This window comes from Hordeum vulgare, chromosome 1H (assembly GCF_904849725.1).
Source record: "Hordeum vulgare subsp. vulgare chromosome 1H, MorexV3_pseudomolecules_assembly, whole genome shotgun sequence".
NCBI lineage: Eukaryota > Viridiplantae > Streptophyta > Magnoliopsida > Poales > Poaceae > Hordeum > Hordeum vulgare.
The window spans coordinates 487,710,835-487,782,923 of record NC_058518.1 but is presented as its reverse complement, the minus strand read 5'-3'; the positions used below and the strand labels follow the sequence as shown (position 1 = coordinate 487,782,923).

The 72,089-nt window shown below is 42.5% G+C and overlaps 3 protein-coding genes and 1 pseudogene across 4 annotated transcripts; 2 read left to right on the top strand and 2 right to left on the bottom strand.

Annotated features, from left to right (window-relative positions):
• The first annotated feature begins 16,822 nt into the window (after positions 1-16,822).
• LOC123448368 (protein IQ-DOMAIN 31-like) lies at positions 16,823-21,678 on the top strand. Of its 2 annotated transcripts, none has more exons than XM_045125224.1 (7): positions 16,823-17,007; positions 17,415-17,547; positions 17,681-17,971; positions 18,219-18,422; positions 19,291-19,347; positions 19,524-20,589; positions 21,205-21,678. In XM_045125224.1, the coding sequence occupies exons 2-7, from the start codon at positions 17,458-17,460 to the stop codon at positions 21,234-21,236; spliced, it is 1,740 nt and encodes a 579-aa protein (XP_044981159.1). In that variant the 5' UTR covers positions 16,823-17,007; positions 17,415-17,457; the 3' UTR covers positions 21,237-21,678. The 2 variants fall into 2 exon arrangements, with proteins under 2 accessions (XP_044981159.1, XP_044981152.1); XM_045125217.1 differs by having other exon boundaries at positions 17,678-17,971.
• A 1,176-nt stretch (positions 21,679-22,854) lies between these two features.
• LOC123448379 (mitochondrial outer membrane protein porin 2-like) lies at positions 22,855-26,002 on the top strand. Its single transcript, XM_045125238.1, has 6 exons — positions 22,855-23,034; positions 23,140-23,207; positions 24,455-24,565; positions 24,695-24,790; positions 24,968-25,176; positions 25,453-26,002. Exons 1-6 carry the CDS (start codon positions 22,947-22,949, stop codon positions 25,751-25,753), a joined length of 873 nt encoding a protein of 290 aa, XP_044981173.1. The 5' UTR covers positions 22,855-22,946; the 3' UTR covers positions 25,754-26,002.
• A 6,821-nt stretch (positions 26,003-32,823) lies between these two features.
• Positions 32,824-35,711, bottom strand: LOC123401586 (annotated as a pseudogene).
• A 3,597-nt stretch (positions 35,712-39,308) lies between these two features.
• LOC123417421 (myb-like protein H) lies at positions 39,309-43,036 on the bottom strand. The gene is made up of 2 exons (XM_045106900.1): positions 40,698-43,036; positions 39,309-39,996 (listed from the first exon to the last, which is right to left on the bottom strand). The coding sequence occupies exons 1-2, from the start codon at positions 41,267-41,269 to the stop codon at positions 39,555-39,557; spliced, it is 1,014 nt and encodes a 337-aa protein (XP_044962835.1). The 5' UTR covers positions 41,270-43,036; the 3' UTR covers positions 39,309-39,554.
• Positions 43,037-72,089: the final 29,053 nt, after the last annotated feature.

The window sequence follows — 72,089 nt, the reverse complement described above, 5'->3', positions numbered from 1 at the left end:
TTTCGTGGTTTTGCCGCCGCCACGAGGCGGAACTTGAGCAGATCCAGTCTAGAGCTCCGGCACGACGATCCTGCCGGGGAAACTTCCCTCCCGGAGGGGGAAATCGTCGCCATCGTCATCACCAACACTCCTCTCGTCGGAGGGGAGACATCTTCATCAACATCTTCATCAGCACCATCTCCTCTCCAATCCCTAGTTCATCTCTTGTAACCAATCTTCGTCTCGCAACTCCGATTGGTACTTGTAAGGTTGCTAGTAGTGTTGATTACTCTTTGTAGTTGATGCTAGTTGGATTACTTGGTGGAAGAGTTTATGTTCAGACCCTTGATGCTATTCATTACACCTCTGATCATGATTATGATTATGCTTTGTGAATAGTTACTTTTGTTCCTGAGGACATGGGATAAGTCATGCTGATAATAGTCATGTGAATTTGATATTCGTTCGGTATTTTGATATGATGTATGTTGTCTTTTCCTCTAGTGGTGTTATGTGAACGTTGACTACATAACACTTCACCATATTTGGGCCTAGAGGAAGGCATTGGGAAGTAGTAAGTAGATGATGGGTTGCTGGAGTGATAAAAGCTTAAACCCCAGTCTATGCGTTGCTTCGTGAGGGGCTAATTTGGATCCACTAGTTTAATGTTATGGTTATACTTTGTCTTAGTTCTTCTTTTGTAGTTGCGGATGCTTGCGAGAGAGGTTAATCATAAGTGGGATGCTTGTCCAAGTAAGGGCAGTACCCAAGCGCCGGTCAACCCACATATCAAACTATCAAAGTAACGAACGCGAATCATATGAACATGATGAAACTAGCATGACAGAAATTCCCGTGTGTCCTCGGGAGCGTTTTTCCTTCTATAAGACTTTGTTCAGGCTTGTCCCTTGCTACAAAAGGGATTGGGCCACTTTCTGCACCATTGCTACTACTTGTTACTTGTTACTTTTTGCTTGATACGTTTCACCTCGCTACACAATCACTTGTTACCGCTACTTTCAGTGCTTGCAGTTATTACCTTGCTGAAATCTGTTTATCAGAGCCTTCTGCTCCTCGTTGGGTTCGACACTCTTACTTATCGAAAGGATTACGTTTGATCCCCTATACTTGTGGGTCATCAGTGGCCCGCAAACGAGACCCCGCGACTACTATATCTGCGAGTTCGGGTGCTGGATACGGGTCCGAACCCTATCCCTATGCCGCCGCGAAAAATACCCATCCCTTACCGCCGGCGCCTCAGATCCATAGTGCGCGCCTCCAATCCGCCGCCTCGCCCCTCCAATCCATCGCCCGAGATGGCCATGGCAACGATGGCCCCAATGTGTCCCCTATTTGTTTGTCCGCGCAGCCACACTTTTTATTTTCTTTCTCATATGTTTGATCACTTGCACGTGATTGATGGTGAGAAAGAGAGAAAGAGAGAAAAAGAAAGAAATGAATAAATAAAAAAAAGATGGTTCGAGGTGGGATGCGTCCTATCTAGCGGACTGACCGGGCGCGTCTTCGAGCTCTCACATCCTTCTTATATTTGAGATGGATATGAGGGTTCGCGGACAATCCGAGAGGGTGCGTGTGCGTCATATCCGACGCGGAGCGGAAGCCCTGCGGTACACGCGTTGGGGCGTGTCGCTATCGTCATTGCTCCTCCGCCGCGAGACAGAAGAGTACGACCGCGCGCACGATCGCCTCATCTCCGGCAGCTCTTCGAGGCATCGAGCTCGCGCTCCCACTCCTCCCTCCCCCCGATGAAGAGGGAGCTAGAGGAGCTGTGGAGCCGAAGGCCCATGCAGGGCCGGAGCGACGTGCCGGGGGCGTCGTCGGACCGGAGGACTTCCTTCCCCCGGCGGAGGCGAACGCCCTTTTGCCTGTGCTGCTAGCGTGCAATGTGCGGGAGGCAGAAGAGGACCGGCGGCGCCGCCGGAGGGACGAGGAGATCGACACCGTGCTCTACGAGCAGGGTGTCTAGTCGGCCCTCGCCTTCGGCGACAAGGTGGAGGAGTGGCACCGTGAAGCCACTGAACAGGAGCGCATCTACGTCGACCTCTGCTCCTCCGACGATGACGACTGAGTGCTGCCGCTGGACAACTACCGCACGAGCTCCGGTGACCTCAGTTTTGCGTAGTACGGTAGGGTAGTTATTAGCCCCGGTGAGCTATGGTATGGTTAGCTTAGCTCGACCCCCTCTAGTAGTTGCCCAAAATAGAATGTAGTATGTATGGTCATGTAGTACGTGATGAACTTGAATGATCGGTGTAGTTGTAATTTCTTTCACGAAAGTTTTTTGTTTTCAAATTATACAGTTTCATATACGGGGTTTATTCTGCAACCAGGGCCGGCCCTGGGGGGGTTCCGCGGGGGCGGCCGCACGGGGCCCAATTTTTTTTGGGGCCCCCTGCATATATACGTATAGTAAGTATTATAATTAATATAGAAGAATTGAAAAAATAAATAGAAACCAGGCCTATTTGCATGGGCCAAGAGACAAATGGGCTGGAGCAGGGGATCTCTTATCACGAGAGGAGATCGTATGGATGGATTGATCCTTTGATCGTGCGTGCTTCTGGTCCGCCGCACGCACGAAGCCACGAGCGCTCTGGCTCTCTCCAGGAGCCGCTCCTCGCCGCACGCACGCCGCACGCGCTACTACGAAGTCTTCCTGCACGCCGCGGTTGACAGCTCTCTCATCTACTGATCTACGAGTATCGCGTCGCGCGGAGCCGCTCCTCGCCGGCAGCTTCACCCGTGGCGTCCGTCGCCGTCAGTCCCAAGCCTATTCAGTCCGTGGTGCGTCCCTTCTGCTGATGGATCTGGTCATCTGGACGACAATTGATTACTTCTAGTGATTCCTTTTTAATTTTTAGGTAGTTTATGCCCTAATTTTGATTCATATTTATTTATTTTCAGAATTATTATGAAGCCTAAGTCAGGTGCTGCTAAAAGAAAAAAGAGGAAAGCAGATCAAAAATTGATAGATTCACAAAGAGGATCTCTTCCTAAGGTTTTTAAGAGTAACCCGTCCACTTCAAAAAATCCAGATGAGTTGGCGTTAGTTCTTGTGAGAGAACCAAGTAATATGAATCTAGAAGATTATATCCATACAGAAGACAATGTTGACATCGACGCGAACGATAACAATGTGAGTGATCATGACCATAATTCATCTCCCATGGAATCTGCTACTGTTGATGAAGAACCAGTTCATGTGGATATTTATGATCCAGCAAATTGGGCTAGTCTTGATAACAAAGCAAGGGATACAATAGTTGAGAAGGGGCCTATTAGAGAAGATGGTATTACTTTTTCTTTAAATGACAAGAGAAGACATTTTTCGTATGCCCATTACTCTAGAACAATGAGCAACGGAGAGGTACGTGATCGAAAATGGTTAGTTTATTCAAAATAGGCTGACAAAGTGTTTTTTTTTTGCTATTTATTTCGCTAATCTATACTATTTATTTATACTAAGGGGCCTTAAATTTTAGTTTCGCCCTGGGCCCCTGAAATCTCAGGACCAGCCCTGTCTGCAACGCACGATTTCGGTCCACAAAATTCTGTTTCGATGAACCGTAAACGATTTTTACGAATCGAAAAAATACGAGACCTGTTAGAGATGCTCGGGTTGTAGATGTCCTTACATCAATCTTCCTAGCCATGGCATGGGTAGGTTTGGGTACCCACGTGGAATTGATTCACGACACATACCGGCCGGAGTCGAATGGAAGACACCGGTCGGCCTATTCATCTCCTATACGTTCGTGCGCCGCCGATCGACGAGCCGACAGAGCCACGCGCTGCATGCACGTACGCAGGCTCGCCCACCCGTACGTACCCCCGCCGTGCAGGCCGGCCGGCCGGCCGGCAGCGGTTAGCCGGGGCCATATATACACGCACGCCTCGCCCGCCGGGGCACTCGAGCGCTGCTGATGTGTGTGCTCACGGTCCGTCGCGTTGCCTGTCGGCGTGCCTCACCTCGCCGTAAAACGACACGCGCGCGTCCAGGTGATGGGGCGACCTCGACGTCCCCTCCCACTGGCCGCTGACGGCAGGGCGTCGGCGTTGCACGCTACCCCAGCCCATCGGCCCGGCCGCAATGCTCGCACGTGATCTCTCGATCGTGGCAGACAGACAGGTGGCCCTGGCCAAAGCCAGTATGGCAGCGTGCAAACGGATGCATGCCTCGAGAGAGATACGTACCGGCTGGTAGTTGGCGACTTTCTTTCTTTCTGACGTAACCACGTGTTTTTCATCATTGGAAAAACGGATTACGGAGAGTGGAAATATACACACAAAGTCATCATAAGAGATATAAACGTAGATGTCTTGCGATATTGCATCAAATGACTCCACTAGCTAGAAGTACAATGAGAATTTCATTCCGATAGAATCATGTGTCGTGCCGAAACGTTGTACCCCATGGTCTTCTGCAACTCCCGAGGCAATACTGAAAAAAAGAGGGGAGTCGCTCGAAAATGCCCTTTATCTTTAATATATTCAAAATTCAAAAAATTTGTTTCAAAAAACCTATAAAAACATGGAAGTACAAAAAGATAAAACGCATATGTGTGTAAAAATTGAGTATGAAATACCTTAGAACATCTCCAACAGCCCCCTAAAAAGTGCTCTGTACGCTAAACAATTCATTTTTTGGCCGCCGGACAGCTCCAACAGAGACTGTAAAACGGTGCGCGTGCTGAAATGTTTTGGGCATGCACTGAAAAACGTTGTCGCGCGGTATATTTGAGGGGCCGGCTTGCGCGCGCTTCACAATTTGCACTGGGTGCTTTTCATACGCTTGTTTTTGGGTATCTGCTAAAGCAACATTGGCCTCCGCACAATAAAAATTCTATTGTGTCGCGAATTTTTTTATTGGGCGTGAATCTTTTGCGCGGTTGTTGGAGATGCTTTTAAGATGCGATATGTGCAAAAAAAACAAATTCAAGGACTTTTGGGATGAATAGTATCATGTATTAAAAAGCCATAATTTTTTTTTGCACAAACCTGGTTTCAACATATTTTGTTCTAAAAATTTGCATGCATGTGTGTGATGACTCCATCCATGTCCGTATTTTTCATATTATTTTGAAATGTGAAAATACAAATTTTGATGAATTTTGGGGGTTTAAAAAACAGGGCTCCTTGGAGCCCGAGCTCCAAAACACTTCGCTCGGAGTTGTCATCATACATTGATCTGGAGGAGCACCTTCGCATACAACGATACTTTTCGAATCGATGAACCGGACTGTCACAATGACGAGTCCGAGACTTTGTGGCACGTCGACCGGGGTTCTTCCCCGTGTTCGTTATATGCCATCAACTTCAACTCACGCAGTCGAAGAAGAGGAACAACTTTGCTTGCCACCATCCACACATCCCTGTTGAGGAACGTTGCATGGAAAACAAAAAATTTCCTACGCACACGCAATACCTATCCATGGTGATGATCATCTACGAGAAGGGAGAGTGAATCTACATACCCTTGTAGATCACTAAGTGGAAGCGTATATAACACGGTTGATATAGTGGAACATCTTCGCGATCCGAATCACAGCCCGTCTCGCGATCTCATCACGATCCGTCCCGCGATCCCATCACAGTCCATTTCCGATCTAGTGCCGAACGGACGACACCTCCACGTTCAGCACACGTACAGCTCGATGACGATCACCGTCTTCTTGATCCAGCAAGAGGGGCGGAGAGGTAGATGAGTTCTCCAACACGACGGCGTGGAGGTGGTGGTGAACTCATCTAGCAGGGCTTCACCTAAGCACCGCTGAATTAGACTAGATGAGAAACCGATCTAGATGAAGTAGAGGGAGAACGTGGCAATTATGGTTAGCCCTCACCTCTAAAACCTCTAGTATATGTAGGAGGGAGAGGAAGGAAGGCTGCCTTGACCCCTCCTCCAAGGAGTAGTTCGGCCGAGGCAACAAGGCGGGAATTCACCTCCCACAAGGGAGGTGGAATCCTATTAGGACTCCTTCACTCCAGCCGCATGGAATTCAAAGCCTCTCACAGCCCATGAAGCCTTTGGATCGTCACACCCCTCCTGGTGGTCCCCCTGTACCCTCCCAGTACAACCGGTACACTACCGATGAGTCCTAAACTTTTCCACTGACTAAAACAAGACTTCCTATATATCAATCTTTACCTCCGAACCATTCTGGAGCTCCTGTGATGTCCATGATCTCATCTGGGACTCCGAACAACCTTCGGTCACGAGCACCTATAACTCAACTATACCGAAACATCACCGAACATTAAGTGTGCAGACCCCGTGGGTTCGAGAATTATGCAGACATGACTTGAGATATTCTCCGGTCAATAACCAATAGCGGGACCTGGATGCCCATATTGGCTCCTACATATTCTACGAAGATCTTTATCGGTTGAACCTCTATGTCAAGGATTCAGTTAATACCATATGATGTTCCCTTTGTCCTTTTGTGTGTTACTTGCCCGAGATTCGATCGTCGGTATCTCTATACCTAGTTCAATCTCGTTACCAGCAAGTCTCTTTACTCGTTCCGTAATACAAGATCCCGTGACTAACGCCTTAGTCACATTGCTTGCAAGGCTTGTTGTGATGTTGTATTACCGAGTGGGCCCCGAGATACCTCTCCGTCACATGGAGTGACAAATCCCAGTCTTGATCCATGCCAACCCAACATACACCTTCGGAGATACATGTAGAGCACCTTTACAGTCACCCAGTTACGTTGTGACGTTTGATACACATAGGGTATTCCTCCGGTGTCCGGGAGTTGCATGATCTCATGGTCATAGGAACACATACATTGACATGCAGAAAATAGTAGCAATAAACTGACACGACCATATGCTACGTTCATAGTTTGGGTCTTGTCCATCACATCATTCTCCTAATGATGTGATCCTTTTATCAAGTGACAACACTTGTCTGTGGCAAGGAAACCTTGTCAATCTTTGATCAACGAGCTAGTCAACTAGAGTCTCACTAGGGACACCGTGTTGTCTATATATCCACACATGTATTTGAGTTTCCAATCAATACAATTGTAGCATGGATAATAAACGATTATCATGAACAAGGAAATATAATAATAACAATTTATTATTGCCTCTAGGGCATATTCCCAAAAGTCTCTCACTTGCACTAGAGTCAATAATCTAGTTCACATCACTGTGTGATTGTAATGAATTTAACACCCATACAGTTCTGCGGTTCGATTATGTCTTGCTTGTGAGAGAGGTTTTAGTCAACAGGTCTGAACCTTTCAAAGCCGGGCGTGCTTTACAAATCTCTATGTCATCCTATAGATGCTGCTACCACGCGTCATTTGGAACTATTTCAAATGACTGCTCTACTATATGAATCCGGTTTACTACTCAGAGTCATCCAAATTAGTGTAAAAGCTTGCATCGACGTAACCCTTTACGACGAACTCTTTTATCACCTCCATAATCGAGAAAAATTCCTTAATCCACTAGTTACTAAGGATAACCTTTGACCGCTGTCCAGTAATCCACTCTTGGATCATTTTCGTACCCCTTGACAGATTCATGGCATGACACACATCAGGTGCGGTACACATCATAGCATACTATAGAGTCTACGACTAATGCATAGGGGACGACCTTCGCCCTTTCTCTTTCTTCTGTCATGGTTGGGTCTTGAGTCTTACTCAATACTCACACCTTATAACACAACCAAGAACTCCTTCTTTGCTGATCTATTTTGAACTCCTTCAAAAACTTGTCAAGGCATGCGTTCCATTGAAAGTTCTGTTAAGCGTTTTGATCTATTTCTACAGATCTTGATGCTCATTGTTCAAATCGCTCTATCCAAGTTTTCCTTTGAAAAAACACTTTTCAAACAACCCTACATGCTTTTCAGATATTCTACATCATTTCCGATCAACAATATGTCAACCACATATACTCATCAGAAATTCTATAGTGCTCCCACTCACTTATTTGGAAATACAAGTTTTTCATAAACTTTGTATAAACCCAAAACATTGATCATCTCATCAAATCGTATATTCCAACTCCGAGATGCTTGCTCCAGTCCATAGAAGGATCGCTTGAGCTTGCATACTTGTTAGCATCCTTAGGATCGAAAAAACCTTCTGGTTGTATCTCATACAACCTTTCCTCAAGGAAACCGTCGAGGAAACAATGTTTTGACATTCTATCTGCAAGATTTATAAATAATGCAGCAACTGCAAATGTAATTCCAACAGACTTTTAGCATCGATACGAGTGAGAAAGTCTCGTCATAGTCAATTCTTTGAACTTGTCGGAAACATCTTTGCGACAAGTCGACCTGTCTTAATGATGACTTTTCACCATCATCGTCTGTCTTCCTTATAAAAATTCATCCGTACCCAACAGCCTTACGACCATCAAGTAGTTCCTCCAAAGTCTACACTTTGTTTTCATACATGGATCCTACCTCAGATTTCATGGCGTCCAACCATTCGTTGGAATCCAGGCCCACCATCGCTTCTCCATAGCTCGTAGGTGAAAGTGCAGTCATGCCCTTAATCGTGTTTTGGTGTTGCTGACAACACACATATAGATAACTAATCACTAATCCCCTTTAAGCAATTGTGAATGATCATGTGTTGATAAGGACAAGCTCATGTGCTAACAAGGACAAGATCAAGATAAGCATTCCTAAGCACTACATGTTTGACTCTTGTGGATGTTCACATAGTGGATAAATGAAGATTAATACATAAGCTAGGCTTTCCACATTGTGTATGGGAGAGCTACTTGAAGACTTCATCATGTCTTGCTTTCAACTTGAGCCAAGAAGGAACAACAACATCAAGCTCAAGTGAAAGGGCTAACTCAAAGGTATCAGTTCCTTTGACGTCAGTGGTGCGGAGTGATGATCAGTGAATAAAAGTATACACTCAAGTATGGATCATCGGTACCCTTTTATAATTCTTGAGTCTTTAGGGATCCCGCACTATTAAGAGGGGATCACAGGTTTTGCGATGAACTTGCTCAAACTACATCTCTACTGTTCTATACCACATCTCCACTTCTCTGTTGTTATCTCAAAACAGAACCAGTGCCTCGGACATTCGGCTTCCTCCGGACGTCCGAGGGCCGGACGTCCGAGGGCCGGATGTCCGACCTCCTTCGGAAATCCGGAACCCTGCACCAGAGAAAGTTGAGTCAAATAACTCGGACTTCCGGCATCCCCCTGTCGTCCGAGGGCCGGACGTCCGACCTCCTTCAGAAATCCGGAACCCTGCACCAGAGAAACTTGAGTCAAATAACTCAGACTTCCGGCCTCCTCCTGTCGTCCGAGGGCCGGACGTCCGACCTCCTCCGAAAATCCGGAACCCTGCACCAGAGATATTTGAGTCAAATAACTCGGACTTCCGGCTCCCTCCGGACGTCCGGTTCATGTTCGACTACACAATGATTCCAGATATATATACATCCCTCGGACGACCGACCCCTGTCGGACGTCCGACACCTTGTGGGCGTCCGGACATCCGAGAACTGCCGGATGTCTGACCACTGTCAGACTTAAGTGACCCCAAAGGATGTTTTATTCTCCTCACTATATATACCCCCCTCCCACTTCGTGAGAGGGTGCCCAACACAGCCATATTCTCATAAGAACACATTTCTACCTCACACACATTTGCTTACACCAAATCTTAGATCCCAAGAGCATTTGTGAGCCCCTTTGAGAGTTGTTCCAATCAAAAGATAGATCGTCTCCCTCTCCTTCTCTCAACCCACGCTATTTGAGATTTGAGTAAGTTTTGAGCATTCCCCGTGATCTTGTTACTCTTGGAGGTTGGAGACTCCTAGGCGGTAGGAGTTCTTCGGAGAGGAATCAATCCGTGTGATTACCCCCCGGAAAAGTTTGTGAGGGTTTGGAAGCCACCTCAAAGGCTTACCACTAGTGGTTGAGAAATGCCTTCGTGGTGTTATCTCAAAGGGAGAATAGGGTGAGCCTTCGTGGCGTTGGTGTGCCTTCGTGGTAACATCCACCTCTCTAACGGTGACTAGCTTCCCTCCAAGGAAGTGAACATCGGGATACATCTTTGTCTCAGTGACCTTGGTTATCCTTAACCCTAACTCCTTACTTGTGTTACTTGAGCATACATACATTGCATATTGTTTGTGCTCATTATATTGTGTTGGCTATTTCTTGTACAAGATTAATCGTTCAAGCATACCCTCTATATCCACACGTTCACACTTGCAGCTTTTGATATATCGTGTGCTATAGTGAGATCTAGTATCTTGTGTCGTTCACCTACTTGTCGTGTGATATAGCTCAAGTAAGTTTGTGTAACTTGCTTGTGCTTGTTAGTAACTGTATTGTGTCCATCTTGGTAGATCGTGTTGTTGATACACGTTGCGGTGCCTATTGCATTTAGGATTTGTGCTTGAAAAGTATCCTCTTAGTTTATTTCCACATTAGGTTTAAGACAAATCCGAAGAAGTTTTTAAATAGCCTATTCACCCTCCTCTAGGCGACATCGTGGTCTTTTCAGTAGGTTCATTGTTGTCCAACAACATGACCTCCAAGATAGGGTTATCGTACCACTCTGGAGCAGTACGTGACCTCGTCGACCTACGAGGTTTGTAGTAACTTGATCCTGAAGCTTCATGATCACTATCATCAACTTCCACTTCAATTGGTGTAGGCGCTACAGGAACAACTTCCGGCGCCCTGCTACACACTGGTTGAAGTGACGGTTCAATAACCTCATCAAGTTCCACCATCCTCCCACTCAATTCCTTCGAGAGAAACTTTTCCTCGAGGAAGGACCCGTTTCTAGAAACAAACACTTTGCTTCCGGATTTGAAATGTGAGATATACCCAACTGTTTTGGGTATACTATGAAGATGCGTTTATCCGCTTTGGGTTCGAGCTTATCAGACTAGAACTTTTTCACATAAGCGTAACAACCCCAAACTTTTAAGAAACGACAGCTTAGGTTTCTCCAAACCATAGTTCATACCGTGTCACCTCAACGGAATTACGTGGTGTCCTATTTAAAGTGAACACAGTTTTCTCTAATGCCTAACTCGAAACGATAGTGGTAATTCGATAAGAGACATGATAGTATGCACCATATCCAATAGGGCGCGGCTATGACGTTCAGACACACCATCACACCAAGGTGTTTGAGGTGTTGTGAAACAATTTTCACAATGTCTTAATTGTGTACAAAACTCGCAACTCATATATTCATCTGTATGATGATATCATAGACATTTTATCCTCTTGTCACGACGATCTTCAACTTCACTCTGAAATTACTTGAACCTTTCAATAATTCAGACTTATGTTTCATCAAGTAGATATACTAGTATTTACTCAAATCATGTGTGAATTAATAACATAACGACATTCCCTGCGTGCCTCAACACTCATTGGACTGCACACATCAAAATGTATTACTTCCAACAAGTTACTTTCTTGTTTCATCTCATTGGAAAACGAGGCCTTCACTCATCTTGTCCATGTGGTATGATTTACATGTCTCAAGTGAATCTAAATCAAGTGAGTCTAAACGATCCATCTGCATGGAGTTTCTTCATGCGATACCAATAGACATGGTTCGCATGTCTCAAACTTTTAAAAAACGAGTGAGTCCTAATGATGTGATCCCATTATCAAGTGACAAACTTGTCTATGGTTAGAAAACCTTGACCATCTTTGATCAACGAGGTAGTCAACTAGAGGCTCACTAGGGACAATGTGTTGTCTATGTATCCACACATGTATTTGAGTTTCCAATCAATATAATTCTAGCATGAATAATAAACGATTATCATGAACAAGGAAATATAATAATAACCAATTTATTATTGCATGTAGGGCATATTTCCAACAATCCCCACCGCAAGACATGAAACACAACCACAACAGTCGACACCAACACCACTTGAAAGAGTGTCATGCATCGACCATCGGACATTAATCTCACTTGATCTGAAGACCAGCAAGAAGACCAAGCCACCTGCTCCTCTATGTCGCCCATTAGAACACCATGGAGATGGAGGAAGATCATAAGCAAATTATTCCAATGGCGCACCATTAGAGAAAACTATGCCTAACTACCCGCCAAAGAGAAAATAGGGCATACCACTGTCATCAACCCTATCTCATTGGAGCTGGACAAACCATGTTGTAGACAATCGAAAAGTTGTTGTGCTAAGGCTCCATACGACCAATGCACGAGAACATCAACCATCGTCGATGAAGAAAAAACATAGATCAAAAGGATGCAACCTGCAAACACATAAACACACACAAATGAATAAGGATACAAGCAGAGCCGGCAAAGTCAATATCGATCCAATCCCAACAAGGTCCACCGGATACACATATTCACATGCTCTCGGACGATGCTAGACGCATTGCCAAGGCGACGGTTAAGCTCGAAGAACCTTATTTCATCTTCAAGGAGTCGCCATCGCCAAGGCGAGGGCTATGCTGCGAGAACCTTAAATAACCGGCTATGGATAAGGGCGGGGAGCCGAAGCGGCGCCACGCGGCGTTCACACCACGCCTGGATCGAGGTGCCCGTCGGACCGTCGGGTTTCCGGACGAGTCCGCGTGAGGACACGTCGTCAGGCCGACGTGGCGGGCATGCCCGGGCTCCCCATATTTAGGATGAATATGAGGGGTGCTGGTGAGCCCGAGCGTTTGAGTCCGGTTTAAGGATCCGTCTGAGACATTTTCTCGTGAGAGGTGAGTGATCGGGCAGCGTGCACGGGCATTTGACGAGGTTTGGATTTTGAAGGGTCCACTTATAAATACTCTAGAGGGCAATTTTACGTGCTGTCCAGTTCATTGTTCCAAACAAAAGTTGAATATTTTGTAGCAGCACGACGTGCCGGTGAGTTCAAAACCCTATAACGTGCAACAAACACATCCGTGATTAAGAAATCTCCTATCTGTACACCTCGTTACATAACCATGAAAACAAAAATGCTAGACATACAAAGATTTACATAAGGTTACACGCTGATTAGGATTCTTTCTTTTCTAACTAACTACCCCCTGTTTTTCAAGAGGGATGGGCCCTCATTCTCCTTAATCTTCAATCAAAATCCAGCTTTTTATAAAATCCACGTAAACTTATGTATGTGTAGCATTGCTGCCATGAAAAACATATGCATTTTTCTTTGATATAAAGGGATACATAGAAACCAAAACACATGCACACATGTTTTTGTAGTTCCTCGTTTTAAAAATTAAGTTTTCTTTAAAATCTCATTTGAAGATTACATACCGAACATAATGAATGAATCTGTATTTTAAAATATGTGTATTCTTTTAATAAATGAAATCTTAAAAAAACACATATACTACTCCCTCCGTTCCAAAATATAAGACCTTTTAGAGATTTCACTAGAAGATTACATACGAAGCAAAATAAGTGAATTTATACTCTAAAATATCTAAAATATGTCTATATACATCCGTATGTAGTTTATAGTACAACTAGCAAAAGGCCCGTGCGTTGCAACGGAAGAAAAAAATATCACACGCTTTTAATCTCTTTATAATCATTTTGATTTATTAAAATAATAAGCTAACTAACTAATGTAGTCAGTCCTATCCTATTTTGTTGAGGAATCAACCCGTCCATTGTTAATTCCACCATGATGAGAAATTGAGCGGGACAAGCAAAACAAAACAAAGAGGCTACCTGAATTGATCAATGGACTGTTATCTTATTTCACTCATGGGGTAGAGAATGTGGGATCAGATGGCAAACTGAAGGTGGTGTTCCATTCTCTCTCTACAACAATGCAATCTTACATTCAATACATTCATTCATCAGAAAACAAATTCCCACAAAACAAAAGTTCTTGCCGGTGCTTGGCACACGGTTGGAGGCATGGGGAGGGGATCTCACCAGATGATGAGTTCCTGCCAGAGGAGGGGATACATTGAGGGGAGCAAGGGTTAGGCGCCTCTATCTGGCCATAAGGAGTCGCCGTTGTCGTGCCATAACCTCGAAGTTCCCCATGTGAGCCATGGAGGCCCGCCTCCACCTGCAAGTACTTCGCTCCGCCGCCGTTCTGCATCGAGCAGACGCATCATCCCAAGTCGTTGTAGCTATCGCGTTGATTTGATCCAGAAGATGTGCTCGAGCGCCGAAACGGGGGCAGCAAGCAAGCAGAGGTACGACCGTGGAGGCGGGTGGGTTGAGATCAACAACAGTGGTGGCTGAGGTCGGCCGCGGCGGCGAGTGGTGTGGCAGCGACCTCGGCACAGGCCAGGATGGACCAGGGTCGACGCGATGCGCTCGAGCGCCGCAACGGGGGCAGTGAGCGAGGAAAGGTACATCCACGGAGGCGGGTGGGTTGAGATCGGCAGCGGTGGCGGTTGAGGTCGGCCACGGCGGCGAGTGGTGTGGCGGCGGCCTGGGCACAGGCCAGGGTGGCCCAGGGTCGACGGGAGGAGGCGACGCATACGGGTATAATTTTTACAGCGAATCGTTTTTTCCTTTTGCGTTGCAGATAAATGATGGAGCGCGGGTTGAATAACATAAATTATCGGGATTTTTTTATAAAAATATCATGGTGAGTTTTCCGACGGAAGCAATAGCCGCTATATATCTCCCCTAATAATAAAGCGCGGTTCGCTTCTGTCGTCCGTCGTCTACGTCGTTGCCGTTTTTGCAAAAGAGTCCGTGTATTTCTAAGAATTTAACCCACACTCCTGTTTTAAGTTAAAAAACGTTCCGTTTTTTATGTAAACCCCTCTGGCAATTACCATTCGGCTCGCTCAGTACCGGGCACCTGGACAGATACAAAGAAATGGTGAGATCGAATAACAGAGGAAGCGCGGGGGAGGGGAATGAGGAGGCGGTAGGATGCCTACCTCGGCGACGAGGTACTCTAGGACGGTGGCGAGCCAGACGGGGGCTTCGCCGCCGATGCGCTCCGCGTACTTGCCGGCCTTGAGGTACCTGCGATGCAGCCGACGGGGAATAGCAGGCCGCACATAGACGATCGGGACCGGTACATCACTCTGCCCGCGGGCTTTTCCTTGCCCCTCTTGCTGTCGTCGGATATTTCCATCTTCGGATTCGCGGTGCAGAGTGAGCGGGCTGGTGATGTGGTCGCCGGAGAGACGGTCGGGATCTGCGAGAAGGTGGAGAACGGTTGGCGTTTGAGAGCGGCGCGCGGGGGAGGAAATGAGCTAGGTTTCCCCCCGCCCCGCACGCATTTGGTTTTGCACTCCTGATCGGCACGCTGGACCGTCGGATGAAATCCGACGACACAGGCGAAACTCTAGCTCGCCTACCGGGCGTTTGGGAGGGAGTGGGCCGACAGAGCGAGCCGGCGCCCCAGACCGGGAGCCACGCGGGAGTGGGCTCGGGCGCTGGGTGACTCGGCCGGTTTCGGCCGAGACTGCCCTGGCCGTTTTTTCTTTTACATGTCCTGTTTTTGTCCAGTTTGTTTTGGGCAGATTTTCATATAGTTTTTCTATTCAAATTAATCCAACGGATTTTTGTATAGAAAAATAAAAAAGTGACATAAATAAAAGCTTATGAAAAGTGAAGTTCATGAATTTTCTATTCATGTTTTTCCGCTGCAAATATAATAATTGTGCTCTTTTTTTGATGATAATTAAATTTTAAAAGCATATTAAAGTGATTATTGAAATAAATATTTAGGAGGCGCAACGCGCAGTGACGCAGCCGAATCAACACAGCAGTGCACGATGAAGAGGCTGTCGCCGTTCCAGGCGATGTAAGGAAACAGCGGGATGTAGTGCAGCGGTCCGAGGCGGACATGATCCGCGACGAGGGGAAGGTTCCGACGGCGGAGGGCTGGATCCGGTTGATGACGGCGAGGTGCACGCGAGCGGCGGTGTGTAGCGGTCCGAGGCGGACACATAAGGGCGTCATGTTGAAAAAAAGATGTGAATAGTGCGAGTTTTTTCCGATGCAACGCACGGGCTTTTTTGCTAGTATATATATATATATATAAGGTCTTATATTTAAGAACGGAGGGAGTAGTATTTAAGATGGAGGATGTACTTGATTGAAAGCACATGCGGATTTTGCTATCATGGCGATGGAGGTCAATGGCCGACTCCCCGCAAAAACGAACAAAGGAAAAGATTCCCCAGGGCATCTAAGCCGTCGTCGTCCTTAATCCACAACCGTGATATCCGTTTAAGGCGTTAATCACCGCACATGCCGCGAGGCCCCACCCCCCGACGCCCGCTTAATAATCAACTCACGTCGCACTCGCTACTTCGGCCACCACACGACCCACGCAGCGGCGCCGACTGACGCGTGGCCCACCGCCACTCCCGTCGCTCAGCCGGTCAGGAGGGGGCTGGACCGCTAGCCGGTGAGAAAAAGAAAGGCGAGGCCGGCCACCTTTCTCCGCGGAAAAGGGCGACGGACCACGGCGGGAGATACCCCGACCCCGCTGACCGGTGGCCCCGCGGTAGACACCGGCCCCACCCCGCCCGTCCTCCTTTTCACCGCGCGGCGCGATTCAAAACTGACCGCACGCACGCACGCACGCTCCTGCCTTCCCCCACACCGGCGTGCCGACGCCAGGCACGGGACCCACCCAGCCCGGTCCCGCAGGTCATCGGGCTGAGTCACACACGGGGGCCCACATGTCACCGAGACGTGGTGGTTCCGCTGGAGGAGGTGGGTCCCGCGTTTCACTGGCTCACTCTCACTCGCTCACTCGCTCACACTCTTTTTTTTTTCTTTTCCTTTCTTCCCTCTTGTATTTCATTTTTCTTTTCTATCCGCTGCTCTTTTTCTTTTCTTTTCTTGCTGTCGCCGTCACCTCACCTCGCTGCTGCTGCTGCTGCTACTACACTACCAGCCAGCCAGCCAGCGCCAGAGCCAGTGCCAGTGCCCAACTCCTTGGCCTCCTCTCCCTGGAATGAATGGAGGCGTAGCGTAGGGTGGCGTCCGAGGCAGACATACAGTCAGGAGAGCGGGAGCTAGGGTTCTTCTGCCTGCGCCGCCTTCTCCTCCTCCTCCGGTGAGTGACCCAGCCGCCGCTCCCCAGATCCGTCTGCCCGCCCCCGCCCCCGCCCCCTAGATCTGCGCTGCTTGCGGCTCCAGGGCGGGACTGCTTCGAGCGTTTTTCTCGGCCGGGCCCGAGGCCTCCGGCGCTGCATTCGTGGGTGGGGTGGAGTTCCCCGCGGACTGTTCCAGCCGCGGATCTCCCCGCCCCCTTACCCTTTCCGTGCCTCCTTTGATCCGTTTCTGTTTATCTTTTTTTTTTCTTTTTTGAAATTATCAGTTGCCGTGGTTGCTTTCGCTGCGACAGTGCTCATGATCTTTGGGGGTTTGGGTGGATGCCGCGGTTTCTGGAAGTTTTTCTCTGCTTGGCAATTGCCCGCGGTGTAGATCTGCGCACTCACGTGTCCGGCGGTTCCGCTGCAGGGTCCTCAACCTCCGGCGCGCGGCGGGCTTGGAGGCGGCTCCGATGGGGAAGTCCCCGGCCAAGTGGCTCAAGTCCGTGCTCTTCGGGAAGAAGACCTCCAGGTCTGCCTCCGCCAAGGCCAAAGATTTATCGGTATGTCAATACTTGGAGGTCAAAATTGATTTTTTCCGAGGATTCCACGGAATTGCCTGCTATGTGATTGCAACTAGAGAGCAGAGATCTGCTGGCTGCAAATGATGCTTTTGTTGTTTCCCATGTGTAGAAGGCCGGGAGCAACAGAGGGTATGTGGCTGTCGGAAAGGAGCCGGGGTTCTCGGAGAGTTCCCCGGTGATCTCCGAGCCGGTGCTCGTTACCCCGCGCAACAATGACGCCGTGCCGGAGGTTGGGAAGGGCGAGAATTCCAGCTCGCAAGGCGAGGCGGTTGTGCAGCACGAAGTGAACCATGATTTGGATAAGCAGAGCACTGGCGGGTCTGATGTGCTGTCCAATGATCCGGAGAGGTTGAAGGAAGAACAAGCAGCCGTCAAGGCCCAAGCTGCCTTCCGTGGTTACCTGGTAATGCTTATCTTTGATGTTGAAAAAATTCTTGTGTTAAAATGATCAGAAAAAGGGCAATAATTTTTGTCATACCTCTGATTATTCATGATTTAATAGTGTTCCTATTCATTTGGATTCCTGTGCACACAGTTCACACTCTTAATGATCTTATTAAGCTGCCATGAAAGAATTTCTTGCCATAGCCACTTGGTCTGTTTCTGTTTTGCTTTACAACCATGCTAATTTTAGCCTCACATTGGTCCAGGCACGTCGTGCTTTCCGTGCATTGAAAGGAATCATACGACTTCAGGCACTGATTCGTGGCCATCTTGTAAGGAGGCAAGCTGCTTCAACTCTCCGTGCTACATGGTTGCTTGTGAAGTTCCAAGCTATTGTTCGTGGTAGAAATGTCAGACTTTCTAGTGATGCAATTCAATTCAGTTGGAAGCTTGCCGAGCAGACGTCTGTGGTAAATTCCTTGTTCATTCTAGTTCATTCAATACCCGGTATACTATTCATCATGAGAGCAAATGAGTGCTCCTTTTTATTTGTATAACTTTATAATCTTATTGAACATGGATGTTCATGATTTTATTAGTGTTTTATGTGCGGAACACATAATGTGAGATATGGTTAAACTAAAAAAAAAAGTTTTCAACCTTTCATTAAGACCATGAAAACAATACAATGTCACTTGTGTACTTAACAGACAGATTGTCATGATTATCCTTCAAGTGTCATAAGGCTTTTGCAACTGGTTTGCATACAAATGTTAAATTCACCTCATCGGCTTATCATTGTAGTTCAAGTGTCTCTTTAATATGTTAACTATACCTTATTATTGTAGTTCAATTGGAAAAATGATTTCAGTTTTTTTCACATTAGATATCTATATACTAAAGACAATATGGTTGAGGGTTAACTTGCATACTATTCAGTTGTAACCGGACTAAGGGACTTTGTTATGCTTCTTATCAGAACCAAAACAAGAGCTCTTTGTTGCTATTGCATTGAAGATAAAGCTATATATCTGTACATTGAACATTAGGATCACTAGGACAAAGCTATTCAGATGACACGGATGTTTCTATATACTTTTAAATGACTGCCCTTTTGGTTCAGTTTAACCAAACAATAACACTACAATGCCAATTGTGAACATTGTGGTCAGGTTCTTGGATCTTTTAAATGCTTTCATTTTTGTTTGTACGTAAGGTTGAGCAAACTGAAAATATTTGCATGTCTTTCCGCTAAAAAACAATATTTGGTATCTTTACAAAATTCTAAATATACAATTCTTGTCTTTCCGCTAAAAAACTATCCTTGCCTTTTCTCAGGGTGCTAAACCAGATGCATGGAGGGAAAGGTTTGCTTCAAACGCATTTGCTCGTAAGGTATACATGTTCAACATCTACAGTAGTTATTTGAGGGATGGATATATACAAAACAAATTATCCTGACCTGTTGTCTGGTTTTTGTGCTCGGTCATTGACCAAACACATGCCATCCTCCCATCTAGTTATTTTGCTGTCTTTCTGCAAATTAACCTTTTTCTTTGTATATGTTGCAGCTTCTGGCTTCACCGATTCTGGTAGAGGCTCTTCACTTTCAGTATGATGAGAGGGATCCCAATTCAGCCTTCAACTGGTTAGAGAGATGGACCATATGTCGTGTCTGGAAACCCATTTACCAGACGAAGAGAAGTGCTATTGCTGATGCCAAACCTCAGACAAAGAGGGCCAGCTATGCGATGGAAACAGAATCAGGGAAATTAAAACGCAATGCTCGGAAGAGTTCTGCAATGTCAGTTGAGTCCGCCCCTCAAACAAACATGCCATTGGAAACTGAAAAACCAAGAAGGAACCCAAGGAAGTTCACTAGCACTCCTGCTGATTCAGTGCCTGATAGCCAGTTAACTGAACTTGAGAAGGTTAAGCGTAGCCTTCGGAAGGTAACTAATTCCATGGCCGAAGCCTCAAAGGTATCTAGTCCTGCAACTGATACCCCTGACTACCCAGAGGTCCAATGTGAGAAACCACAACGTACTGCACAGGAAGTTCCAGTTTATCCTGAGATTCAAGAACCTCACCATGATGATCTGTTGGAAAATGCAAAGGTTGATATCTTTGTACCTGATTACACACCTGAAGTGGAGGTTACTCCATACGCAGTCACCACTGAAGAAAAAGTTGATGAGCCAACTGTTGTTGCTACAGCAGTTGAAGTTATGCCTCTGCAAGACATTGACAATGAAGAAAATGCTTTGGTGAATGATGCGGAGCAGAGATCCAGAGAAGAACCTCTATCTGCCGAAAGCCTGAAAGGTGGTAACAGGAGGTCTTCGTTCTCAACGAAGCCAGAGTACCCAGAGAACGGTGGCTCGAAAAACTCTCCAGCTGTGCCCAGCTACATGGCTGCAACAAAATCTGCAAAGGCGAAGCTGCGTGGACAGATATCACCCAGACTTAGCGCTGATTCAACAGAAAAAACTGTCTACACACGCCGCCATTCCCTCCCTTCCCCTGCCAATGGTAAGCAGAATTCGCACTCGCCGCGTACACAAAGGCCAATCCATCCTGGTACTAAAGAGGCAGCGAAAGTCGACAAGTCTATGCTGTCATCAAGAGACGCAGCCGGTAAGTAGTAGAGGATCTGTGGATAATACTCATGTTTACATTAGTAACATTATTTCATGCCTTATCAAACTTTCTTATCTTTAGTATGCATAATATGTTTTTGCCTACTTCAAAGATGATATGTTTACATTAGTAACACTGTTTCATGCCTTGTCAGACTTCTTATCTTCAGTATGCATAATATGTTTTTGCTACTTCAAAGATAATTAGGTTGTTGGAAGAAGCCAAATTATTGTTATATGCATCATATTCTCTTGTCTTTGTTTGCTATAAAATATTGTGACAAACTGTTCCATGCCCAAATTTTGTATGAAATTCATATCCTTTTTATTTGATTCTACAAAAGCAATCAGATAATTGACTAGTATTATCTTTATTTAGTTCCCACTATAGTAAGCAGATAAACCAACTGAGCTGTTCCCTAAGATCACTCGGAGCGAATAGCATGTGAGCCAGTTTTCTGAATCGGGTCAAGGTTCCAAAGAATAATCATCAAATCCCATATTTATTCTTTGTGCTGCATTTAAATGGTGTTTGCTACAGATGGCTGGATTGTGTATCGCATTTGCCACTTGAGCTCAACTTGCCTTGTCCTAACACTAAATCCCTGTGCAGAGAGACCGATGAAAGCCGAATGGAGACGGTGAAGACGCGGATCCTCCATTCCATTTGAGTAGTGCGGCGACGGACGTTTGGATGGACGGCAGTTTGCTCCTCTGATTGTTTTGCTTCTGATGTAAAAATGTCCTCTCTAGTCTGCTGCCGCGACAACAACGGACCGGCTTAATTTGTTGTTGGTGTTGCCTACCTCTACCTGGTGCCGAGTTGGAGAGTTATTTTTATAGGGTTTTGCGACGGTCCTGCTGCCTGTCTTGTATAGCTGAAGTTTGTTCCGCAGTTTGTTTTGGTTCGCCTTTGAAATACCGTGCCTTGTTAAGTGAGATGGAGAGACAGACAGAGATGCTGATGCTAGCGAGTACCTGGGCTGTTTGCTTGGTTGGTTGGTTTATTATCCCTGATGCGTTTTCTTAGCTGACAGTGAGTGTGATCCATGACATAATTTGGTTATCAATCTCCTTCTGTTTCCCAGCTGCTTTTTCTTGTCACTGTTGATTTTCTTGTCATACCTGTGAGTGTGATGTTACCTCAGGATTAATATTTCCTTGTCACCGTCATTAGCTGTGAAATCTTCTGTGAAACAACTTTTTTGAGGGAGAGCAGAATGTCCAGCCTCGTTAGCCTGAACATTGTGTATGCAGTTTAGCCCTATTATGATGGGAAAAGATTTGTAGCACCTGGGTGCTCCACATCCCTATATGAACACTATGTTTAAAAAAATACCGGGTAATTTAAAAAAAAACTCGCGGGTTTTGGGATATGAAACCTGGGTGTCTAATCTACTTCCGTGTGAAATTTTGTGAAAAAATACAAGGAAACTCATCCTTGGCAAAAAAGACAATTTTTCTATGTATGAAAAAAAAACGGTTTGGAAGGATTTAGTTCCCACTTCATTTTCTTCGTCCTGGATGCATTTCCTGGTATTTTTCTATGATGTGAGTAGCTTGGGTGCCCAAGTTTGAGATCCCAAGATTTCAGTTATTTTTTGAAATTTCCTGATATCTTTTGAATTTAGTTGTCGTATAGGGGGGTGGAGCACCCATATGCTCCAGTGTATTTCCCCTATTATGATCGTGTTTTCTCGGTTATGTCCCACACGAAAATCACCGCCCTAAAACAACCTTGTTTGGGAAGAAAGGGGAGTACTAAGGAGGCATCGAGGCGAGTGTAGTGAGGCCTGAGCACGCCCGTAAGTCCTCGGCCATGGACGAGCCATAGCCAGTGAAGATGAGTTCGAACTTGGAAGGTTGATGATTCACGGTGCAGATTCGTCATGGGAAGTCCGTTGGTGTGGGATGGCGTCGCCAACACGAAAATGGCCCCAATCGACTGACCCAAAACGATCATCTTTCTGCCCAAGAAACGGAGGAGAATGGACACCGCTGCAGGCTGCAGCCTTCACCAACCACCCGCATCTTCTTCTCAGAACACGAGGCGTTTTTTTTCTTCTAAAAAAAACAAAAACAAAACACGAGGCTCATCGCATCGCATCAGTCATCCGCGTACGGCGGCTTCATCTTTTTCTTGAAGAGAAAGAAGGTCGCCAGCGATAATCTCGACCCGCCCCGCGGCAGATCAGGGCCGTCCATCTAAGCCCCACGGGGCGCGGCGATAAAACCAGAGCCCTCCGTCCCATTCATCCCTCCCTCCCTCCCACACGGTCTCCGCCTCCCAAATCGCATTCCTCTCCTCGCCGCGGAACCCCCCGCCGACGCCGCCGCCGCCGTCCTCCTCTCGCCATGGACGCCCCCAAGCCCACCCCGGCCGCCGCTCCCGCCGGCGCCGCCGGCCCGGGGCTCTACGCCGACATCGGCAAGAAGGCCAGAGGTAAGGACGCCTTGCCCTCTTCCCCACAGCCGCGCCCTCGATTCGGTGGCTTCGGTGATTGTTCGCCTCGCTGACGCTTGTTTTCTCCTCGGCTGGGATCTGCAGATCTCCTCAACAGGGACTACACCACGGGCCAGAAGTTCACCTTTACCACCACCGCCGCCAACGGAGCCGTGAGTGCCTCCCTCCCCCCGTTCCTTCCCGCTCCCATGCTACAGCTTGTACTGTTACTCGTCTTGCTTCTATTAGAGTTTGGTTGCGGCGGCGCTTAGGAGGATAGTGGGTTAGGGTTTAGGGTCGACTCGGGAGTGGTTTGGTTTTGCTTCAGTCCATGTTGGTGAATGGTTCCTGTAGCCAGTCCCCTGTCGAAGATTCGTTGTCGACATGTGGTGCGATTGGTATCGGATTTGCCTGTTTGTGTCTTGTTATTGTGACATTATTATTGTGTGGGTTTTGGGTTTGGTGTGCTGCAGCTCTTCTGATTCGTGGCTGTAAGAGGGGTTTGTTACTTAGCGTGTCAGGTTCCGCTTCAGGTTTTGTTGTTTACAGTGGATTGGATTGTCCGACACTATGCTTGCAGTGTTTGGAGGTTAGTGTATTTTTTAGCTGTTTACAACGACATTTTTGCAGTTCGAAATGAACTGCAGAAATCTCTTATATCAGTGCACAGAGGTAGTGGCAGATGAATTCTGTTCCATCATTGCTTGGTTGGTATTACCAATATCAGTTGGTTTTCAACCCTGTGGGTTTGCTCACATGGAAGTGCCATGATTGTTGTAGTACCCGCATGACTTATCTAGGAAGTTTTTTTTATTGGATTTGCATGTAATTTCAGTTTCTGTATATCTGATGAAGTTCTTGTGATGTGCCGTTGGTTCCTGTTGTATTTGATTTGATACATTCAGCAATAACTTGGTCTTGAGTTGAAATAGTGTATCTATTGCTCCATACAATTTTATTTGCTTGGGCTAGAAGCTATATACTTGTTGAATTTTACCAACCAGTATCCAGTGAATTTATTTATAGCATTTGTAGATTAAAATGTTCTGTGTTATTGGTTCTACCCTTCTTGGTGTGCTTGATAATGGGTCACTGACTATGTTGTTTAACGATTATAAAATCCTGATGGGGACTGAACTAAGATGCTTTCAGTTATGTTTTCGTGTTGGCACACCTAGCATGATCTAATCAAGAGAATTAATTATGTTATTGTATTTTATTATTTGTGAATCACTCTCTTGAATAAATAAATGAACTTACTGTATTATTGCCATGGTGTGTTAAGTTATGGTCATTTTTGTTTTCTCAATAGTTATGGCTGCAAACGCAAAATTTCTTTGTCAATGTTTCTAAACAAATATGTAGTGCTGTGTGTCAAAACCTTTCAGTGTTGTACTAACTCTCGTTTTCATCTTTCTAGACAATTACTAGTTCAAGCACAAAGAAAAATGAAGCTATCTTGAGCGACCTCCAGACCCAGGTGAAGATTAAGAATTTCACAGTGGATGTGAAAGCAACTTCAGACTCAAGTGTGAGTTCTTTTCGTCTCCCTTTGTACTTGTCACTCGCCTAATACAATGTCTTCCATTGATGTTTACATCTCCTGAAATCGGAGGCCCCAGTTACTATATCAGTTACATTAGTTTTTCCCTTTTACCAGGTTGTAACTACAATCACTATTCCTGAGCTGTGCAAACCAGGTTTGAAGGGAGTTCTTTCTCTTCCTTTCCCCTATCAGAAGTCTACCCCTGGGAAGGTATTATCACCTTTTACTTTTGTATCAGAGTGTTGAACTATCTTTCTGATCTCCTCTTAGTGTGCATATGAATTCTTGCTAACTATGGCTGCAAACATTGCTTTTGTATTACCAATTCTCACTTTTGTAGCTTGATTGATAAATATTTAGAATTAATCTGAATTCTCGTGGTCTCAGGCTGAACTCCAATACTTGCATCCCCATCTTGGCATCAACGGCAGTGTTGGCCTGAATCCAAACCCTCTTGTTAACATTTCTGGTGTAATTGGGACTAAGGCTCTTGCTTTTGGTCTTGATGTTGCATTTGATACTGCCTCTGGGGACTTCACCAAGTACAATGCTGGAATGAGCCATACTAACCAAGATCTTACTGCTTCGTTGATGCTGTAAGTTGTTTCTTCCAGTGTTTTGGTGTACTGTTAGCTTTGCTAGATCTGTGGTTGTTTGATTTCTGATCTTAACATGTCGTTTACATTCTACAATTCCCAATTGCCCTTACCAGTCTTTATTGTTAGCTTCTGAATCCGATTATTTTATTGCCAAAGGAGGGTCAAAGTGCACCTGTTTCTGTCTTTGCATGATCTTCTGCATGATGCAACGCCAATTTGGCCTATAGAGTATTCGTAAATGTGGTACTTATGGTATTTAATCATCAAATTCAGGAACAACAAGGGAAACACCCTGGCTGCTTCCTACTACCACCAGGTGCAGCTCACCACTGCTGTGGGAGCAGAGATCGCTCACAGCTTCTCGAGCAACGAGAACACCATCACCGTGGGGACGCAGCACGAGCTGGACCCCCTGACCACCCTTAAGGGGCGCTACAACAACTTTGGCATCGCAAGTGCGCTCATCCAGCACGCGTGGAGGCCCAAGTCTGTCATCACCTTCTCCACCGAGGTTGATACCAAGGCCGTTGAGAAGAGCCCCAAGTTCGGGCTGGCCCTGTCACTCAAGCCCTGATGTGGGATTTGCGGGTGCATTAGGATGCTAGCATTTTGGTACCATCAGCTCTTGGTCCAGTGAACAAAGCTTGGACGGACGGAACTTGTAATGCCCAACTTTGGTGATGCGACAAACTTATCTGTCGTTTTTAGCCTGCTACCCGAGGGGTTTCTACCCAGTTGATATGTGCTACTGGCCGTTATGCACGAGCGTATGTGTTTGCTTTATTGCGATGTCGTGAAATCTGAATGCCACTTGGATGTGATATGTGTTTGTGTTTGCTTTGGTATTTATTGCGAGGTCGTGAAATCGGAATGCCACTTGGATGTGATATGTGTTTGTGTTTGCTTTAGGTCTTTTATTCTGCAAAATGCTTCTCAGAGAAATCACAAGTGAACAATCAGACAAACCACTTTTACCTATGGTTGATTCGATCTACCCATTTGTTATCACACATATATTTGCTAGATGTAGACAGTTATTCATGTTGGGGATTGTTCTCCAACGTTAGAATTTTATGTTACGACTTGCATTTCCTTGCAGCAATGACTTTTGCTGTACAGCACACTGCCCTTCAGGACTCGTCAACCATAAAATGTATAACTAACTAGGAGTATATAACTGCCGAAACGGCTTATAGAATAGAGGGAGTAGTTTGATCTTGAGTTAATAAGTAACATTTTTCTAAACAGCACACAAAGTATAATACTAGGGCTTTGGAGGCGGTTCTCTGATACAGTCCAGCACCGGTTTTACTTTCCAACTGTATACAACATAAACCATGTGTGCCAACCCGCCTTCTGTAAAGAGAATTAGTATGCATCGTCTAACTGAACCTACGTTCCTTGTGTTTTTAAACTTGTACTCCCTCCGTCCCAAAATAAGTGTCTTGAACTTAGTATAAACTTGTACTATAGCTAGTATAAAGTTGAGACACTTATTTTGGGACGGAGGGAGTAGAATTTTTTGTGTTCTCTTAGCTTTGTCAAGTCAAGAGTTGGGCATCATATTTTCAATTCTTCAACTTATTACGGCTGGCACACCAGCTCAATGAGGTCACTCTAAATCTCGTCGAAATACTTCCGCTCGTGGCTTGAGACCTGTACCGGACACTTGGTGGTGACAAAGTTTTTGGATATGTTTTTCTAGTGGACAAGCCAAAAAAGGTGTGTAATCCTCTGGTTACTCTTTAAGAAGAGGTATATCTGTTTTCCCAAGGGGAAACTTATTGAAAGGTTGAAGTTCCATCATTACGAGTGTACAAAAATCTAGTTGATTTACCAACATATTTGCATTCAGTCACACATAAATCAAATTTATCATTGTCAATTTTACACTCATGATACGTTTTGTCAACCTACACAAGAGTAAACATTATCTGGTAATAAAAATGGCTGTAGTTATTATAGCCATGAAAATGTAACAATTATTTCCTAGAAAAATAAGAAGATCAATGTATGGTAACACCAATTATCCATCTTGCACGTACTAGGGGATATATAATGAGTACTTGCCATAAAAGTCTAGTAAAATGATAGTAGAATTTAATGGGAGCAAGAACAATGGAGTAGTATTATTATATTTTATTAGAGAACAGAAATATTTAAACCTATGTATAGAAAATATCAATTATCCATCATACTAGTCACGATTGGTCTACGGAAATTCTAAGTGCCACCATATCATGACCGGTTTTTGTAAGCTTCTTGCCCATTAGAATATACATCCTCACTAGCGCCCTGCCACAGTAAAGCACATCCCATGCAGTTGGACGGAGGACGTGTATAAAGCAGGAGGTTACTGTGGCCATTAGATCGAAGGGTGCAAATGAAAGAGGCATAGGGAGAGGGGTTGAGGATATTTGACAAAGCATGCTTGATATGGGAAGAGGAGGCGGTGTCTCGTGAATTTCAAAGGGGGCATAGGATATCCCCCCGACACGTGAAGTAGTATGAGGTTTCTCCAATGCTCGATAGAATTTGATCCACACTAAAAGTAGGCAAAATACCATGGTTGCAGGGTGGGACATTAAAATGATATACAACCCATCAAAGATCAACATTGCAACCATGAGAGCAAAGCAATGCAGTAAACACAACCGAGTAGCTCCCATCACTCAAGTTCCCTAGTAGACACTGAGTACCGTAACGATTTTTTTTAACCGAAGTAACTTTTGTATGAAGATAACAATGGGCCACAATGATTATATAGTTCAATAAGAAGGAAAATTAAACATATGAATCTCTTTATCAATTCATATCCGAGGACTTTCTTAATAATACACACCATGCATCTCCTAGAAAGTGCACAGAAAAAACAAATACCTAATTGAGAAAATGATAAGGGCATAAAGGATGATCAAGCACGTCTCCTTCCTTGGTCAAAAGCAACCTATTTTTGGAATTGCTCATCGATAACACAACATGTTCTTTGGCACCTCCACTACATTATTTTGGCTAGTCGGCACCTCCCGCATCGTCATCTTTGCCTCCAACTCATTATTATCAAGGATTTCTATTTCTGTGCCCCTCCTTCCTTAATTGTCCTCATTTTCGCCCATGCCATCTAACTTTCCTCACTCACCCCCTCCACTACTCAACCCATTCTTACAAATGCCCAAATTGAGCCTTGCCCTCCGGTCAAATAAGTTGAGCGTTATCTGGCTCTGTTACTGATGCATGGGATTGAGTATCTTATGACATGTGGGCCACTTATGACAGGTGGGATGAGGCCTCTTATGACGAGCTGGACTTGGGCCGGGTGAGCTATCACACCTCTCGCCTAAAATAGCCCGACCTCGAGTAGCCACATCTCCCACACATCCCCACGCAACCACAATCCCCATGCAACCCAACACGGTCACCGCCTTCGTGCCCTGAGCATCCCCACCGCCCACTCCCTCCGTCCACCTGAAAGGAGCTTCAATGGCACATCGATTTGGTGCAACAGTGGGCACCCTTTGGCCCATCCACTGGGTCAATACGAGATTGTTGGCTGAGCATAAGTTTCAAATTGCAGCCCTAGAAATTAGGACTCATCATAAGTAGATTGAATGGGTGGCTAAATTGTTGTTTAATGAGTTTGTTTGCTCGACTTTGCAAATAAGTTCAATGCCTATTTAGGATTGTATTCATGCCGGTGGTACTCGTGCCATCGAGTTTGCGAATATAAAACCCTAGAAATTAGGCCTCGTTGATAGGACCCCCTTTTATAGATTACATTTGGAACTAGGATATCCAATGTATGATTCTCTAAAAGTTACGTAAGTTTATTCTGAATAATAGAGTGAGATTTTCATTCTTTGGTTTTTTAAATTGAAATAATGATCCTGTTAGCACCTGGATGGAAGAGGGCGATGGATGATTTTTGCACCGAAGAAGAAGTCTTGCTGGCAAAGTTCAAGGAGACATGCTCCTAGTTTCCGAGCTCGAAAGCTCTCGTGGTGCACGTGTTGGGCCTAAACTTGGAAGTGACAAGGGAGGAACCAAATAGGGTGGTTCTTGAAGGCAAGGGGGCAATTATAATGTGGATTCTACTCTAGGAAATGGATGACGCGATGGAGTCTCTGAATTCTGGACAATGAGCTCGCTGGAACGAGTACCGATCTTGCCTCTCGTCGATGTATGGAGAGGCCCAAGGGACGGTAAATTTTGGATTGTACAGGTCGTCGATGAGGAGATAGAGGAGGTGGATGCAAAGGAGGATCATGATGAGGAGGATGCTGACGAGGAGGAGGATGCTGATAAGGAGGAGGATGCTAACGAGTAGTAGGATTCTGTCGACGGTTACTAAGGGGAGGTAGAACATGATGGATATTAGGGGAGTTTGGAGATCCTTACATAGCCCGGGGATGCAAAGAGGAGGGCCATCAGGGGAGTTTGGAGATCATCGCTCAGCCTATGCCGAGAGACATGAATCTGATGATTCATATGGACGATAAGAATGTCCAGATGGTTGAGCAAGATCCCTAGGAGACAAATGCCAGCGAGGATATGGCGTTGGTCACCTTCGAGCCTAAGCCAGGCTGCAAGACTTCCCCAATAGTGGTGCAGCACTATGAGCTCTTCGCTCAGTTTGAGCAAAAATATCAACGCTCCAACCGCTTCGTGGCTCGCCATCTTAAGCGCCTCAAGTAGATACTTAATTTTGTTGCTTGTAGTCACAAGAATCCGACATGTGGATGCCTAGTGGTAATTGAAAATAGTATGTTCATGAGATACTCAATTATGTGAATATGGTTATTCAGTGGTAATCGAGTGAGTTATGCTATGCTTAGTTATGTTTTATCTGAATATTCTTGTTCATTTAATGTATGCTATGTTTTGGATTTCCTATTTCTAGTGGGTTTTGCATGTTGAAAAACAATGCACCATGCAAAACTTACCAAAATAGTGTAACATGCAATACTTACCAAAAAAGTGTAACATGCCAAAACCACAAAAAATAGTCCAATGTACAAGGAGAGTGGCATGCACTTGCAAAAATTACTAAAAGAGTGAACATATCCAAAAGTAGTCCAACATATGAGACATAGCAAGTTTATAACTTTTCCCACTAACTAGTGCACATAAAAGGGATCCTTGCAAAAGGATTCCAAATTTCGAGAATTATTTAATTTTCTCCAAAATGTGGTCAAACTTTCTAGGATGGACACTCATAGAAAACGTTTCGGAAATTCAACATTGATTGTGCAAGTGCATAACTACCAATATGAAAGCTTGAAATGATTTCTTTTACCAATTTTCAGGACCAAAGTACATCACACTTGTACTTCAAATTTGAGCTAGTTGTGGTAACTCCCTCGAAATTCACTAAATCATTGAATATAGAAATAAAACTATGAAATTCACAAAATTTGAACGTGGGCATCCCATGTGGTCTACTTTGGATGAAAAATGCAAAGGCCCAATTTTCAAACTCATTTGAAGTGCTTAAGTCATTTCTTTGAGTTGGAAAATGAAAAATATATTTACTGTAAGTATAACAGAATTACAAATTACTATGTTAATATTGCTTACAATGGTAATCCACATGCTTGTACCAAATTTAGTCATGTTATCACGGACTGTCCCATTGATGTGGCCATGTCCATAACCATATGGCTTCAAAACCATGCATGAACATACTAGATATGCCATTTTGTGATCCAATTTTTATGGTAATGTAACTTTATCATTTTCCCACTAACTAATGCACATAAAAGGTATCCATGCAAAATATTTCAATTTTTGAGACTTATTTCATTCTCTTTAGTTTTTTTTTTCCAAAATGTGGTCAAACTTGCTAGGATGCCATTCATAGTCAATGTTTGATAAATTCAACTTTGATTGTGCCGAGTGATACACTACCAATATGAATCTTTAAATATGTTTTGCCAATTTTCAGGAGCAAACTACATCACACTTGTAGTTCAAATTTGAGCTACTAGTGGTAAATCCCTAGAAATTCACTAAATCAATGAAATATATCAATACAAATCTGAAATTTGTGGAATTTGAGTAGTGTGCATCCAATGTGGTATACTTTTGATGAGAAAAATGCAAATAACCTATTTTCAAACTTATTTGAGGTACCTTTTTCACAAAAAGTCATTTCTCGTGCATGAAAGATGAATATTTTTTAAATACAAAATAATTGAAAATTCCTATGACAATATTGCTTAGAATGTTAATCCACATGCTTGTGCAAATTTTGTTCATGTTATCATGGACTATTTCATGGATGCATGTGGCCATGGCCATATGGCTTCAAAACAATGCATTTTCATACTAGATAGGCCATTTTGTGAAGTTTTTTTTAAATTGTGGTATTGAATGTTTATCATTTTCCCCATATATGAATGCCATTTTTAACATAGGTGGCCATAACAAACTACAATTGACCATTAGTTTAGCATTTTTGTATGGTTCTACATGTTATCGATTGTTTGAATTGAAACACGTAATGTCATATTGGAATTTAATGGCCTTATTGAACTTCATTTATGTTACCTAATTTCAAATCACATAAATTTTATAAATCACAAACAAAAATATTGAATATAAGCTAATGAGTCTAAAACTTGTCGGGGAGGTATTATGTACCACACTATATATATAAAATAAACTGCAAATATATATCATCACAAACTTAACCTAACTATGACATATAACAAATTTGCACAACACACACATTCCTGTTGAGTGTTGATAAATTCAAATCTTGCCAGAGAGCACACACATGTCATTGACATGTGCTGACCCACAAGTATACGAGATCAATCGTAGTCCTTTCGATAAGTAAGAGTGTCTAACCCACGAGGAGTAGAAGGAAATGATAAATGGTTGTGAGTAAGGTATTCTCAGCAAGCACTTAAAATAATAGTAACGTGTAATTTTATATCAAGATAATTTGTAGTGAGTGACGAGTAACAATGGTAGAAAGTGATGGTGTCCCGAACTAGGGGTCCGAGCCGAGCTACTCTAGTCCATGGGCCGAACCGGGGGCCCGACAAGGAGGAAAGACTTCGGAGGCTTTCAAAACTATCGAGTAGATGATACCATTTTCAAGTATTATTACAATTCTATCCTATTTTATGTAGTCAATAAATATTGAGCATCATTTCTAAGGTTCTTGTGTATTGTCATGGGGTGACTTCAGTTTTGCAATGAAGGCAACCGTCCTGTATGATATATTACTCAAGGCAAGTTATAGAGACAACATATATGCTAACTTTAGTGTGGAAATCAAACATAATTATATTTTTATGAAATCAAGGACCTGAAAAAAACACTATATTAAGATAATAATGGTACATATAGAGGGTAAAATACACTGTTTATTACAAACATAATTATTGACTTCCCAAACATGAACTTTAGTTGTACTGTCTTCAGTATATTCGTTGCCATCTTTTGGAGGGAAATTCGTTTATACACTTACCTTAATTTATAGCTTCCCAAAAATGTCCCAAACCTATGATCCACTACATCTTATTCATACATTGCCAAGAGGAAAACAAGTCGATCCTTATTGACATGATGGAGCAAAATTTCCCATGTCGTCCATTACAACTGTAGAAGACCCAACATCTGATGCTCATTCCACGCTCATTGTTGATTTACTTGTTGACTATTTGTTGTAGGTGGCCACAATCGAGGTTGGCTGTTCCTGACTATGGACGAACGTGCTGGAGCCTACAAGTAAAACCTTGTTTCATTTTTGATCCCGATAAAACCAAGCGTTTGCGAGGGACTAGAACTATTGTTCACCGCCCATAGGTCATCATTGTGTAGCCCAACATCATTAATGCTATAACGTTGCATCCTGAATGACACCCTTTTATGAAGCCTCTTGAAGTACTTTTTTGCATGGATTGAGACTTGGACATTACTTTTAGTAGTGTCAAAGTTCTTGGATTTGTTTTTCTAGTCGCCACGATCACAGACACGCAACCATAAAGAAACAACCTGCAAAAACAAGGTTCATTAGAATTTGTTAGGCTCAATTGTGGAATACAAAGATGAATTGCTGATTGAGTTGTTTTATTGTAGCAATCAATAATTTTAGAAACGCAAAATTACGTGACTTATGAAGATGTATACATTGAAGGAAACTATGAGTCTAATAGGTTTGGAACCATTTCAACAACACACATTCTTATTTAAATGGAATTATGGCACTACATAGTATGTATGCTTAGTATAAGTCCTTAGATGAATGAACATTTTGTAATATATATGATCGTAAACTACGTAAACATTATCTTAGCAATTTTGTATGGTTCGACATGTTATCACTCTTTAGAATTTGGACAAATAATATCATAGTGGAGTTTAATGGCCTTATTTATTACATTAATTTTAACTAATTTAAAATCACATAAATTTGACAAATCACAAAGGAAAGTAAGGGATGCAATAAGTTCATGAGCCCAAAACTTATCTAGGAGGTATTATTGACAAGACCATAAGTGCAAATATATCATCATAAATATAACCTAACTATCACATAAAATAAATATTCACAACATGATTAATTAGTATATGGTAATTTAATATAAATTAAAAATTAAATTACATGAAAAAAGTATAGCATATATTGATTATGTGTGTTCATCGATGGTCCAAAACCTTACTTGGCATGGGGGAACAACTGGTTGATCACTAGGAGTATTGTTCCACAACACCTACATCTTGTTCTTGTATAAATCAACATGGCTTCATTAGTGTGTGTGATCCTTGTATCCTCCAAGGCATGACCAAATATCAATCTATCACCATACTTGGTTGTTGCCTCCTCCTCTCGTACCCCATAGCCGCCAATCACATGGTCACCCATGGTATTGATGCCACATATGCTTCTAGTTCCACTCTCCTCACCCAACACTCCAAAGTTATTCTTTAGTTGGTTAATGGGGCAAACACTATGTGTGTGGCCACCAACATAACTCTCCTTCCTTGAATGCATAATATATGATTCCATGGTGAGTTTGACATAAAGATCTGTTACATGTTGCCTTGTATTCGAAGGGAATAATTCATTGATAACATCCACAATGTTGTTGTGCCTCTTGTTCTTCTCATTATAAATGATTATGTGCCTGTTGTGGTGAGCAATGACCTTGCTTCCTCTTCCTTTGATGAGATCCACCCTTGGTTGATGAATGGATCCGTGACACCAAATAGGTGAAAACTACACACTTGTGGCTAGTATGATCAATGAAGAATGCTTAGAGCTTGGAGTTGGAGAGTAAGGAGCATGATAGTGTATTTATAGCCCTTCTAGGTATCAAACCTACTTTCACGAATTAATTTTCTATATTGGTATACTTTTCATCCACACAAATAGAGATTTAACTAAAACAGATAAACTGCTTATGAACCTCATAAGAACACGCCAAAAATGTCAAGTTGACCTTAAGATTTTATCATTCATTTGAGATTTGTGTGATTTGGAACAGATACAACTATGGACATGCAGATTGCTAGAGACAACACATGCATGCGTGCTGAGTGTTGATAAATTTCAATCTTGCCAAAGAGCACACACCTGTCTTATGCATGCATGACATATGTGCTCCTCTCATCGTAGAGTGTAGGACTCAAACCATGGTCTCCGCCGCTTGCACATATGCATAACACATAGGATTTCCATCCAATTTAGTTATCGGTGGCCCCATATATCAATGGCGTTTTGTTGTGTACGTGCATATGTCAATGTCGTCATGTTGTGTATGTACTTGCAAAGAATTTATTAATATCCTCCATTGACTAACTACTCTACACATATGATCCACTACTTACTACTAATGTAAGCATATCTTTTCTTTTAATGTTGGTAATCTGTGATCACACATCGTACAAACAACACATGAGATTCCATTGACATGCAATGGATGCATTGGAACCAATTAATGAATGCTCCACTAAAACATATTCATATCTACATAGATTCACATATACACATTTAATAACCCATGAATCTGACAATTTTGATGTCGTGCTTGTGCACCCCTCTCTCTCCAAATAATTTCAAGATTTTCTACATGATATGCACATTAATGTGGTGTGCTATTTTCTAGATACGGTCACTATTGAATAAAACTATGAACATAATAGATGAAAACAGATATATAGTTGCTTAAATGCATGGCACAACATCTAGCTATCATATGGGACTACGTGCATATATTGGACTCGTATGCAACATATAAACCAGGTCCACCAATGAATTTTGCCTCCAAATGTGTACCATTTAGTAATCTAGATTAAAAAATTCTTTGATCTACGTTGCATTAATGTTGACCAACTTTAAATTTTCTTCTTCTAGCAAAGTATGATTTTTTTAAATGTATTAATTTTGAGGTGACTATTTTACTATACTGTAAATGATAATTTGTAGGAGCTTCAAAATTTCCTATTTTTTTAGTTTAGTTTATTACACTAAAAAACTTAGCCAAATTACTGCATTGGTTAGTAAATCATACCAACACCATGTCCTGAGGTCGTGGGTTTCTTTAGTACATATTGTGGCTACTCGGTGGTGTCTAGGTCCAGCATGTGGGCGACGAGTCCGAACTTCTCTTACCGCCGATTGCTGCTCCTCGTGCGGGCGTCTGCACCTCACGGTGCGGGTGGTTGTAGTACCACGCACGGTGCGGGTGGTAGTGAGGTGGGATGGAGTTATTCAAGGAGCACTGACCTAAGGCTGCAATTCCTTTTGCAGTGGTGATGGGTGCATCATGACTTGTGCGGTGCCATGGCTACCAGCAGTGGCGTCATCCAATTTGCGGTAACAGAGAGATGAAGCATCAACGCAACGCATGTATGAACTTGGGGCATCCATGCGTGATGTGAGCTTCGGGAATCCTAGGGGATTTGCTTTCGTGAAGGATGGAGTCAACAACCAAGAGCAACGAGAAAAAATGATAAAGTTATGAGAGGTTGGGGGCCTATGTGGATGGAGAAACTGGATGCCAACATTTCATTTGAAGATAAGGTAGGCGCACGCGGTGCAAGCGGGAGCATCTGATCATGCCTGATCAAGCGTCTGACATGTGACCGTCGTGATGCACGTCTAGTGTTTGGAACATATTGTTTCTTCATGTGTAGTCGGATATGCAATAACAGGCAAATCCCCATAGTTCTTAGCCCATGGGACATCATTCTTATTCATTTTGGGAAGTTAGGGTTGACAATTATTCATGCCCAGAGTGTTCTTTGGCGTTGGAATTTTATGTTTTGACTTCCATGTCCTTGCCACAAAGAAATTTGTTGTACAACACACAACCCTTGATGACTCACCAACCAAGTAAAATGTAACACATATGTTCATAATTAGTTCGACCTTGATTTGATAACTATTTTTTCCAAAACAACATACATACTCATTGCTATCATTAATATAGAATAGGGCTTTGAAGGCGATTCTCACACACAATCCTGAAACTTTTTTACTTTCCAACTGTATACAATGGTCATTGTACACTGACCATGTGTGCCAACCCATATCCTGTAAAGAGATCAGGGGAGCCTTCTACAATCATGTTTGTATGCATCACCTAACTCAACCTATGTTTATGTGTTTTCAAACTTGTTTTGCATTCTCTAAGCATGGGACTTTCATATAGTTTGTCAAGTCAAGAGATGGGCATTATATTTGTAAACCTTCAACTAATCAAGGATGGGACACCATCTCTTGGCAATGAGGTTACTCTAAATCTTATTGAAATACTTTTGCAACTTGCTTGAAACATGTACTGGAGTTTTTGGTGGTGACAAAGTAATTGGCAAGTTGGAAGGTGTGTAATCCTCCGACGAACCTGCCACATTTGCCAAGGGTTTAAGTTGATTTAGTAGGCATTATGTTGATTGACAGGAGCAACCTGTTAATTTTGTAAGACATAAGTGGTTACTCTTTAAGAAGAGGCATATATGTTTTCCCAAGTGAAAATTTATTGAAAGGTTGATGTTCCATCATTACAAGTGTACAAATATTTAGTTGATTTACCAAATATTTGCATCTACTCACACATAAATCAACTTTTTTGTTATCAATTTTACACTCGTGATATGTTTTGTCATGCCAAAAACCAACACAAGAATAGAAGTTGTTTAACATTGAAAATGGATGCACTTATAAGTCATAATTAACCATGGAAAAGTAACAATTATTTCCTACATAACAATTTGTTCCTTCTAAAATAATAAGATCAACATATGGTAACACCAGTTATCCATCTTCCATGGGCTAGGGGATATATAACGAGTTCTTAGTTATAGCAAATTGATATTTGAATTTAATTGTAGCAAGAACAATCAAGCAATCTAGTTATTTTTACTATAGAGATCTCACAGATTTAAACATATGTAGATAAAATTTCAATCATATATTCTGGTAACATATTAGGTCACGGTTGGTCTATGAAAATTCCAAGATCCACCATATCATCACCGGTTCTTGTAAGCATCTTGCCCATTAGAATAAATGTCCTCGCCAGCGCCCTGCCACATTGAAGCATAGCCAACACTTGGACATAGGAGTTGTATAAAAGTAGGAGGATAGATGTGGCCACTAGATGGAAGTATGAAAATAAGAGTGGCATAGGGAAGGGGACACGTCCATTTGATAAAGAACGGTAGATAGGGGAAGAGTAGGCAGACTCACGCGAATATGTATAAGATTTCTCCAATTCTTAATATAGTTTCATCCACAATGAAAGGAGGGCAAAACCATGGATGTAGGATCGGTCCATTAAAATGATATCCTACCCATCAACAATCAACAATGCAACCATTCAAGAAAAGCAATGTAGTAAACATGACCGAGCAACTCCGAATGCCGAACTTTCCTAGTACTCAACCAATAGTGTAGCAACACTATTGAAGCAAAGTAATTCTGTATGTAGCACAATGGGCCATAATTATTATATAGTTCAATAATAAATAAAATTAATGATATGAATTTATTTATTAATTCATATTCAAGTACTTACTTAATAATACATACCATTCATCCCCTGAAATAGTGCACATGAATGTTTGTAGCTAATTGGGGAAAATGACAAGGGCATAAACAATGACCGCACATGTAACATTCCTTGGTCAAAAGAAGTGCCTTTTTTTGCATTACTCATCAATAACCGAACATGTTCTTTGACACCTCCACCCCATTATCTTTGACTAGTCGACACATCCTACATCTTCATCTTTGTCTCCAACTGATTATTATCAGCTATTGTTACTTATAATAATTCCTTCCATGTCATCATCTATTCTATACGAACCAAGACTCCCGAGAAATGCTCGTATTAACGAGATAAAATTCAAAAAGATAAGCTATCCAACCAAGGTACAATGGCTCACATGAACTTCGGTAGAATTGAATCAACTTATGTGCCAAAAGAATAAATATAACACTATCCCCTGTTTCCTTCAGAAAACCTCCATTCCGGTATATGTTCATTTGCGGATTGCTTCTTTTGGCCATCTCAGCCATCTCATGTATATAATCCCATGCATATATCGTCTTGTGAGTAAGAGAAAATGAAAAACCATGAGAGCTAGTCGTTGTCCATGATATCTGGATTCTCACTTCCCACACAAAGAAAGGGCATACCATTGAGACAACCGACACATCAAATGAGGAGTAGGTAAGATGTAGCCGTTTGGGAACCATGTCTTGTGAAATCTTAATTATAACGTATATAAAGTACATTGACTCCATCATATTTATAGGGAATATATTGCTGCAGCATAGCAATAACACACTAAATGGTGATGTCGCTTTGACTATAAAAAGGAAAAGTCAACATGCAACATTTAGATAATCTTGTGGAAGTTTGTAGGATCTGAACTATGGAGTAGATGATACATTTTCAAGTATTTTGCAATTGTATCTTATTTTATATAGTCAACAAATATTGGGCATCATTTCTAGGATTTGAGTGTTTTGTCATGGAGTGACTTCAGTTTTGTAATGAAGGCAACCATCCTGTATGATATATTACTCAAGGCAACTTACAGATAAACCATATATGCTAACTTTAATGTGGTAATCAAACATAATTATATTTGTTTTCAAATCAGGGACCTGAAAAAAACAGCATGTTAATATAATGGTACATATATAGGGCGGAATACATTGTTTTTTACAAACATAGTTATTGGCTTCCCAAACAAGAACTTTAGCGATACTGCCTTCAACTTATTGCGTTGCCATCTTTTGGAGGGAAATTTGTTTATACACTTACCTTAATTTATAGCTTACAAAACATCTCCCAAACCTATGATCGACTACATCTTATTCATATATTGACAAGAAGAAAACAAGTCAATGCTTATTGACTTGGTGGAGCGGAATTTCTCATGTCGCCCATTACAACTGTAGTAGACCCCAACATCTGATGCTCACTCCACATTGGTTGTTGATTTTCTTGTTGACTATATGTGACAGGTGGCCACAAGTGAGGTTGGTTGTTCATGACTATGGAAGAGCTTGTCGGATCGTGCATGCCGAAGCTTGTTTCATTGTTGAGCCCATTGAAACCCATCATTTGCGAGGGACTAGAACTATTATTCACCGCCCATAGGTCATCATCATCTAGTCCAACATCATTAATGCTATAACGTTGTGTCCCGAACGATGCCCTTTTATTTATCCTCTTGAAGTACTTTTGTGCATGGCTTGAGACTTGGATATGAGTTTTAGTAGTGACAAAATGCTTGGATATGTTTTTCCAGTCGCCACGGCCGTAGACACGCAACCCACGGAGAAACATCCTGCAAAGAAAAATTTCATTCGAATTTGTCAGGCTCAATTGTGGGATACAAAGATGAATTGCTGATCGAGTTGTTTTATTGAAGCAACCAAAATTTCAAAGATGTAAAATAACCTGATTTATGAAGATATATACATTGAAGGAAAGTGCAAGTCTTATAGGGTTCTAACCATTTCAACAACACACATGCATATTTAAATGGAATTATGGCACTACATGGTATGTGTGCTTATCATAAGTCCATAGATGACAGAACATTTTGTAACATAGATGACCATAAACTACAACTAAACATTATCTTAGCATTTTTATGGTTCGACATGTTATCAATCTTTCGAATTTGAAAAAATAATGCCATATTGGAGTTTAATGGACTTATTTATTAAGTTTATGTTACATAGATTTGACAAATCACAAAGAGAAGTAAGGGATGTAAGATCATCAACCTAAAACTTATCTAGGAGGTACTCCCTGCATCCCATAATATAAAAACGTTTTTACACTAGTGTATTGTCAAAAACGCTCTTATATTCTCGGAATGAGGGAGTATTATTTACTAGCCCATAAGTGCAAATATATCATCATGAAATTAACCTAACTATCACACAAAATAAATTTGCACAACATGATTACTTTGTATATGGTGATTTAATATGAAGATTTTTTTAAATTACATGAATAAATAGAGTAGACATTTATTACTTGTGTTCATCGATGGTCCAAAACCTCCTTTGTCGTGGGGGAACAACTGTTTGATCACTAGGAACATTGTTCTCCAACACCTGCATCTTGTTTTTGTCCATAATCAACATGGATTCATTCGTCTGTGCGATCCTTGCATCCTCCAATGAACGACCAAATATCAATCCATCCCGATCGATAGTTGCTGCCTCCTCCTCTCGTACCCCATAGCCGCCAATCACATGGTCACCCATGGTATTGATGCCACATATGTTGCTAGTACCACTCCCCTCACCCGACATCCCAAAGTTATTGTTAACTAGGTTATTGGGGCAAACGCTTTGTGTGTTGCCACCAACATAACTCTCCTCCCTCGAATTCATCATATACGATTCCACTTCGAGATTGATATAAAGATTTGTTACCTGCTGCCTTGTCTTTGAAGGGAATAATTCATGGATAGCATCCACAATGTTGTTGTGCCTGTTATTGTTCTCATCGTTCATGATTCCGTGGCTGTTGTGTTCAGCAATGAGTGACCTTGCCTCCTCTTCCTCCGAGGAGGTCCACCCTTGGTTGACGAATGGATCCATGAGACTAAATAGGTGAAAACTATTGGCTTGTGGGTAGTATGAACTATGAATAATGCTTAGAGCTCGGGACGGAGAGTAAGGAGCAAGATAGTGTATTTATAGCCCTTCCAGGTACCAAACATATTTTAACTAATTAATTTGATATATTGGTAGATTGTCGGTCCACACAAATATAGATTTAACTAAAACAGATAAACTGCTTATGAACCTCATAGGAACACGCCGAAACATGTCAAGTTGACCTCAATATTTCATCATTTATTTGAGATTTTTGTGGTTTGGCACGTATGCATTTCTAGACATGCAGATTGCTAGAGACAACACACACAGGCATGTTGAGTGTTGATAAATTTCAATCTTGCCAAAGAACACACACGTGTCTTGTGCATGCATGACATATGTGCTCCTCTCTCGTAGAGTGTAAGACTGAAACCATGATCTACGCCGCCTACACATATGCATAGCACACAGGATTTTCATCTGGTTTGGTTATCGGTGGCCCATATATAAATGGCATTTTGTTGCGTACGTACATATGTCAACGATGTTTTGTTTTGTATGTACTTGCAAATAATTTATTAATATCATCCACTATATATCTACGCTACACATATGATCCACTATTTACCAGTGAATGTAAGCATATCTTTTCTCTTAATGTTGGTGATCACACATCCTGCATACAACACATGAAACAACTCCATTGATATCCAATGGGCCCATTGGAACCAACTAATACACACTCCATTAAAATATATTCGTATCTACATAGGTTCACATATACACATTTAATAACCCATTAATTTAACAATTTTGACGCCACAATCTTGCACCCCTCTCCCTCCAAATAATTTCAAGATTTTCTGCATGATATGCACATTAATTTGTTGTGCAATTTTCTAGATATGGCCACTATACTGAATAGCACTATGAACATAACAATTGATAAACAGATATATAGTTTCTTAAATGCATGCCACAACATCTAGATATCATATGGGACTAAGTGCATATCTTGGACTCATATGGCAAGATGTAAACCACGCCCACTAACGCCTTTTGCCTCTAAATGTATGTATCATATAGTAAACTAGATTAAAAACTCTTTGCTCTACATTGCAGTAATGTTAACCAACTTAAAAAATGTTTCTTCTAGCAAAGGATGGAAAAATAATTTTAAAACATGTATTATTTTTCAGGTGATTATTTTGTCAGATTGTAAATGATAATTTGTAGGAGCTTCAAAATTGGATTTTTAGTTTAGTTTATTACGCTAACAAATTTAGCCAAATTACTACACTAATGTAGTAAACCATACCAACACGAGCTCCTGAGGTCGTGGTTTCTTTACTACATATTGTTCCTACTCGGTGGTGGCTAGTTCAAGCATGTGGGCGACGGGTCGTAACTTCTCTTACCGCCGATGCCACTTCTCGTGCGGGCATCTGCAGCTCATGGTGCGGGTTGTTGCAAAACCATGCAAAGTCAGGTTGTAGTGAGGGGAAGTGGGTTATTCAAGGAGCACTGACCTTAGGCTGCAATTCCTTTGCAGCGGTAATGGGTGCTCCATGACTTGTCTTGTGCCATGGCTACCTGCAGCGGCGGCGGCCAATTTGCGGCAAAAGAGAGACGAGGCATCTAGTCGGCGCGTGTATGAACTTGGGGTATCCATGCGGGATATGACCTTGGGGAATCCTAGGGGGATTTGCTTTCGGGAAGGATGGAGTCAACATCATAGAGCGGAGAGAAAAACAAGGAGAAAGTTATGAGAGGTTGGGCCCTACGAGGATGGAAAGCGTGAATGCAGACATTTTATTTGAAGATAAGGTAGGTCTATGCGTGCCGTGCAAGCGGGAGCGTCTGATCATGCCCGATCAAGTGGCTCACACGCAACCGTCGCGATACGCCTCTAGTTGGAACATATCCTTTCCCCATGTGTTGTCAGATATGCGGTAACATGCAATTTCCCCCAGTTCTTAGCACATGGGGCATCATTGTTATTCATTTTGGGAAGTTAAGGTTGATAGTCTTTCATGTCAGGAGTGTTTCTTCGACGTCAGTATTTAATATTGTTACTTGCATTTCCTTGCCACAATGACATTTGATGTACAATACACTTCCCTTGAGGACTAATAAACCAATGAAAATGTAATGCATAGGTTCATAGTTAGTTTGATCTTGATTTGATAACTATTTTTTTCTTCAAAACAACATACAAACTCATTGCTATCACTAATTTAGAATAGGGCTTTGAAGGCGGTTCTCACACACAATCCTGAAACTTTTTTACTTCCCGACTGTATACAATAGTTGTTGTATGCAGACCATGTATACCAACCCATCTTGTGTAAAGAGAATCATGGGATCCTTTTACAGTCATGTTAGTGTGCATCTCCTAACTAAACCTATGTTTCTTATGTTTTCCAACTTTTATTGCATTCACGGATCAGGAGACGTTTATATAGTTTGTCAAGTCAAGGGATGGACATCATATTTGTAAACATTCAACTAATCAAGGTTGGGACACCATCTCTTGGCAATGAGGTTACTCAAAATCTCATCGAAATACTTATGCATGCTGCTTGAGACGTGTACTGGAGTTTTTGTGGTGACAAAGTGATTGACAAGTCGGAAGGTGTGTAATACTCCAACAAACCACTTACATTTGCCAAGGGTTTAAGTTGACCTAGTAGGCATTATGTTGATTGACATCAGAAATATGTTAACTTTTGTAAGACATAAGTGTTTACTCTTGAAGATAGGTATATATGTTTTCCCAAGGGGAAATTTATTGAAAGGTTGAAGTTCCATCATTAGAAGTGTACAAAGTTTTAGCTGATTTACCAAAACATTTGCATTTAATTACACATAAAACAAATTTGTGATTATAAATTTTACACTCGTGATGTGTTTTGTCATACCAAAAACCAACAAAAGAAGAAAAAATGTATAATATTAAAAATGGTTGTACTTACAAGTTATAACCATGAAAAAGTAACAATTATTTCCTACATAACAATTTGTTCCTTGTAAAATAAAAATATCAACATATGGTAACACGAGTTATCCATCTTGCACGTTCTAGGGGATATAATGAGTTCTTGCAAAACAAGTTCTAGTAAAATGATAATGGAATTTAATTGGAGCAAGAAAAAAATGAAAGAATTATGATTATATCTTATTATAAAGATCTAAAATATTTAAACATCTCTAGAGAAAATTTCAATCATCCATACCGGTAGCGTACTAGGTGAGGTTGGTCTATGAAAATTCCAAGAGCCACCATATCATCACCGGTTTTTGTAAGGTGCTTGCCCATTAGAATAGACATCCTTTTAGGTGCCCTCCCGCATTGAAGCATAGCCAGGCACTTGGATGGAGGAGGTGTATAAAATTGGGAGGAGACAAATTTGCCCTAGATGGAAGGATGCAAATGAAAGTGTCATATGGAGAGGGGATGCATCCATTTGATAAAGAATGGTAGATAGGTCCATAGGGGAAGAGAAGGGAGTTGCATGTGTATATGAAAGGGGTAGGGGATATTTTGACACACACATGAACTAGTATGAGATTTATCCAATGTTCAGTACAATTTCATCCACATTGAAAGGAGGGAAAAATCATGGCTACAGGGTGGGGCCATTAAAATGATATCCTACCCAACAAAAATCAACAATGCAACCATTCGAGCAAAGCAATGTAGTAAACATGAGAGCATCTCCCATTGCTGAACTTTCCTAGTAGTCACCCAGTAGTGTAGCAACACTATTTAACCGAAGTAATTTCTATATGTAGGACGGTGAGCCACAATGATTATATAGTTCAGTAACAAAGAAAATTTAATAAATAAACCTTTTTATTAATTCATATCCGAGTACTTAGTTAATAGTACACACCATGCATCTCATGTAATAGTGCACATGAATATTTTTACCCTATTGGGAAAACGACAAGGGCATAAAGAATGATCGGGCATGTATCCTTCCTTCGTCAAAAGCAACAACTTTTTTCGGCGTTACCCATCGATAACAAAACATGTTATTTGGTACCCCACCCCATTATCTTGGACTAGTTGACACATACTACATCTCCATGTTTGTCTCCAACTAAATATTATTAGCTATCATTACTTGTAATATGTCCTTCCATGTCATTATCTATTACTATATGAACTGGAAACTCCTAAGAATGCTTATATTAACTAGAGAAAATATAAGATATCCAACCAAGTTACAATGGACGGATGAACTTCAGTAGGATTGAATCGACTCATGTCGCCAAAAGAATAAATAAAATACTATCCTGTGTTTCCTTTAGAAAATCCCCATTCTGCTATATGTTCATTTGCTGATTACTTTTTTGGCCACATCTGCGATATGATATATATAATCACGTTCATACGTCACCCCAACCATAGGTCTTGCAAGAAAGAAAAAATGAAAAAAGGTGAGTGCTAGTTGTTTCCATTTATATATTCATTCTCACTTCCGAGACAAACAAATGGCATACTATTGAGACCGCCGACGCATAAATTGAGGAGCACACAAGTTATAGTTGTTTGGGGATTATGTATAGTGAAACCTAGATTATAATGTATATAGTATATTGACTCTATCATATTTATAGGATTTATATTGCTGCAACATAGCAATAACACACTAAATAGTTGTGTCACTTGGACTGTAAAAAGGAAAAGCAAACATGCAATATTTAGATAATCTTGTGGAAGTTTGTAGGATTTGAACTATTGAGTAGATGATACAATTTTCAATTATATTTGAAATTGTATATTATTTTATATAGTCAACAAATATTGGGCATCATTTCAAAGATTCTTGCGTTTTATCATGGGGTGACTTCAATTTTCTAATGAAGCCAACCATCATGTATGATATATTACTCAAGACATCTTATAGACAAACCATATACACAAACTTTAGTGTGATTATAGAACATAATTATATTTTTGTGAAATCAAGGACCTGAAAAAAACACTATATTAAGATAGCAATACATATGTAGGTTGACATACATTGTTTCTTGCAAACATAATTATTGACTTCCTAGAAAAGAACTTCAGCTATACTGTCTACACCATGTTTGTTGTCATCTTTTGGAGGGTAATTTGTTTATACACTTACCTTAATTTATAGCTTCCAAACATGTCCCAAACCTATGATCTACTACATCTTATTCATAAATTCCCAAGAGGAAAACAAGTCGATGCTTGTTGATATGGTGGAGCATAATTTCCCATGTTGTCCATTACAACCCAGTAGACCCCAACATTTGATGCTCACTCCACAACCATTGTTTATTTAATTATTTACTATATGTGAAAGCTGGCCACAACTGAGGTTGGTTGTTCATGACTGTGGATGAGCTTGCCAGAGCATGCAATTCGAAGCTTGTTTCATTGTTGAGCTCGGTGAAACCAAGCATTTTCCAAGGACCAGAACTATTATTTACCGCCCATGGGTCATCATTGTGTAGCCCCACATCGTCGATGCTTTGATGTTGTGTTCTGAACGACGCCCTTTTATGTAGCCTATTGAAGTACTTTATGCATTGTTTGAGACGTCGACATGTGTTTTTCAAGTCACCAAGATCGTAGACACGCAACCCATGGAGAAACAACCTGCAAAAACAAGGTCCATTAGAGTTTTTTGGGATCAATTGTGGAATACCAACATGAATTATCGATAGAGTTACTTTATTGAAGAAACCAATAATTTTAGAGACACAAAATAATGTGATTTAAGTAGATATATACAATGAAGGAAAGTATGAGTCTAATAGGTTTCCAATCATTTCAACAATGCACAAGCTTATTTAAATGGAATCATGGTACTACATAGTATGTATGCTTACGAGAAGTCCTAAGATGAATGGCCATTTTGTAACATGGATGGCCATAAACTACAATTAATCATTACCTTATCAATCTGGCATGGTTCAACAAGTTATCAAGCTTTCGAATTGGGACAAATAATGCCATATTGGAGTTTAATGGCCATATTTATTACATCTATGATACCTAATTTCAAATCACATAATTTTGACAAATTGGAAAGAAAAGTTAGGGATGTAACTCCATCAGCCTAAAACTTGTCTAGGAGGTATTGTTTACAAGATAACAAGTGCAAATATATCATCATAAACTTAACATAACAATGAAGAATGCTTAGAGCTTGGGGACGGAGGGTAAGCAACAAGATAGTGTGTTTATAACCGTTCGAGGCACCAAACCTATTTTCACTAATTAATTCGATATATTGGTAGATTGTTAGTCCACACGAATAGAGATTTAAATAAAACCTATAAATTGCTTATGAACTTCATAGGAACCTTATGAACCTCAAGATTTTATCATTTATTTGAGATTTTTGTGGTTTCGCACGCATGCAATTGCAGACATGTAGACTACTACCGAAAACACACGCATGCCTGTTGAGTGTTGATAAATTTCAATCTTGCCGAAGAGCACATGCATGCCTGTTGAGTGTTGATAAATTTCAATCTTGCCTAAAAGCACACACCTGTCTTGTGCATGCATGAAATACATGCTCCTCTCATCGTAGAGTGTAAGACTAAAACAATGGTCTCTACCGCTTGCACATATGCATAACACACATAATTTATCTGGTATGCTTATCAGTGGCCCATATATCAATGGCGTTTTGTTGTGTAGGTACATATGTCAATGGCATTTTTAGTGTACATGCTTGGAAACAATTTATAAATATCCTCCAACGAGTAACTATGCTACACATATGATCCACTATTTACGAGTGAATGCAAGCATATCTTTTCTCTTATTGTTAGTGATCACGCATCCTTCATACAAAACATGAAATTCAATTGATATGCAATGTGTCCATTGGAACCGGTTAATACATGTTCCATTAAAATATATTCGTAACTACATAGGTTCACATATACACATTTACGCTGTTTTCAGCAGAATTGCCATGGTGTTGTTTTTGCGCAGAAATAGAAGTTCTTGGAATGTCCTAAAAATTTACGGAGAATTTTTCTGGAATAAAAGAAAAATACCTGCACAAAGATCCATCGGAGGGGGCATGCCAGTGGGCCACAAGCCCACAGGCCGCGGCCACCCCCCTAGGCCGCGCCGTGAGGGCTTGTGGGGCCCACGTGGCACCACCGCCCCCAAACTTAGCTCTATATCTTCCGTCTCGCCCGGGGAAAAATCAGGGAGAAGGTTTCATCGCATTTTACGATACGGAGGTGCCGCCACCTCCTGTTCTTCATCTCGAGAGCAGATCTGGAGTCCGTTTTGGGCTCCGGAGAGGGGAAATCGTCGCCATCGTCATCATCAACCTTCCTCCATCGACAATTCCATGATGCTCTTCACCGTTCGTGAGTAATCTCATCGTAGGCTTGCTGGACGGTGATGAGTTGGATGAGATCTATCATGTAATCGAGTTAGTTTTGACGGGGATTGATCCCTAGTATCCACTATGTTCTAGATTGATGTTTGCTATACTTGGCTATGCTTAATGCTTGTCACTAGGGCCCGAGTGCCATGATTTCAGATCTGAACCTATTATGTTGTCGCCAATATATGTGTGTTTTAGATCCTATCTTGCAAGTTGTAGTCACCTACTATGTGTTATGACCCGACAACCCCGGAGTGACAATAGCCGGAACCACTCCCGGAGATGACCATAGTATGAGGAGTTCATGTATTCACCAAGTGTTAATGCGTTGGTCCGGTTCTTTATTAAAAGGAGAACCTTAATATCCCGTAGTTTCCATTAGGACCCCGCTGCCACGGGAAGGATGGACAATAGATTTCATGCAAGTTCTTTTCCCTAAGCACGTATGACTACATACGGAATACATGCCTACATTAGATTGACGAACGGGAGCTAGTTACTTATCTCTCCGTGTTATAGCTGTTACATGATGAATCACATCCGTCATACTCATCCATCACCGATCCATTGCCTATGAGTCTTTAATACTGGTCCTTGCTACGTTACTTTGTCTAGGCTTGTCCCTTGCTACAAAAGGGATTGGGCCACTTTGCTGCTACTGTTGTCACTACTGCTGTTCCTTGCTACTACTATTGCTACTGCTGTTACTCTGCTGCTGCTGCTATTGCTGTTCCTTGCTACTTCGCTGTTACTTGCTGCAAGATCCTTTTTCATCACCGTTGGCGGGGAAGAATATTTCCTGTCCACGTGCAACCTACTGGCGCAATTGATACAACAGTTAGGAATAGTCTGCCGTCAACAGATCGTTTCTGGCACCGTTGCTATCATACCACTTTGGTACTGATACTTTGCTTGCAGACACTAATCTTTCAGGTGTGGTTGAATCTGACAAACTCAGCTGCTAATACTTGAGAATATTCTTTCGCTCCCCCTTTGGCGAACCAACAAATTTGGGTTGAATACTCTACCCTCGAAAACTGTTGCGATCCCCTATACTTGTGGGTTATCAAGACCTTTTTCTGGCGCCGTTGCCGGGGAGGCACAACTATATTCTGTGATCCACTTTGGATCTACGTCTGCTGGTCACTATGAGGAATCCGAAAGATCCAAGAACTAAAATCTTGCCTTCCACTACAAGGAGAGGTAAGGAACTGCCATCTAGCTCTGCACTTGATTCACCTCCTGCTAGAAATCTTGATATGTCGCCTGTGCTTGATGATGCTACTTCTGCTGCCCATGATGCTTATGATGATGCTATGCTTGATACTATGCCTGATGATGCTATGCTTGATACTATGCCTGATATGCCTGATACTGCTTTGCCACTAGGTACATTCCTTGATGCACACATTGCTAGAGTTGCTGCTAGATGTGATGATACTTCTGAAACTGCTGATACTATTGAAGTAGAACCTGCTACTATGCCTGAATTGCCTGTTATGCGTGATATGCACTATGTTATGGAGGGAGAGATAGCTGAAGATTTTCTTGCGTGTAAGTCTTGATGTGATGAAACTGCTTATACTTTTGATGAAATTCCAATTTCAACCGATTGTAGTCCCATGATCCAGTATCATCACATAGCCTATATCATGTCAATGCCTTATCCTTCAAAGATAAAGGAAATACCTTCTTCTTGACCTCATCGTCGGCCAAACCCGCAAGCTTAAATAAACCACAAACTTCATCTACATAGGTTAGATGCAAGTCTGGATGTGATGTTCCATTTTGTGTAAAAGGATTAGCCAGCAGTGTCTCAAGCATACCCGAAGGAAATTCAAAGCACATATTTTCAGTAGGTGCAGCAGGTTGAGGAGAAACTCTTTGTGCTTCCGTTCGAGGTGAAGATACCCCGAACAAGCCCCTCAAAGGATTAGTATCCATAGTGACAAGTGACAATAAATTTCAGCACACTATATGAATGTTTCCTTACCAATTTCAACTTACCAAAGGCTCTTCACTCTCCGACAACGGCGCCAGAAAAGAGTCTTGATGACCCACAAGTATAGGGGATCCATCGTAGTCCTTTCGATAAGTAAGAGTGTCGAACCCAACGAGGAGCAGAAGGATCTGACAAGTGGTTTTCAGCAAGGTAATATCTGCAAGCACTGAAATGATTGGTAACAAGTAGTTGTGTGGTGAGATGATTCGTAGCAAGTAGCAAGTAACAAAAGTAACAACGGTGCAGAAAAGTGGCCTAATCCCTTTTGTAGCAAGGGACAAGCCTGGACAAAGTCTTATAGGAGGAAAAACGCTCCCGAGGACACACGGGAATTTCTGTCATGCTAGTTTTCATCATGTTCATATGATTCACGTTCGTTACTTTGATAGTTTGATATGTGGGTGGACCGGCGCTTGGGTACTGCCCTTACTTGGACAAGCATCCCACTTATGATTAACCCCTCTCGCAAGCATCCGCAACTACAAAAGAAGAATTAAGACAAAGTCTAACCATAGCATTAAACTAGTGGATCCAAATCAGCCCCTTACGAAGCAACGCATAAACTAGGGTTTAAGCTTCTGTCACTCTAGCAACCCATCATCTACTTACTACTTCCCAATGCCTTCCTCTAGGCCCAAATAATGGTGAAGTGTTATGTAGTCGACGTTCACATAACACCACTAGAGGAAAAACAACATACAACACATCAAAATATCGAACGAATACCAAATTCACATGACTACTATTAGCATGACTTATCCCATGCCCTTAGGAACAAAAGTAACTACTCACAAAGCATAATCATATTCATGACCAGAGAGGTAATGAGTAGCATCAAGGATCTGAACATAAACTCTTCCACCAAGTAATCCAACTAGCATCAACTACAGAGAGTAATTAACACTACTAGCAACCTTGCATGTACCAATCGGAGTCGCGAGACGGAGATTGGTTACAAGTGATGAACTAGGGTTTGGAGATGAAATGGTGCTGATGAAGATTTTGATGGTGATGAGTCCCCTTCGATGAGAGGAGTGTTGGTGATGACGATGGCGACGATTTCCCCCTCCCCGGCAGGATCGTCCTGCCGGAGCTCTAGATTGGTTCTGCTCAAGTTCCACCTCATGGCGGCAGCGAATCCTTCGAAAAGCCTCCTCTTGATTTTTTCCGGACGAAACCCTTCTTGTAGCCAAAGGGGGTTTCCAGAGGGCCAGCTGGGTGCCCACAAGCCCCCTAGGCGCGGCCAGGGGGTGGCCGCGCCTAGCAGGCTTGTGGCCACCTGCTGGCGCCCCTTGACTCCGTAATAGCAGACCTTCCCTTGCAACGGCACCATAAGAATGCTGCTAGCACTCTCTGGCAATCAAAACTAGAAGAATGTTGTTGACGGCCCACCAGCGCGTGGGATCGTAGCAGTTTTCGAGGGTAGAGTATTCGACCCAAATTTGTTGGTACGCCTATAGGAGGTGAGAGGATACTCTCAAGTATTAGCAGCTGAATGTGTCAGATTCAACCACACGTGAAAGATTAGTATCTGCAAACAAAGTAGTAACAACAAAGTAGTATGATAACAACGGTGTCAGAAACGATCTGTTGACACGGCAGACTATTTCTAACGATTGTATCAATGGCGCCAAGTTGCCCGTTGATAGAAATTGTCTGTTCCCGTCAACGACGAGTGATCAAGATTGTAGAAGGTAGCAGCAGTGTAACGAGTAATAGCAGCGGCAAGGAACAACAGTAGTAACAACAGTAGCAAGTAGCAACAGTAGCAAGCGACAGTAGTAGCAACAGTAGCAGCAGAGCAAGACAAGTAACAGCAGCAGAGCAAGACAAGTAACAACAGCAGAGCAAGACAAGTAACATCAGCAGAGCAAGACAAGTAACATCAGCAGTAGGACAAACTCGTAGGGAAAAGAACTATAACATGGGTCGGTGATTTTTTTGGATGATATTCATCATGCAACAGCTATAACACGGAGAGATATGTGGCTATCTCCCGTTCGTCAATGTGATGTTGGCATGCATTCCGTGTGTCGTCATACGTGCTTAGGGAAAAGAACTTGCATGACATCTATTGTCCATCCCTCCTGTGGCAGCGGGGTCCAAAAGGAAACTACGGGATATTAAGGTTCTCCTTTTAATAAAGAACCGGACCAACGCATTAGCACTTGGTGAACACATGAAGTCCTCAAGCTATGGTCATCACCGGGAGTGGTTCCGGTTATTGTCACTCCGGGGTTGCCGGATCATAACACATAGTAGGTAACTACAACTTGCAAGATCGGATCTAAAACACACATATATTGGTGACAACATAATAATTTCAGATCTGAAATCATGGCACTCGGGCCCTAGTGACAAGCATTAAGCATGGCAAAGTAGTAGCAACATCAATCTCAGAACATAGTGGATACTAGGGATCAATCTCCATCAAAACTAACTCGATTACATGATAGATCTCATCCTACTCATCACCACCCAGCGAGCCTACGAATAGATTACTCACGAACGAGGAAGAGCTTCATTGAATTGGAGAGGGAAGAAGGTTGATGATGACGATGGCGACGATTTCCCCTCTCCGGAGCCCAAAACGGACTCCAGATCTGCCCTCCGGATGAAGAATTGGATGTGGCGGCGCTTCCCTATCGCAAACGCGACGAAATCTTCTCTTTTTTATTTTTTCTGGGACGAAAGTGAACTTATAGAGCTGAGATTGGGGGCGACAGAGCCGTGTGGGACCCACATGCTTGCCCACCGCCACCAGGGGGGTGGCGGAGGCAGGGCTTGTGGCCCACTGGCCCACCCCCTCAGGTGGATCTTGGCGCAGATATTTTTCAAATTTTCCTAAAATGCTCCCCGTAAATTTTCAAGACGTTTGGAGAACTTTGATTTCTGCACAAAAACAACACCAAGGCAATTCTGCTGAAAACAACGTCAGTCCAGGTTAGTTCCATTCAAATCATGCAAATTAGAGTCCAAAACAAGGGCAAAAGAGTTTGGAAAAGTAGATACGATGGAGACGTATCACCCCTCTGGCACTTCTTCGGCCCAGTATTTTTTATAATTCCCGAAAAAAATCCTTGTTGATTTTTGCGGTGTTTGGAGTTGCGCAGAATAGGTATCTCAAACTTGCTCCTTTTTCAGGCCAGAATTCCAGCTACCGGCAATCTCCCTCTTCAAGTAAACCTTGCAAAATAAGAGAGAAAAGGCATAAGTATTGTACCTTGAAGTGAAATAACAGCCCAAGAAGCGATAAATATCAACATGAAAACATGATGTAAAATGGACGTATCAATATGCCTCTTTACTAATCTTCATAGTATCCTTTGACGCTATGTGATCAACTTTGTTTTTTTTTTGAAAAAACACCGGGCGGGTACTTCCCCACCTGAATATATTTCTCATGATTGTAACCCAAGAATGTTCGATTACAAGGTGAATTACATAAGCACGTGTAGTCGTGATCAACTTTTTTTTTAAAAAATATTGGTCGTTATGTTACTGGTGCAACTTCTCCACATTTGTATTAAGAGCATTAAGTATGTGCCTTAAGCACAAACATTTGGACCGCAGCTGATCTTCTCATATCTTTGTGACCCTCGGTGTTTTTATTTCTTCTCATTCTCAAATCTCGAGTTGATGAGAAGCAATGGCAGTGATAAGGGCATATGATAATTAGGTTGGCACACACCTACCAATATCGATTAAATGAATCGGAATGTCATATACCTCAAAGGTGTAGGTTCTAGTTTTGTGCCACACATATGCACAAAGGCATCCCACATTTGACCCTTCATAAGTACCCATAGTTTGAACTGATCAATTTTTCATGACTAACGAAGCATCATCATCTTTATCCAAATTCAGCCGTGACAATGAATCTGTAGCACATAAAATGCTCTAGCATCAGAACAACTCCATGTCTTGTATATATCAAAACCAAACACAAGTGACAATACAATCGGGTCAAAACAATTGGGCGAGGTACCTGCATGATTTTTTGAAGCACTCATATGGCATTTGTGTGTGACCCGTGTTGATGCAGCACCTAGAAGCAACTGACGCGAAGTACTCCTACTTAATTAAACAAGCTTCGAAACTCCAAAGCTTACATAGCTAGTGCAAACTATGGTACGAAGAGTGCTCACTTCAGAGTGTAAAAATCTTCAGAATCATACACATGATTTCACATCTCTCCCAGACAATTTACGTACGTTGCGATTCAGAGCAGCCAAAGAAACAAGTATCCAACAAGGGTGTGGGCGTAAAGGATTGTTATGTGCCGGTAGAAGGTGTAGTATGTTACTGTCAGCGTGCTCTTGAAAGAGCGGTGGCATCTCCATGGCCTCTGCGGCTCTGGCCATGGTGCTGCAAAGTCACGCCTGACATCGAGGTAGCGCGGAAGCGTGTCCGCCATGTGTACAACGTCGACCCTGGGCAAGAAGGTTCTGGTGGCACCGCCGTTGGAAAACTGGCGCATAGCAATGGGCACTACTGCTCCAAGTCGTGCTCGGAGGCGTACATGAGGACTAAGGAGAAGAGGAGTTGTGACTCCATATCCTCTTGGATCTAGCTTCGTCTGGGGAAGATATGGTTGGCGTCGAGAAAGTCCATACTAGTGGTCGAGGGAATCGGGATTGCGGGAGGGGCTCCTAGATCGGGTAAAGGCGACGCCGCTTGAGGTTGCACTAGGCGGCGGTTTTGGGAGAGGAAATGGTATGTCGAGCAGGGAATGAGGTGCACCTGGGAGAGAAGGAGAAAAGTGTGGCTCTGTCTCGCGTAGAGGTTAGCCAAACGGGTTGGCGAAAGGTCCATGGAGCCACAAACCTCGTTTTTTTCTTGGAGTAGCAACCCCTTAGGACAGAGCATCTCACGGCTAGAAATGACCATAATGTGAGATCTAACGGCCAGAAATCATAAGGGCGTGAGAGAGCTCCGAAAGGGTGCGGTTATACTGTCCTAAATGTCATCCATATCTACCCACCGCTGATCCATGTGCCTATATGTTCTATATACCGAATCTTCCTAAAGTTACTACAGTTCCTGCTAATGTTAGAAATGCTACAAATTGCTGCGACCAGTGTTACTGTTACTACTATCGTTTGTCGTGCTACTAAATCTTTGCTGCAGAGAGATATCACATGTGTGGTTGAATTGACAAGTCAACTACCAAGATAAATATTCTTTGGCTCCCCTTGTGTCGAATCAATAAATCAGGGTGAAATACTACCCGCAAAGACTGTTGTAATCCCCTATACTCGTGGGTTATCACACGACGTAACCTGAAACCCGCCACGCTGCGAGCACTGCTCTGCAATGAGAAGTTGCGGTACTCCAACCCTGACACGATTCCCTTTGTTAGCGGTGGCGGAACCAGGAATTGAACATTTGGTGTTAAAAAAGTTCACCCTAATAGAAGAGCCAATTGATTCACAACAATACAAATTCAGATACAAGTTTTTCACTAGCAACAATATCTCAAAAGATGAAGGAAATTACAACATAGATAAGAAAATTACAACGCAACCATACACATTATTATGGCTTGAAACCTATGAAAAATCATTCTTCTCTTCAAAAAAGAATCCCCTCTCAATAAATATGACCAAACAATCATTCAAGAGTTGATTCCGATTTTATTTTGTAGCTTGTTTTGCATGCAATTCATTGAAGAGAATACTCTCTCAACACTAGGTGTTGCTACTCGTAGGATTAGAGACGATTTGAGAAGCTTCTAAACAAGGTTATAAGTGACACTCTTGTTTGTCTCAACAAGCATAATAGAAAGGTCGACTATAATTTTTACCTTTCTAAACCTCTCATCTCTACGCATGTTAATAATGAAGTGTGTAAGTTGATATGGAATATGCATCAAATCTCCCTCCGTGAAATCCAAAGATAATGATGTGCCAGCTTAACCAAGTTTTCCTTATGATAAGCAGGAAAAGAATTAGCCGGACCGAATGATTCGATGCAATGAAGTAATTTTGTGTTTACCTCATCAAATATGTCTGCAAGATCTCGAATTTTCCTATCAATAAGACCCAAAAACATCTCAACATGGAAGCGATGAAGTTTTGTGAGATTGTTGTAAAATCTTGAGTGTCTTCCACGCGGCTTGTACTGACCGCCCATTTGAGGAACTTTGGCTTTATGCTTGTCAGAATAAGAAATGACCTCTTCAAAAGAAGTTTTCCATCCACCATCACCTCTGAACAACTTCAGTTGGATCTTTTCCAAATGAATGAGTTCAAAAACATTAACAATTACTTGATCTTTCTTTTGCAAACCACGACTTAATACGCTGGTGTGCCCAAGTATGGTTTGCAACAAATGTGCCATGACAACAAAGTCAAATGACTCAAAATATGTCAACATAGTTTCAGCAAGCATAACCCCATTGCTTTGAATGTGGTATTTTGCTATCTTGTTGAGAACTAGTCGAATTGAAGGATACATGCATGAAATATTCATAATTGTTTTGCAGTGGGATCCTCAACAAGTGTCACTCGGCCTACTCAAACCCATCTCTTGGTTCATAATTTTACGAGTTTTGGTTTCCTCCAATTCCAATGCTTTAAGAACAAAACACGATTGCAATTCTCCTTAGCAACATCAATTAGAAATAACGGAAGTTGATGAGTGTAGAACTTAGGGTTATGGAAAACTGCACGACACCCTATTATGGGTGTGGTTCTCTCTATATATAGGGGTACACAATGTGTACAATTACAATATAGAATGACGTAGAGAAGCTCTATGTAAATATACAATCTATCACCCTCCCTCAATCTTAACTTTGACCTAAAGTACAAGCAAGTTAAGATTGTGCCTACAGCCTTCAAACTGAGGCTGTGGAAGTGGCTTCATGAAGATGTCAGCAAGTTGATATTTGGAGGAGATAAACTTGATGTGAAGAAGCTTCTGTGCAACGCGTTCCCTCACAAAATGGTAGCCAACTTCGGTCTGCTTAGTTCGAGCATGAAAAACAGGATTGGATGAAAGATATGCCGCACCAACATTGTCACACCAAAGGACCAGTTGGTGATCTTGAGAGACGCCGAACTCTCTCAAGAGAGACTATAGCCAGATAAGCTCAGTTATGGGATTGACAACTGCCTTATACTCTCCTTCGGTACTACTACAAGAGACTATGGCCTGCTTGCGTGCACTCTAGGGGATCAAGTTATGACCAAAAAAGACAGCATATCCCCTCGTTGATTGAATGTCATCAACGCTCCTAGCACATTCCGCATCATAAAACACCAAGAGAGAACTAGATGAGGCAGAACGAAGATGCGAGCCATATGAGATAGTATGTGAGAGATACCGCGGGATATGCTTCACAGCAGACCAATGTGAAGTCTTGGGAGAATGAAGATACTGTCACACACGATTGACCGCATAGGAGATGTCTGGTCGTGTGATAGTCAAATACTGCAAGCCACCAACAATGTTGCGATACTCATTAGCATCATCCGAAGGAAGCAAAGTACCATCCAAGGCTGATACCCGATCATTCACAGACATAGGAGTAGTGGCATGCTTGCATTACAACATACCAGCATGTCGTAGCAAGTCTAGGGAGTACTTATGCTGAGTGAGAGCCAGGCCAGCGGATGACCGTGAGATCTCCAGGCCAAGAAAGTAAAGGAGAGCACCTAGATCCTTGATAGGAAAGTGACTACCCAGAGAAGACAACAGACGATCAACGGCCGTCACTGAGGAGCTGATGAGAATAATGTCATCAACATAAACCAGCACATACATAGTAATCTCACGACAATGGAACATGGATAGAGATGTGTCAATAGTGGATGGACAAATCCATGACACCGAAGTACCAAACCAAGTCGTGCATGCCATGCACGAGGGGCCTGCTTAAGTCCATAGATCGCCTTAAAAAGACGACACAAATGATGTGGACGAGCAAGATCAACCAAGCCAAGAGGTTACCGCATGTAAACCACTTCCTCCAAGACCCCATGAAGAAAATCATTTTGAACATCAAGCTGATGCAGGGACCACCATTTGGAAATAGCCAAGGACAAAAGCAGACGATTGGTGGTAGGGTTTACAACCGGACTGAATGTATCCTCATAATCAATACCATGCCTTTGCTGGAAGCCCGTGGCCACAAGTCGTGCCTTGTAGCACTCAATATAACCATCAGCATGCTTCTTGACCTTGAACAACCACCCGGAGTCAATACTATTGACACGTGACACGAGATGAACCATGCGCCAAGTATCGTTCCTCTAGAGAGGTTGAAACTCCTCCTTCATGGCAGTACGCTAGTGGGTAATCTAAAGAGCCATTTGGAAGTGGTGAGGCTAGGAAGTGGGATCAGCATCTTTGTGCGCCACACATGCCTCAATCCATGCAACCGTACCATCGGTGCACTCCTTCAGCCAAAAGATACCACTCTGACTCCACGTACGAGGATGGAGAACAATTGCAGGTAGTGGAGGTGCTGTCGGTGATGAAGTCAATGAAGATGGCGAAATCAATGGAGGAGAGGCTCCCGGACTAGGAGACATGTCCCGCAACGCGAGAGACGGCCCAGGCGACGAAGCAGGTGCGCCTGATGCAGTCAGGCCATGCGACTGGCCTGATGAGGTCGGTCCAAGCGAGGCCGAAGAGACACCTAGCGACGGCGGCCTAGTCAGCCCACGCGGGGCCGAAGAGGCGCCTAGCAAGGGCGGCTCACGCGACATAGGCTAGGTTGAAGAGGAGTCCAGGTCGACCGGGTCGGCCTGCTCCACCGTCAGACAAGGTGGCGCGTAGGCGAGACGACCATGGGTGCATGCTCCATGCACCTGATCGACGTCATGTGCGTGGGGAGGAGGCTGCTCGTCCGGAAGCTCAAGGCGCGCTTCTCGTCTAGTGCCTGCATCATGATTAGGTAGCAACAAGGGAGTATATGAAACATCTACAAATTAACCAGGCAAAGGTAAAGCAGATTTGTCAAGTGTAGTGGGAGGAGTGGGAGTGACCAAAAGTGCGGAAAAGGGAAAAACATTCTCATCAAATACCACGTCACAAGAAATGTAGACGAGGTTATAGGGAACATGAAGGCACGTGTACCCCTTGTGAAGAGAACTCTAACCGAGAAACATGCACTCTTTAGACCAAAACTCCAACTTGCGGTTGTTACATGGACGAAGATGAGGCCAACATGCACACCCAGAAACCTTGAGAAACATGTAATCAGGAACTTCATGCAACAAGAGTTCAAGTCGTGTTTTCATTTGAAGGAGTCGTGTAGGAAGCGTGTTAATAAGGAAACAGGCGGTGGAGAAAGCATCACTCCAAAACCAGAAAGGAATAGAGGCATGAGCAAGAAAGGTGAGACCAATTTCAACTATGTGATGATGCTTACGCTCAGCTACACCGCTTTTCTGATGTGTATTAGGACAAGAAACACGATGCTTAATTTCAAGCTTCTTAAAGAAAGCACCGAGGTTGTGGTACTCACCCCCCAATCGGATTGCAAATGAATTATTTTATGATCGAGCACCTCCTCAACATGCGCTTGGAATTGCAAGAAAACATTAAACACATCAGACTTACACTTGAGAAGATAGAGCCAAGTGAAACGACTATAAACATAAATAAAACTGACATAGTAATTATGACCAGTAACATAGGTTTGGACTTGTCCCCATACATCTGAAAACACAACCTCAAGCAGTTTGTGGACTACACGACTCAACTCACAAAAAGGAAGCTGATGACTCTTGCCTTGCTGATAGGCATCACAAATTGCGGCAGCATTTTTATTGGACTCAAATGGAGGCTCATAACAACGAAGAACATGACTGACAATGGGATTGGCAGGATTACCAAGGCGCGCAGGCCAAAGCGACGAAGACACACAAACACCGCTGAAAGCAGAAGGAGCCGGTGGCACATCAAGTGCATAAAGACCATGGCGTAGCCGACCTCTAAGAAGTAGGTCCCTCGTGTCCCAGTACTTAAAAAAATGAAATGGGTGAAACTCAGCAAGGACATCATTATGACGAGTAAGTTTAGGAACAGACAGCAAACTACGTGAAACAGAGGGAACTTGAAGGACAATAAGGAGACATAATTGTTTGGATCGACGAGTAAGAAGGGATGCCTAATCAATATGTGAGATGTGCATACCTTCTCCATTAGGAGTGTGAACCTGATCATGTCCCCGATACAGCTCCTGTAGAGATCTGACACATATCACTCGTGAGGTGATTGGTAGCTCCCGTATCCATGTACTAAGATGCATCAACCGGACAAGAAGGAGTATGCACCTTCTCATGACTTGCCAGATGATGACCCCACAAGTATAGGGGATCAATCGTAGACCTTTCGATAAGTAAGAGTGTTGAACCCAACGAGGAGCAGAAGGATCTGACAAGTGGTTTTCAGCAAGGAAAAATCTGCAAGCACTGAAATTGTCGGTAACAAGTGATTGTGTGGTGAGATGATTCGTAGCAAGCAACAAGTACCAAAAGTAGCAACGGTGCAGCAAAGTGGCCCAATCCCTTTTGTAGCAAGGGACAAGCCTGGACAAAGTCTTATAAGAGGAAAAACGCTCCCAAGGACACACGGGAATTTCTGTCATGCTAGTTTCAACATGTTCATATGATTCGCGTTCGTTACTTTGATAGCTTGATATGTGGGTGGACCGGCACTTGGGTACTGCCCTTACTTGGACAAGCATCCCACTTATGATTAACCCCTCTCGCAAGCATCTGCAACTACGAAAGAAGAATTAAGACAAAGTCTAACCATAGCATTAAACTAGTGGATCCAAATCAGCCCCTTGCGAAGCAACGCATAAATTAGGGTTTAAGCTTCTGTCACTCTAGCAACCCATCATCTACTTACTACTTCCCAATGCCTTCCTCTAGGCCCAAATAATGGTGAAGTGTTATGTAGTCCACGTTCACATAACACCACTAGAGGAAAAACAACATACAACATATCAAAATATCGAACGAATACCAAATTCACATGACTATTATTAGCATGACTTATCCCATGTCCTCAGGAACAAAAGTAACTACTCACAAAGCATAATCATAATCATGATCAGAGGTGTAATGAGTAGTGCTACTGCAACAAAAGACCTTCCAACGGCGCCAGAAATAGGCACGTCGACGGGAGAATACTTGGCTTGATCTTTCTGCTGCGGCTACGCCTTAAGGGACTTCCTAGACAAGTATGCAAAGGATTTCCCCCGTGGCCTTGGAGCCTTGCATTGGTGTTCCTTCGAAGCGGAAAGGGTGATGTAGCGTAGCGGTGGTAAGTATTTCCCTGAGTTTGAGAACCAAGGTATCAATCCAATGGAGGAGTATCTCAAGATCCTGCACAAACACAAAAACTTGCTCCCAAAGAAATGCATAAGCATGTGGAGAGTTTGCAATGGATTGCATCAAAGAAATGCATTCAAACAAGGAGCAATTATCATAATTGAATTCCTTGAAATCCAAAGTGGGAGTTTCATTACTACCCAAAATTTTGACTTCTTCTACTCCACTCTCCACACCTTTATCATCAAGATAGGTGGTCTCCGAATCATTGGGGCGTTTTTCAACCAAAGTGGATTCATATCCAGCCCCTCCATAAGTAGGTTTGACACGCGAAAACAAAGATTCAAGAGGAGAAACACCAAGCACTTTAAGATCTTCGTGATTTGCATCACTAGAACGCACCCTTTTAAACCATTCATGTCTAGCGCGAATTTGGGCGGTTCTTTCTTTGATCTCATTCATGGAGATACGCATAGCTTTCAAAGTTTCATCCAAGTTGACCTTGGGAGGAGCGCATCTAACTTTCAAAGCATCAATATCATAAGACATCCTATCAACGCTCTTAGCCAAATCGTCTATTTTGAGTAGTTTTTCCTCTATGGACGCATTGAAAATCTTTTGAGAGTTGATGAACTCTTTGATATTATTCTCTAAATCAGAGGGTAATTTGTTGTGATTTCCATAAGTGTTGTTGTAGGAATTGCCATAATTGTTAGAGGAGTTACTAGGAAAAGGCCTAGGAACATAGTTTCCTCTAAAAGCATTGTTGTTGCCAAAATTGTTCCTACCAACAAAATTCACGTCCAAACTAGCGTTGCTACTCTCAATCAAAGAAGATAGTGGCATGTCATTAGGATCTACGGTAGCATTTCTATTAGCAACCAAATTCATCAACTCATCCATCTTAGCACTAAGCGAGTTAATCTCTTCTATAGCGTGCACCTTTTTGCTAGCTGGCGACCTTTTAGTTGCCACTAAGAGTAGTTGGTCATGATATTGTCTAGGAGTTTTGTAGCGTCTCCTAACGTGATTTCCATGAACGTTCCACCTGAGGCGGAGTCCAAGATATTGCGAGAAGATAAATTCAAGCGAGCGTAAAAGATTTGTATAATCATGCACAAACTCAAGCCATGAGCGGGACAATTTCTAATCATAAGCTTCATCCTCTCCCAAGATTGTGCAACGTGTTCATGATCAAGTTGCTGGAAATTCATGATATCGTTACGTAAGGAGATGATCTTAGCCGGCGGAAAATACTTGGATATGTAAGCATCTTTGCACTTATCCCAAGAATCGATACTATTTTTAGGCAAAGAAGAAAACCAAGTTTTTGTGCGATCTCGCAACGAGAAAGGAAAAAGTTTCAACTTAATCACATCATTATCCACATCTCTTTTCTTTTGCATATCACAAAGCTCAATGAAGGTATTTAGATGGGATGCGACATCTTCACTAGGAAGGCCAGAGAATTGCTCTTTCATAACAAGATTCAGCAAAGCTGCGTTGATTTCATACGATTCCACACTAGTGGCGGGAGCAATCGGAGTACTAATAAAATCATTATTATTAGTGCTCGAGAAGTCGCAAAGTTTGGTGCTTTCAGCCATGATGACTTCAACAAACAAACAAGCACACGAGCAAGCAAGAAAACCGGCAAAGGCAAAAGAAAACGGCAAAGGAGAAAGGCAAATGAAAACGGCAAATGTGAAGTGGGGGAGAGGAAAACGAGAGGCAACTGGCAACAAAAGTAAATGCAAGAGAAGAGTTTGTAAGACCTACTTGGATAGATCTTGATTTCTCCTCCCCGGCAACGGCGCCAGAAATACTTCTGCTACTGCAACAAAAGACCTTCCAACGGCGCCAGAAATAGGCACGTCGACGGGAGAATACTTGGCTTGATCTTTCTGCTGCGGCTACGCCTTAAGGGACTTCCTAGACAAGTATGCAAAGGATTTCCCCCGTGGCCTTGGAGCCTTGCATTGGTGTTCCTTCGAAGCGGAAAGGGTGATGTAGCGTAGCGGTGGTAAGTATTTCCCTGAGTTTGAGAACCAAGGTATCAATCCAATGGAGGAGTATCTCAAGATCCTGCACAAACACAAAAACTTGCTCCCAAAGAAATGCATAAGCATGTGGAGAGTTTGCAATGGATTGCATCAAAGAAATGCATTCAAACAAGGAGCAATTATCATAATTGAATTCCTTGAAATCCAAAGTGGGAGTTTCATTACTACCCAAAATTTTGACTTCTTCTACTCCACTCTCCACACCTTTATCATCAAGATAGGTGGTCTCCGAATCATTGGGGCGTTTTTCAACCAAAGTGGATTCATATCCAGCCCCTCCATAAGTAGGTTTGACACGCGAAAACAAAGATTCAAGAGGAGAAACACCAAGCACTTTAAGATCTTCGTGATTTGCATCACTAGAACGCACCCTTTTAAACCATTCATGTCTAGCGCGAATTTGGGCGGTTCTTTCTTTGATCTCATTCATGGAGATACGCATAGCTTTCAAAGTTTCATCCAAGTTGACCTTGGGAGGAGCGCATCTAACTTTCAAAGCATCAATATCATAAGACATCCTATCAACGCTCTTAGCCAAATCGTCTATTTTGAGTAGTTTTTCCTCTATGGACGCATTGAAAATCTTTTGAGAGTTGATGAACTCTTTGATATTATTCTCTAAATCAGAGGGTAATTTGTTGTGATTTCCATAAGTGTTGTTGTAGGAATTGCCATAATTGTTAGAGGAGTTACTAGGAAAAGGCCTAGGAACATAGTTTCCTCTAAAAGCATTGTTGTTGCCAAAATTGTTCCTACCAACAAAATTCACGTCCAAACTAGCGTTGCTACTCTCAATCAAAGAAGATAGTGGCATGTCATTAGGATCTACGGTAGCATTTCTATTAGCAACCAAATTCATCAACTCATCCATCTTAGCACTAAGCGAGTTAATCTCTTCTATAGCGTGCACCTTTTTGCTAGCTGGCGACCTTTTAGTTGCCACTAAGAGTAGTTGGTCATGATATTGTCTAGGAGTTTTGTAGCGTCTCCTAACGTGATTTCCATGAACGTTCCACCTGAGGCGGAGTCCAAGATATTGCGAGAAGATAAATTCAAGCGAGCGTAAAAGATTTGTATAATCATGCACAAACTCAAGCCATGAGCGGGACAATTTCTAATCATAAGCTTCATCCTCTCCCAAGATTGTGCAACGTGTTCATGATCAAGTTGCTGGAAATTCATGATATCGTTACGTAAGGAGATGATCTTAGCCGGCGGAAAATACTTGGATATGTAAGCATCTTTGCACTTATCCCAAGAATCGATACTATTTTTATGCAAAGAAGAAAACCAAGTTTTTGTGCGATCTCGCAACGAGAAAGGAAAAAGTTTCAACTTAATCACATCATTATCCACATCTCTTTTCTTTTGCATATCACAAAGCTCAATGAAGGTATTTAGATGGGATGCGACATCTTCACTAGGAAGGCCAGAGAATTGCTCTTTCATAACAAGATTCAGCAAAGCTGCGTTGATTTCATACGATTCCACACTAGTGGCGGGAGCAATCGGAGTACTAATAAAATCATTATTATTAGTGCTCGAGAAGTCGCAAAGTTTGGTGCTTTCAGCCATGATGACTTCAACAAACAAACAAGCACACGAGCAAGCAAGAAAACCGGCAAAGGCAAAAGAAAACGGCAAAGGAGAAAGGCAAATGAAAACGGCAAATGTGAAGTGGGGGAGAGGAAAACGAGAGGCAACTGGCAACAAAAGTAAATGCAAGAGAAGAGTTTGTAAGACCTACTTGGATAGATCTTGATTTCTCCTCCCCGGCAACGGCGCCAGAAATACTTCTGCTACTGCAACAAAAGACCTTCCAACGGCGCCAGAAATAGGCACGTCGACGGGAGAATACTTGGCTTGATCTTTCTGCAGCGGCTACGCCTTAAGGGACTTCCTAGGCAAGTATGCAAAGGATTTCCCCCGTGGCCTTGGAGCCTTGGGTTGGTGTTCCCTCGAAGCGGAAAGGGTGATGTAGCATAGCGGTGGTAAGTATTTCCCTCAGTTTGAGAACCAAGGTATCAATCCAGTGGAGGAGTATCTCAAGATCCTGCACAAACACAAAAACTTGCTCCCAACACTATGAAGGGGTTGTGAATCCCTTATAGATTGTTTGCCAAGTGAGAACTGAAAGCAACAAAGTAACAAAGCAAAGTAAAAACGGAGATGTAAACGATGGATGTGAATAGACCTGGGGGCCGTAGTGTTTACTAGTGGCTTCTCTCATGAAAGCAAGTAGACGGTGGGTGAACAAATTACCGTCGAGCAATTGATAGAACCGCGCAAAGTCGTGACGATATCTATGCAATGATTATTTCTATAGGCATCACGTCCAAAACAAGTAGACCGATACTTTCTGCATCCACTACTATTACTCCACACGTCGACCGCTATCCAGCATGCATCTAGTGTATTAAGTCCATAAGAACAGAGTAACGCTTTAAGCAAGATGACATGATGTAGAGGGATAATCTCAAACCAATGATAAAACCCCATCTTTTTACCCTTGATGGCAACTACTTGATGTGTGCCTTGCTGCCCCTACTGTCATTGGGAAAGGTCACCACATGGCAGAACCCAAAACCAAGCACTTCTCCCATTGCAAGAATCATAGATCTAGTTGGCCAAACAAAACCCAAGACTCGGACAGACTTACAAGGATATCAAATCATGCATATAATAAATCAGCAAAGACTCAAATATATATCATAGATAATCTGATCACAAATCCACAATTCATCGGATCTCGACAAACACACCGCCAAAGAAGATTACATCGGATAGATCTCCATGAAGATCATGGAGAACTTTGTATTGAAGATCCAAGAGAGAGAAGAAGCCATCTAGCTACTAACTACGGACCCGTAGGTCTGAAGTGAACTACTCACGAGTCATTGGAGGGGCGATGATGATGATGAAGAAGCCCTCCAACTCCAAAGCCCCCTCTGGTAGGGCACCGGGAAGGGTCTCCAGATGAGATCTCGCGGAAACGGAAGCTTGCGGCGGTGGAGAAGTATTTTTGAGGCTCCCCTGATTTTTTGCGGAATATTTGGGAATTTATAGGCCAAAGACCTAGGTCAGGGGGCGGCCAGGGAGGCCACAAGCCTGACCACCGCCGCCTCCCCCTGGTGGCATGGTGGGAGCTTGTGGGCTCCCTGGAGCCCACCTGGCTTGGCCCAAAGGCCCCTTGATATTCTTCCGTTCGGGAGAAAATCATTTCAGGGTTTTTATTCCGTTTGGACTCCGTTCCAAAATCAGATCTGGAAAGAGTCAAAAACACGGAAAAAACAGGAACTGGCACTTGGCACTGATTCAATAAGTTAGTCCCAAAAAAGATATAAAAGGTACATAAAACAACCAAAGAAGACAAGATAATAGCGTCAAACCATCAAAAATTATAGATACTTTTGAGACGTATCAAGCATCCCCAAGCTTAACTCCTGCTCGTTCTCGAGTAGGGAAGTGATAAGAATGAATTTTTGATGCTTTCATGCTACCTAGCATAGGTGTCCTTTGTAATTCCTCCTATGTGACGTGAATGTTCAGATCCATTAGATTCAAAACAATAGTTTGCTATTGACGTGGAAACAATAATAATTCAAGCAAACTAGCAAAGTAATCATGAACTTTCAAAATAACAAGGCCAAAAGAAAGTTATCCCTACAAAAGCATATTGTCTGGCTATGCTCTATCATCATTGCACAACGAATTTAAATCATGCACAACCCCGGTATTGGCCAAGTAATTGTTTCACACCTTTACTTTCTCAAACCTTTTCAACTCTCACACAATACATGAGCGTGAGCCATGGTTATAGCACTATAGATGGCGTGGAGTGTGGTGGAGGTTGCAAGACAAAAAGGAGAAGATAGTCACATTAACTAGGCATATTACTGAGCTGTGGAGATGTTCATCAATAGATATCAATGTGAATGAGTAGGGATTGCCATACAATTGATGCACTAGAGCTATGAGTATGTGAAAGCTCTTAAAGAAAACTAGTGGGTGTGCATCCAACTTGCTTGCTCACGAAGACCTAAGGCAATTTTGAGGAAGCCTATCATTGGAATATACAAGCAAAGTTATATAATGAAAATTTCCCACTAGCTATATGGTGGTGACAAAACGAGAGACTCTCAGTCATGAAGATAATGGTGCTTAATATGCACAAGTGTGGAAAAAGTGGTAGCATTGTCCCTTCTCTCTTTTTCTCTCATTTTTTTATTTGGTGGGCTCTTTGGCCTCTTTTTTTGGTGGGCTTCTTTGGCCTCTTTTATTTCCTCACATGGGACAATGCTCCATTAATGATGATCATCACACTTTCAACTTAAAACTTAGAGCAATTATGACTCTATATGGAATGCCTTCGGTAGTGTACCGTGGCAATGATCTAGCGAGGCATAGACACAAACATCATGCTAGCTATCTTACGATCATGCAATGGCAATGTAGACGTGGTGGCACATGTCATGGTGGTAGTTGCATGGCAATATGTCTCGGAATGACTTTGAAAAAGCCATAGTAGGTAGGTATGGTGGCTGTTTTGAGGGAGGCTAATGGTGGGTTTTGTGCACCGGCGAAAGTTGCACGACACTAAGAAGATAGTGATGGTGGAAGGTGAAAGTGCATCTAAACCATGGACTCAACATTAGTCATGAAGAACTCATATACTTGTTGCAAAAGTTTTATTAGTGATCGACACAAAGCATTCAACGCATACTCCTAGGGGAAGGGTTGGTAGGTATAAACCATCACGCGATCCCGACCGCCACGCAAAGGATGACAATCAATATACTAATCATGCTCAGATTTCATCACATAGCGGTTCACCATACGTGCATGCTACGGGAATCACTAACTTCAACACAAGTATTTCTAGATCCACAACACCTTACTAGCATAACTTCAATATTACCACAACCATATCTCAAAACTAATTGAGAGGAATCAAACTTCTCTAACTATTCAATGCACATGAAGGTGGAAGTTTTCGTATCCCTTTGGATAACTACCCCTTTTGAGACTACTTTCAAAGCATAGATCAACTACCAAGCCATGCACCGCTGCGCTCTAAAAGATATAAGTGAAGCACATAGAGCAAAAGAGCTCAAAAGATATAAGTGAAGCACATGTGAGCTGAATTGTCTACCAAAAGATATAAGTGAAGCTCGACAAAATCACGGTGAGTGCATGTCTCTCTCTCTCTAGGTGTGCAGCAAGGATGATTGTCACACAACAAAAATAAAAGACTCCTACGATACAAGACGCTCCAAGAAAAAACACATAATATGTGGTGAATAAAAATATAGCCCCAAGTAACGTTACCGATGGATTGAAGACGAGAGAGGGGATGCCTTCCCGGGGCATCCCCAACCTTAGGCTTTTACGACATCCTTGAATCTCTTGGGGTGCCTTGGGCATCCCCAAGCTTGATATCTTGCCACTCTTTATCTCTTTGTCCATAAGAATTTCACCCAAAACTTGAAAACTTCACAACACGAAACTTAAACAGAAACTCGTGATAACATTAGTACAAGAAAGCAAACCACCATTTCCTTAGGTACTGTAGAAAACTTAAATTCTACTTGTGCTGATGTTGGGTTACTGTACTTTCAATCTTCCATGGCTAATAACCCCTGATACTATCCATAGTTTCATCAAAATAAGCAACCAACACAACAAAAAATAGAATCTGTTAACAGCAGACCAGTCTGTAGCAATCTGTATATTTTGTATACCTCTGTTGCTTAAAAACTTCTAAAAAATTACGAAAGTATGAAAACTTTGCGTAGAAATCATAAGAAAAAAGAATCAACTCAAAAGCTCTTCCAGAAACAAAATGAAAATTCTTTTCGTGAGCAGAAAGTTTCTGTCTTTTCCAGCATGACCAAACGATCATTCCCAAGACTAATCATAACGATTTTGCTTGGCACAAACGCAAAAAGAAACACAAAAACACAATCATAACAGAATTATGAAAGTGTTGAAAACAAAACACATAAAGAAAAAGGATAGATTCGTCGGGTTGCCTCCCAACAAGCGCTTTTGTTTAACGCCCTTAGCTAGGCGAAAGTGATGGAATCACGTATAGTCATCTTTGGTCCTCAAACCATAGGTAGCCCTCATCATAGATTCATAAGGCAATCTTATTTTCTTTCTAGGAAAGTTCTCCATGCCCTTCTTTAAAGGAAATTGAAATCTAATATTCCCTTCCTTCATATCGATGATAGCACCAATAGTCCTTAGGAAAGGTCTACCAAGAATAATGGGACATGAAGGATTGCAATCTATGTCAAGTACAATGAAATCCACGGGTACATAGTTCTTATTTGCAACAATAAGAACATCGTCGATCCTTCCCATGGGTTTCTTGACAGTAGAATCCGCAAGATGCAAATTAAGAGCACACTCTTCAATCTCATGAAAACCAAGAATATCACATAAAGACTTTGGAATCGCGGAAACACTAGCACCCAAATCACACAAAGCATTGCACTCGTAGTTTTTGATCTTGATTTTGATAGTAGGTTCCCACTCATCATGAAGTTTTCTAGGTATAGAGACTTCTAGTTCGAGCTTCTCTTGAAGAGATTTCATCATAGCATCTACGATATTTGGGGATTTATAGGCCAAAGACCTAGGTTAAGGGGTGGCCAGGGAGGCCACAAGCCTGCCCACCGCCGCCTCCCCCTGGTGGCGTGGTGGGAGCTTGTGGGCTCCCTGGAGCCCACCTGGCTTGGACCAAAGCCCCCCTGATCTTCTTCCGTTCGGGAAAAAATCATTTCGGGGTTTTTATTCCGTTTGGACTCCGTTCCAAAATCAGATCTGAAAAAAGTCAAAAACACGGAAAAAACAGGAACTGGCACTTGGCAGTGAATCAATAAGTTCGTCCCAAAAAAGATATAAAAGGTACATAAAACAACCAAAGAAGACAAGATAACAACATGAAACCATAAAAAAATATAGATACGTTTGAGACGTATCAAGTAGCATCAAGGATCTGAACATAAACTCTTCCACCAAGTAATCCAACTAGCATCAACTACAAAGAGTAATCAACACTACTAGCAACCTTACAAGTACCAATCGGAGTCGCGAGACGCAGATTGGTTACAAGAGATGAACTAGGGTTTGGAGATGAGATGGTGTTGATGAAGATGTTGATGGTGACGAGTCCCCTCCGATGAGAGGAGTCTTGGTGATGACGGTGGCGACGATTTCCCCCTCCGAGAGGGAAGTTTCCCCGGCAGGATCGTCCTGCCGGAGCTCTAGATTGTATCTGCTCAAGTTTCGCCTCATGGCGGCGGCGAAAACACGAAAAAGCTCCCTTCTGATTTTTTTCTGGACGAAACCCTCCATATAGCAATAGAGGGGGGCAAGTGGGTGCCCACAAGCCCCCATGGCGCGACCTGGGGGGGGGGGGCGTGCAGGCTTGTGGCCACTCCCTGGCGCTCCTATGGCACTTCTCCGGCCCAGTATTTTTTATATATTGGTAAAAAATCTCCGTTGATTTTCACGGTGTTTGGAGTTGCGCAGATTAGGTATCTCAACTTTGCTCCACTTTCAGGCCAGAATTCCAGTTGCCGGTATTCTCCCTCTTCATGTAAACCTTGCAAAATAAGAGAGAAAAGGCATAAGAATAGTACCGTGAAGTGAAATAACAGCCAAAGAAGCGATAAATATCAACGTGAAAACATGATGCAAAATGGACGTATCAACTCCCCCAAGCTTAGACCTCGCTTGTCCTCAAGCGAAAGCCGAGCTCAATAAATATGTCCACATGTTTAGGGAGAGAGGTGTCGACAAAACAAGATACGAACATGCATGCATCATGATCATGATCAGAACAACAATACCAACATATAATCTCTCATGCTAATGTGATAATTCCTTCACAAAGTAAAGCATGGATCAAGAACCTTACCGAGAAGTAACAACCGATAGCCTTTAGTCATTGAAGCAATTGCAATTTATCACAACATCAGAAAGAGTCAAATAAGAGCTTGTAAAGCAAATCCACATACTCAATCATTCTTTCGTTCTCTACAATTGCTACAA

Coding starts and splice junctions, on each gene's coding strand:
- LOC123448368 (XM_045125217.1), top strand. CDS start 17,458: ATGGGGAAGTCCCCGGCCAAGTGGCTCAAGTCCGTGCTCTTCGGGAAG. Junction 17,548..17,677: donor CCAAGGCCAAAGATTTATCG/GTATGTCAATAC, acceptor TCCCATGTGTAG/AAGGCCGGGAGCAACAGAGG. Junction 19,348..19,523: donor CAAACGCATTTGCTCGTAAG/GTATACATGTTC, acceptor TATATGTTGCAG/CTTCTGGCTTCACCGATTCT.
- LOC123448379 (XM_045125238.1), top strand. CDS start 22,947: ATGGACGCCCCCAAGCCCACCCCGGCCGCCGCTCCCGCCGGCGCCGCC. Junction 24,566..24,694: donor AAGCAACTTCAGACTCAAGT/GTGAGTTCTTTT, acceptor CCCTTTTACCAG/GTTGTAACTACAATCACTAT. Junction 24,791..24,967: donor AGAAGTCTACCCCTGGGAAG/GTATTATCACCT, acceptor TCGTGGTCTCAG/GCTGAACTCCAATACTTGCA.
- LOC123417421 (XM_045106900.1), bottom strand. CDS start 41,269: ATGGATCCATTCGTCAACCAAGGGTGGACCTCCTCGGAGGAAGAGGAG. Junction 39,997..40,697: donor TGGACCATCGATGAACACAA/GTAATAAATGTC, acceptor TTTTCTTTGCAG/GATGTTTCTCCGTGGGTTGC.